Source organism: Phaenicophaeus curvirostris, chromosome 15 (assembly GCF_032191515.1).
Source record: "Phaenicophaeus curvirostris isolate KB17595 chromosome 15, BPBGC_Pcur_1.0, whole genome shotgun sequence".
Lineage (NCBI taxonomy): Eukaryota > Metazoa > Chordata > Aves > Cuculiformes > Cuculidae > Phaenicophaeus > Phaenicophaeus curvirostris.
In genome coordinates this window covers 8878801-8948252 of record NC_091406.1, presented here as the reverse complement: position 1 = coordinate 8948252, position 69452 = coordinate 8878801, and the positions used below count along the sequence as shown (strand labels likewise).

General features: G+C 43.9%; 3 protein-coding genes across 12 annotated transcripts; all 3 read left to right on the top strand.

Annotated features, from left to right (window-relative positions):
• Positions 1-14579: 14579 nt before the first annotated feature.
• Positions 14580-30878, top strand: LOC138726858 (serine protease inhibitor Kazal-type 5-like). 2 transcript variants are annotated; one of them, XM_069868884.1, is made up of 14 exons: positions 14580-14713; positions 15867-15892; positions 16927-17054; positions 17494-17554; positions 19146-19273; positions 19455-19506; positions 22272-22402; positions 23008-23089; positions 23609-23676; positions 24313-24403; positions 26820-26947; positions 27314-27377; positions 30370-30422; positions 30589-30878. In XM_069868884.1, exons 1-13 carry the CDS (start codon positions 14656-14658, stop codon positions 30373-30375), a joined length of 1023 nt encoding a protein of 340 aa, XP_069724985.1. In that variant the 5' UTR covers positions 14580-14655; the 3' UTR covers positions 30376-30422; positions 30589-30878. The 2 variants fall into 2 exon arrangements, with proteins under 2 accessions (XP_069724985.1, XP_069724986.1); XM_069868885.1 differs by lacking the exons at positions 26820-26947; positions 27314-27377.
• Positions 30879-36565: 5687 nt separating this feature from the next.
• Positions 36566-47645, top strand: LOC138726857 (ovoinhibitor-like). 4 transcript variants are annotated; one of them, XM_069868882.1, is made up of 16 exons: positions 36566-36677; positions 37319-37338; positions 38181-38317; positions 38502-38562; positions 39683-39816; positions 40248-40302; positions 41316-41452; positions 41817-41877; positions 42670-42806; positions 43219-43279; positions 44428-44561; positions 44638-44698; positions 45967-46103; positions 46477-46537; positions 46894-47009; positions 47456-47645. In XM_069868882.1, the coding sequence occupies exons 1-16, from the start codon at positions 36623-36625 to the stop codon at positions 47499-47501; spliced, it is 1413 nt and encodes a 470-aa protein (XP_069724983.1). In that variant the 5' UTR covers positions 36566-36622; the 3' UTR covers positions 47502-47645. The 4 variants fall into 4 exon arrangements, 2 of the variants coding, with proteins under 2 accessions (XP_069724983.1, XP_069724982.1); XR_011338489.1 differs by lacking the exons at positions 38502-38562; positions 47456-47645 and adding an exon at positions 39109-39169 and having other exon boundaries at positions 36601-36677; positions 45967-46107; positions 46481-46537; positions 46894-46970; XR_011338488.1 differs by lacking the exons at positions 36566-36677; positions 37319-37338; positions 38181-38317; positions 38502-38562; positions 47456-47645 and adding exons at positions 38684-38924; positions 39109-39169 and having other exon boundaries at positions 45967-46107; positions 46481-46537; positions 46894-46970.
• A 4270-nt stretch (positions 47646-51915) lies between these two features.
• LOC138726861 (ovomucoid-like) lies at positions 51916-64911 on the top strand. Of its 6 annotated transcripts, none has more exons than XM_069868895.1 (9): positions 51916-52165; positions 56843-56947; positions 59440-59567; positions 60550-60569; positions 61345-61481; positions 61996-62053; positions 62427-62566; positions 63090-63150; positions 64151-64714. In XM_069868895.1, exons 2-9 carry the CDS (start codon positions 56928-56930, stop codon positions 64307-64309), a joined length of 723 nt encoding a protein of 240 aa, XP_069724996.1. In that variant the 5' UTR covers positions 51916-52165; positions 56843-56927; the 3' UTR covers positions 64310-64714. The 6 variants fall into 6 exon arrangements, with proteins under 6 accessions (XP_069724996.1, XP_069724995.1, XP_069724994.1 ...); XM_069868894.1 differs by having other exon boundaries at positions 56670-56947; XM_069868893.1 differs by lacking the exons at positions 51916-52165; positions 56843-56947 and adding an exon at positions 64740-64911 and having other exon boundaries at positions 59082-59567; positions 62430-62566; positions 64151-64260.
• Positions 64912-69452: the final 4541 nt, after the last annotated feature.

Below are 69452 nucleotides of genomic sequence, written 5' to 3'. Positions count from 1 at the left end.
TGCCTGAGGGGGATTTTTATGGAGCAATCGTGGTAATTAGCAAGCACAAGTTTTTCCACGTACCAAACATTGTCGAGGGCAGTAATTCAGCTCCATGCTTGTTATTGTAGTGAGTGTTGGGCAGGAGTGTCCTGGGAATTTGTCACAGCCCAAGGCGGGGGGGAGCCCATCAAAGTGTCCTCAACTTGCTGATGTTGACTTCCCATGCTGAAACAAAGGGCTGATGAAACAGCATTAGCCAAGCTGGTCACTAATGAGGGCAAAAGAACATCTGGAGCCAGGATTTGTTTATGGCTTTTTGTTTTGTCATTGTTAGGGAGACAGAAGAGGAAGTATCACTCAGAATACAAATCGTGGCATCCAAACAAAGAGTTGACAGGTGGATGTGATTTTTGGATTTCTTGTATGGGGAATCTCCTGAGGTTTAAAGCTTAAAAATTTTAGCCCAAGATGTTGGTAATTAATTCTATTTTCAGAAGGCTTAGTGTCACTTCAGGACGGGAACAAAGAACCAGTCTGGATCTTATAGACCAGAACTGGCATGTACTGGGACCTGGGAATGTCTCTGTCAGCTCTGAGACCCTGAACCAGCTAGAGATAACTCCTGCATCTGAGTCTTGGATCTGATCATGGTCCATTGTGGATGTTGAGGGCAATAAACAGTGCAAGCACAAAGTAAGCATAAAGCTTCATGTGACTTAGGGACTTGCCAGCTAGAGTTTGCATCTCCGTCATGTTTAATAGCCACTGATGGACTAGTCTGTGAATTTGTTTAATTGACTTTTGACTCCCCTGATGTGTTTGCCATCCACGACATCCTGGGGCAATGAATTCCACAATGCAATTATATTGTATGAGAAGGGGAAAAAAACCTTTCTTGTGTTTGTTAAAGCCTACTATATGATAATTTACTTAGTGTCCCTTAATTCTAGTGCTATGAATAGTATTGAAACAACACCTACTGTTCATTTTCTCTGGGTTGCTCAGGACTGTGTGGACTCTGCAACAACTGTAGGAGCCTGTAGCCTGTTTTCCACCATAGGAGTTCTCATGAGTTTAGACAGAAGTTTTTCTTATTTCTGCTCTTCTTTCTGGCTGGGAGGATGTCTCTCTGTGCTCTAACTCCCTGCATCCCTGTTGTGACGATGATGAGGAAGGCTGTGGTGCCCCAACTGTGCAGAATAATGCATTTGGGTAGACCCAGCAGCTGTACAGCATCGTGATAGGAATAATTTGTTTTATCCTTTCTGTTTCTTAACAGTTCTTATCAAGAGCTAAATCTGATTGCTGCTCAACAATGAGATGACATTTATTTGTGACCTTACCAACGTCTCTATAACACACCCCTGACAGTGATGGCTAGTGTAGTGCTGTGATATGCAGGTATAGTACAGATAGCTTTTCCTCATGTATATTTTTCAGTACTGAAATTTGTCTGCTGCTTTCTTGTCCAGACGCTATGTCATGAGCGACTTAGGCTTTTCTCTCAGCTGACTTGAAGCTTTGAACTCTTCTGAATCATTCCATTTGTCTGTTTACTAATTGCCTTTTCAGAGTCACTTAAAAGCTGAGCTGCTGAGATTCCTGTTGGGTCACAGCCCTGCTGGAAGAGCTGACCTCTCATTACTGTCTTCATTTTTAATAGTTTTTAACTTGAAGCCGCTTCTTTATGGTACCTTACATTCTTCAGAAGCCTTTGGAGGAGAGAATTTGAGATTGGTTTGTTAGAAACACAAGATCATCGTGTTGAGCAGTGCCATGGCTTGCCAAAAAAATGAGAGGACTCCAGTGGACTGATAAGGCAGGACTTGCCTCCCCAAAACCTGTGATGAATCTTCCCTGGTCTGTTGCTTCTCTCTGTGTAATTCATTGCTCTGTTTATATGAGCTTTCCTCCCTTCCCCCTAAAAGTGTTGTATGGAGAATGACTGGGGCGATTGTCTGTTTGAGCCCCTTCATTGCTACTGGGGGTGTGTATGTAACCCCTGACTGTGGCTCTGTTGAGGGGCCTATGATGAATATCAGCCTATGATGAATAAGAGTTAATTTAGATTTTCTACTATGATATTATCTTTCATTGAGACTCCCTTAGCCCTGTGATCATGGACTCTTCAATGTGTTTTTTTGTTAGTGCCTATGACTTGGGAAATTCCACTCAATCTTTGGTGTATTTTGGCACAGCTGCAGATTTTACGTTTAAGACTTTGGTTTTATGTTTTCATTGTTTGGGCACAGCTTCTACTTTGCCTTATTTTACTGTTAATTGTCCCATTTTGCTAAGTGTGCTAGCTTTTCTTCTATTTTTTTTTCCCTTAAAAACTTGCACCTTTACTGTAACGACTTCTTCAAATGGTCTTCCAGTCTCCTGGGTGTGTTTTTTTTTACTGGCTTTTCCTTTTTAATTTTCTTTGAAGAAATATCTGTGTTTTTAGGCAATTCCATCTTCGAGTTAAACTTTTTCAGTAGCAGGTTTACAAGGCTACCTTCAAGATGCAGTTTTAAGGTGCCAAGAGTCTCACTGCCAATATACCTGAAATCAAACCCACTAGTTCCTGGGTGCTGCTCAGGATGTGCTGAGGTAGGGGGTCTCTGCTTCAGAGGTCATAAATGATGCTGGATAGAGCAGTGCCTTCCCATTTTAAATGAAGACATCTTTCATCTTGCCATTATCCCACCTGTACACAGATGGACACCTTCCACTGTTTATATTTGCATCCTCTTATGCCCATCACAGCCTCGCTCATCTCCCTTAAGATTCTGCAGTTGTTGCCCTGTTCTAGATGGTGGAATAACTCTAATGCTACAATGCCTGGGCATGGGACTGCAATCCTAGGGACTCTGTGGCACTTACTGATATGGGTAACTTGCTTGTGCTCTTTGATAAACTCTACCGATGTATGCCTTAATGCCCAGGTCCTTGATGCTCAGTTCCTCCACCTGCACAGCCTACTCTCATTCCTGTGTAATTTGTAACCACTCATTACCATGTCCCGCTTCCCTCCACCAGATTTCTGAGGTGCTGGTTATGTTAATAGCTCCATCTGAAACCAGGGCACTGCCGTTCAATCACCTGGGTTTTTAGACGGTTGATGCTTGGATAGCAATGCATACATGGAGTCTTCCTCTGTTTTCTCTCTCTCTCTTTCTGCAGGCCTGAGAAAGATGTCTGCTGGAGCTGCAGTTTTCTATTTCCTCCCTGGCTTCTCTCCTATCCTTCTATACAAGTATACAGAATTTTCACGACATCTCCACTGGAAACTGTTTTTCTAAACCACATGTCTTGTCAAACTGTTGGTTTTCCCCAATACTTAGTTTAAAAGACCTTCTTTATGTGCCTGTAACTTTGATCCATTTTCTTTTGAATTTACTACTCAAATCCTTGCTGTATAGGCTCTACCTATTCAAGTCTATCTTCAAATTACTGTACTCTGAACCTTTCAATGACTTTGGATTTCATTGCCAGGGCAGTGGGAGAAGCATTTCTGAGCATAGTACTGAATTGTTCCCGGCCGTTAGCCTGGTAGCTAATAGATAAATCTTGCCCTCAAGATTTTCTTCACCCTGCATTGATGGTGACTATATGGACCACACTATGAGTTCTTTCCCAGCTTAGAGTAGGGAGCAGTCCAGATGTGAGACCAAACTGTTAGCATCCAGCAGGCAACTGATGTTTTGGTTCTCATTTGCCTTTTCATTGCACTGACCTTTTTCATTCTGTTGACAGAATTCACTAGTTTCAGAGTGATTTCCTTAGTATGAAAGAACACATTTCCTACTCAGACAGTTTATTTTGGAGCTGCAGGTCTGCATAAGTGGTCCATGGTGTTCTTGAATTCTTACCATCTCTGTGGTCCCAACAGACCTCCAGTTTGGCTGTTTTTGCTCTGAGTCTGTCTGGGATGTTGCAGTTACTTCCAGTCATTTTAAAGTGAGATATTTTGGTCTTATATGAAATATAGGGAATAGAGAAGCTCAAGAATGAAGCAAAACACCTTACTTGGCCTGAAACTTTTTAAATTTTCTTCAACTTTCTTTTCTTTCTGGAACTGATGGTGAGCAGAAAGTGGGTACTAGCACTACTATAACCATAGTGCAGTGTGTACCTATTCATTTAAGAGAAAATATTACAAGAAAGGTTGCCCAGATTTCTAAGTAAATATAAGACTTCTTTGTTGTTATTAATTAAATCTCTAGCCTGAAGAAAAGCTAGTTATCTTGGATGTCTAATCTCTAGGAAAGCATCTTCAAAAGCATGTGAGAAAAAGCCTAGGGCATATAGATATTGTATTTGTCAATTTAATTTGATGCCATACCTTGAAAACAAAAAAATCCATTTAACTTCTTGCTTTTGTAAACATGGTATAACTTTTAGGGTGGGATTTAAACCAGTTAGCTGCAGCCAGGGGATTGTTTTGAGTTAATTCTTGTTTCATTCAGAGCTGAGATCTATTTTTTAAATCTTTTATTTTAGATCATGCATTTGTCTGGATGTCTCTCAGGGAAGGAGTAAATCCTTTAAAAAACTCTCAGCATGTGTGTTATTATCTAGCTCATGGAAACTGCTTTTCTTTGTTACCTTTCGCAAACCATGTAGCTGCAGTCCAGAGATTCCCAGAGACTCGTGGATTCAGGCAGGAAAGCCACTGAATAAAATTGTCTTGGTAAAACATTCAGACTAGACTGAAAATTTGCTGGTGACATGGGATGCCCAGGGCTGTTCTTTCCCTGCACAGACCAAGGCGCTGTTACATGGTCATCCCCTGTTTCCAACACGATGTTGCCTAGTTGTGGCTTCTAGCCTTCAAATCCTGTTATTTCTCTACCAGACTGAGTCTATTAGCTGTGATAGGCCAATAAAACATCTCCTAATTGATCTAATGATGTGGTTACTGGTGACGACGGGCAGATGAATTTGATGACCCAGGAGGTCTTTTCCACTTCTGTGCTCCATGGAGGTGGTTCGGTGTTGATGCTGGAGTGAATCACAGGTGTATCTGAACTACATTGTTAGAAGCAGGCTCTGTGGCATCTCCAACAACTGTTACGGGCACAGTCTTATTGGTTTTGTGTTGGATCTTGCTGGTGTTCCTCGAAAACACTGAAACAACACTGACTGAGGTCTTTCACTGGCCTTATTTCAGCTCTGAGATGCTGTTGGTGTCTGCCACATGCCACTCCCACTGGGCAATTTACTAATCAGTTGTTGCTGGTAAATATGTTGTTTCCCACTGCTGTCGTTAGGCATTTGTTGATCTGTTCCACCACTAGACTGGCAACCAGGCTGCACGGCATGCTTATTAAGTTGGTTATGAGAGCACAGACTAGTATATTGCATGAAACTGTTATTAAATGCAAGTGAAAAGCCACAAGTAGTTAAAGGTAATCAGGTAAACCTCAGGATTTCCCCGTGGTGAGCACATTCCTGCTGCAGGAATAACCGAGCTCTCTGTGTGGATGAGTGTCTGTGGAAAACGGTGGTTTACAACAGTCCTTGGGGGGGAAAAAGGTTAGGTTCAATGTGTGCTGAATAGCTGTGAAGTTCACGTGCTTGAGAAGCAAACAAAAGGGCTCTGAGGACTGTTTGCAGTGGTTGAGGGTATGCTTCAGAAGTACCAGATGAAAGAGTCCCAAAGACCTATAAACTCTTGATTCTTTCCCCCTCTTTGATGGAGGTTAAGGGGAGGATAAAGAAGTGTAGAACAGAAAGGGAAGTCAACAGTTTGGTGCAGTCCCTGATGATGTAGAGAAGGAAGATAGCACTCTCCTCTCTCCTTCAGAAGAAAAGCTGAGAAAAAAAAAAAAAAGAGTTCATGCCGTGGCATTCTTGGTCCATGTCTGCTGAAGATGCTGGAAGGTGCCCTTAGCTCAACAGATCACCAATTGGTAAGTGTTTATCACCCCTTTTGGGAGTTGCCATCCCAGGCCAGACCAATGGAGTGGGCAGGACCTGGATCACATCTTTCTAGGCGTGATGAGACCTAGCACACTGGCCATGTGGACAGATGCATGACAGAGTGTTTCATCAGCCTTTGTGCAGTTCAGAGCACGACCAGAACAATGTCTTCTCTGCTCAGCATGAGTAGAGTTGTTGATATCTGGCCAGAAAGTATTGTGTAGACAAGTTCTGGTGTCAGACACTGAAGAGGGCTTTGTCATGGGCCACTAATGTGAGAAGTCTCATGTTTGTGTGTAGGGGTAGCCATGCTACCTGGAATTTGTCACAGTGCCCTAGTACTGTTGCCAGAAAAGGCCTGTCAAACACTCCCTCCAGAGCATAGGGACTATTAGTTCAGTAGCAAGTACATTAGCTGAAAATCAGGTACAAACTTGCAATGGATTTGATGGGTGCAGACTTGCACTCTGGTGTATTTGACCACAGGACAGAGGAGCAGACTCCAGGATTATACACTGAATGCCTGCATGAAACTCAGGTTTTGGTGTGTGAATGGAGATAGCTAAGCAGTGAGGACTGAATGGAGATAGTTTCTTTAAGTGCTTTAGGCCTAAAGTGATTCCCTAAAATTTTGATGCGTTTCTTGTGATTCCTCTGTAGCATCAAAGGCTGTGCCATTAGCTTTGATAAGGCTGAACTATCCCTTTAGCAACCAGAGTAATGCTTTTGAAGATAATGATGCTATTTGACAGCATGCCTCCCTTTCCCATAGAAAGGTGTTTAAATCTTTTTACATCTCATGTAAAGAGATGAAATGCAAATATCCTTGTCAGCTGTATGCTTTCTCCTACATCTGGAGGATATGGAAGGAGAAACAGATGACTATGGAAAATACATAGTTCTTGTGCAAATATATTCCACTTTCAGTTTTAGTTGGTTGATTTTTTTTTTTTAGTGGAAAGCTGATAGTTTACTTCAGAAATTATCCCTGTTGGCTTGCAAGAAGCTCTAGTTGGCATCTGTGGCAGCAGGAGCCTCTAATAATGCTGCTTGTTTTGGTGGCATGCACAGAAATGCTTTATTCTCACTTACCTTCTACAATGGAAAAGAAATTCAAGGACCAGTCTTTCCATAGATTCCTTCAGAGGAACAGCTGGTGGTGTGATGGATCACATGCGTGTCTAAAGGTGCCATCAGGCTGGCTGTAGATAGGTTAGAGATCAGAGTTTCATGGTGCAATTAGCAAAGTGGGGCGTGGTGATACTATAATCTAAGAGCAACCAACACCCACATGAGGTGTGTTTTTGGCCTCTCTGATGGGTACTGGCACTTAGTCCACCACACCTTGTGGCCAGTTCCAACACTATAGAGCCTTTACTACTGATAAAACATAAATAATAATTTTGCAGAGAGAAAAACACTGTTCTTGTCCCTTGTTCAATTGGAGATAGCTGTTGATGGGACTCAAGCCTCACAGAAAGGCAGGTTATTGGTACCCCTCATTGGACTAGCACTTACAGGGTCCAGCTGGCAGCACAGGATGGGGCAGTGTTACTCAAACATGTCACTTCATGCTGCGTAATCCTTTGTGCTGTGCTCACTGGCTCTCCAGGAGCTGCTTTTGTTGTCCACAGCAAAATAATCTCAGGACGTTTTTTTCTTCCTCTGCTGAAATTCTGCTGTTTCAGCAGCCCAATGACAGTCAGTCTTTTATTTTCACGTATGAGTTGAAACCAGAGTCAGAAAAATTTCTACTTTGTTCTCAAGCAATAGGGTTGTATTTTTCTCCACGATGACTCTAGCTTTTTGGTCAGTGTGCCATGCTTCGCTTTTAGCTGTGACCCATGGCTGGTGCTCAGCAGAGGCTGGAAAATACCCACAATGAATCTGGGTGGTTATGCAATGCTGCACATGAAGTAAAATTCCTTTCTAACCCCTCCAGGCGATCAGTTTACGCCCTGAATGATGAGATTTTGATTACCCTTATCTAAGCTACAAATACTGTTAACGGCTGTGAAATCAGCTAGCTCTGGTAAGGTCCATCAAAGCACAGATCTTGGTGGCCTTCGAAGGTCCTCTGCAGCTCTGTGGGATGTCATGGTGCTTTCACTCTGCAGATATTACTTGCTGATCAAAACTCCAAATCCTTGTAGATCAAAACCCAACTCCTGCCATCTCCAGCCTAACAATTTTTAATGAGCAAATACTGCCCTGGAAAGTATTGACAGTAAGAACGGCAGACTGCTTCCCCAGAGATAGTGGGGAGAGCTTGTTGCTTCGATGCTGGATCTCCCTCTGAATGCAGTGATAGTTTCAGCATCCCCAACCTCATGTGGCTTTGGTTACATAGTGAGGAGCAACTTTGCTTTCACAAAAAGCACAACTTCCCAGGGCAGTTTCATTCTTTTGTGAATAGAAGTTAATGAGCTGTAGGGAGGCTCCTGGCTGGAAGGTGGGACCTTTCCACAGACCAGACTGAGACATCTGGGTGGAATGAGGCTGGATGGTGTTAGATGCTTGCGTACCTTTCTACTGGATTCCTCTGTCTTGTAGTTCACATACAGAAAAAGGTAAATATTGCTAGATTTGATTTTTTAAAATATAAGCCAAAGCTTCTTGTATCCTTCAGCTTGATGGGTGTGAAGAATTGGTAGGTTGATCAGTTTTCAGGACCAGGAGAGATCAATAGGAACAGTCTATCTGGTGTGCCATGCAAACTAGACCATAGGTGATATTAGTGATTCCTGTACCAGACCTGTGTGAGATATCATTGTTGTTTTGACTTGTGGGCTGAGTTCCAATATAGGACCAGGGATGAACAGACTGAAACAGGTGTGACCCAGAGGATAATGCGGCCTTCTGCATCTTAATGTACCCATCTATGAAATGCAAATAATAACAGGGGAACCTTGTAGGGATTCATTAGTCCTTTGAAGATGGCATGTGTTACACATTATAATTGTGATCTTCCAAAGTTGGCCTCATCCCTGCCTTTTGGACATACACCTCTTGCTGTTGCTCACTTCCTGATTCACTTCCCCCTCCTCCCTGGCACTGTCAAGCTAAGTCAGCAGCGGCAAAGGCCTGTCCAAGACAGTCAGACTCATGTCATGGTGCCTCATGGCCTGGGAAGGGCTGCAAAGATGATGCCTGTGCTCTGGCTCAAGCGCAAGAGTGTTGGAAATTGCTATCATCGCATCGTAGATGTGGCAAGGAGATCCAGGACCTTTTTGTGCTGGAGGGTGTACAGATGGTGTATAAGACAGTTCATAACCCAAGATGCTTTTTTTGTGACTTTCAGATAAGAACTAGAAGCTGGACTTGGGCAGGAAAGGAAGCCTAGTGACAGGGAAGGGCATAATCCGAGATGCTGGGGACCAGAGGAAGAAACAGTAGATGCTGGATCTAGGGGAAGTTTTTGGAACTCTTTGCACCAAGAGCATCCAAAGTAACTGATACAAATTAAGATTATCCATATTCTTTCCTTTTGAAGAAGTGAGTCCACTTGGCACAGATTTTTTTGGGGCATGTTTAATTTTCAGCGAAGCTTGTTGCTGTGTGTTGGACATGTTTCTGAAAAGCTTTTTTGCTGAGTCTACATGTGCTCTAGGGTGCATAGGACTCACCTGTGTGCCTGATTTTCAGAGGCAGATGAAATCAGGAAATTATGGTCATGCCTCTCCTGTCCTCTAGCAGCTCACCCTCCTAGGTGAGCCAGCAGAGAGGGAATAGTGCTTCAGGATGCTGAGAATTAACACTCCACTGCTGCATTTGCATTTGCAATGATGCAGCCAGGTGGCGTGAAGAGTCAGATGCTGTGCTGCTGAGCTGGGCTGCACACTTAACACAACAGCAGGAAATAAACAGCCACTTGGGAAGGACTTTTCACTGGTTCATACTGGTGGAGCTCTGGTTTGGGGCTTGAGAAGCTCGTTCTAGCTGAAGAAAATGGTGTAGACCTTGGGTACCTATGGTGATGGTGAGATTTCAGGATGACCAAGAATTGTTACCTGGATATCTGGGCAGCACTCACCTGAGAGCTGCAGAAGCAGTAGATATGAACAGGGGACTTCTGAGACACAGCTACTGCTGTCCAGGAACCCAAGCTCATTTCCATTAGTTTGAGGCTGACTGGCTTGTTGGCCAATTAGCTGTTGGGGTTTTGTCACAGAAGTATATGCAAGCAGAGCTTTGTCCACTGTCATAGACCTTGTTCTTGCATGGGGTGTGTGTGGATGAGGTGCGTTCCAAGCTGTGCTGAGGAGATGGGCGAGACTTGTAGATGCTTTTGTAGCCACGTCCAGCACATGGTGGGTGCATAGCTGGGTGTCTCTAGGGGGCAGGAAGCCACCTTGATGTAGTGGTTGCCAGCAGAGATTGGCTCTTTTCTGAGGCACTAGACAAGATGCATGGAATGCATTCTCATGCAAACACTTGCATAGATGCAGCCTGAAAGGCTCTGTTAGCTTGCAAGGTTAGTGTGGCAGCACAATAATCTTCTCTTGATATTTCTTATTTGGCAGATGCAGTTGAGCCCAAAGTGAGCTGCCAAGGGCTGCTTGCTCTGAACCTAAAGTGTAATGCTGAGAGACTGATTAAAATGGGTAAGTGCCTTTGAGGTCTCTGAATTTTGAAATATCTCACTTGGGAGGAGTAACTCATGCCACGCTGCTGAAGTTGAGACCTCTAGATTCTGATTTGTCTGTGAAGCCAAATACTGTATGCTCTGGGTTTCTTCTGTTAAATAAGCCAAACTACTATACCCCTTCTCCTTTAGCCCTGATGATCTCTAATTTGTAAGAGGGGTGTAGTAGAGGTCTGGAAAAGAGAAAAGATTCAATATTTCAGAGAAACTGTTAAGCAGTAGTGCTGATAGGGTTCATCTGAGGGGGGAGAGATGATGGGGAGGTAATAGTACGTCAATTGGGACAGAAAAGGGCAACTATGGTGGGAGCATAGGCACCTCTGTGGTTTTATTAGAAATGTGTGGGATCTGTTTTTTCATACTTATTGTACTTTCCCCCAGGTATGAAGGATTTCACTTCCCTGGGAGAGCAGAGGATGAGACCTAGTCTTGAAAGCTGCCCGTGCTGATGTGAACAAGGTGCCTGGGGAGACAGCAGAGCACAAACCACCTGAGAGCTTATGCTGGGGCTTGTGAAGCTGTGAAGGTTGTAGTGGTATGAGCTTGGTTGACACCTGTGAGGAAGAGCGACTAGCGCTGGCAGCAGAGACACAAGCATTTGTTGCTTTTCCAGTCTGGTGTAAGGACCCAGCAGTGATGTTGGATAAAGTTCCCTTTGGTTGCTGAGAGTCACACAGAAGCTACAACGCTGACTGTAGACATGCAAGTTTTCCAGTGGGGACAGTAAAAAATAAAAGGCAAACAGATGTGAAGGGAACTGTCCCTGGCAGCAGTGCCAAAGTAGGTGAAATATAGGTTGCAGGTCATTATTTGGGTTCGTTTTGTCCATCTGGTGGCTTTAGAGACCTGACTCAAAACACTTTCTTGCTCTGGGATAAGAATGAGGCTGCACAGCTCATGCACTTGAGTATTGAGGGCGCCCTTGGAGCTGCTTGGGCTGGAAACTAGCATTTAAACAATGAAGAGCTACCAAAGCAGGGGTGGCTTAAAAAAAACTCGACCAACCAAAAATCCCCACAAACAAACCTTGATGACTTTTCCATCCCTGCACTTGAATGCCAATTAGTTGTGTTGCCAGGAAGATTTTACTTGACAAAACATCTCTAGGTGATACTAAACCCATTAGAAAGGAGTTGATCCCACCTGCAGCACAATGCCATGTCACTAAAGGGAAGAAAAACAATTTTCTGAATGGATAAGGAGTCCAATTATTTTTATATACATCCCTGTGTAGAGAGAGCCTGTGAAGTAGTGAAATATGGGAATATCAGAAAATGGGAGAGTTATCATGGGAAATGGAGTGTGAGCATTATCATCATTAACTTGGGTGCAAATAATTTGGCTGGTTATTGCACTCCCTTCTACATTCTCCACAGGACCCTGAAGGAGGGAAGAGGTAAATGTACCCTGTGGCTATGTCCTGCACACTGTGGTCCTGGTCCAGCTCGATGGCTGTAGGACTTTGTCCCTAGGACTCCTTACACTCACTTGAATTTCCACCTGACAAGATTTTGCCTAAATTGTTTGTTATATTCCCATTTCTGTGCTGTGTTTTCCTCATTGCTCCTCCAGGATTATTTTTATCCCATTTCCTGTTTTTCTAGCAGAACATGGTGGAATATTAAGTCAGTGAGAGCTGTCATACCAGCCATAGCATCATTATATGCTGTCTATTTTGCTAAAATTTTGACTGAGAAATAAACAACAGGGTCTTCCTAATATCTCTTCTTGCCATCAGCTGCTTTTCTCAATGGCATATTGCTCTTCAGCTGTTTCACATAATTTTTAAATTATGATTAGCAATATGCTGTACTAAACCCATTGCTAAAGCGTAAGGATCATCTCTCCTACAGGTTTGATCCTGCAATACAAACTGCTGTGGAAGTTAATGGGCTGTCTGGATTCCAGTGCAGGATTGAGACTTTATTGTGTAAATCCATCAATAAAGGCAATTGAGTGAGTCAGGCAAGGTTTATGCTTAATACACTCTTGCTGTCATCCCTCATTATTCTGCTCAGGTTTCCTTTTGTAACTCAAGCACACAGGAACAAATCCTTCAAGCCATATGGCTTTGTAGGTTCTCCCCATCCCTTGATGTCACATTTCATACCAAGGCCATTCTGACCTCCCACATGTTGGTGTGGGTATAGCCGGTGGACAGGATGCTGCAGTGGTGGGACGATGGAAGAGAGATGTGGTAGTCATAGGGCTCATGTAGGGTCAAGGACATAGGTGTCTCTCTTCTCTTCCTTGACTCTGTCTATGCTGCAAGACTGGGAGCTGCTCTCACCTGGCCAGTCTGAGTGGGTCTGGTTATGCACTCTGCTTTCTTCAGGGACAGCGGGGTCAGCAAGCTGTCTTAAATCAAGGAATTTCTTCACTTCTCTTTAGGAATAGAGCTTTTGGAGGAAAAGAAAGAATCAAAACCCATTTAAATATGCACCTCCTCTCCCCAAACTCCACCACCTCGTGAATGACTCATGGGAAGACACCTCAGTAATAAAGAACATCTTTTGCTTTTGTTCTTCAAACAGATTTCCAGCTCTATCCACTTTGAAAATATGATACTTTTTTTCTTTTTCCCTTTGGGATCTTTTACAATTTCTCTCAAGGATTTACCAGGATATAACTGCTCTGTCAGGTTAGTTCTCTTCCTATTGGCATTCCCCCAATTCCGTGCCCAAATACACACACAGAAATTAACTTATGATTCAGGGCAACACACAGCTCTTCAGATCTGCCACAAACCATCTGTATGACCTCAGGCAGTTTACTTTTCTGTTCCAAACTCTTTGCTGTGAACCTGCACAAGATTTCACTTTGAGTTGAAAAGTTAGGGCTGACCACACACCAAATTAAACTTCTATGTACTTGGCTTTGGCTTCAGTTGTATGCACTAGCAATTATTCTGATCTGAGAAACATGTGGCAGTAGTTTATTAGAAGGATTTATACCTGAAGTGAGCTGTGTTGGCCTGTCTAGCCAAATGTATGTCATGTCCAAATACATTTTCTTCCTTCCTCAGATGGTGCTGACCTGCCTCTCTGCACAGCTGCAGGCTGCTTGCCTGTGCTCAAGATCCTCATAGCTCTGATCTGCTTGATTCTCATTTATCCACCTGTTTCAAACTTTGCAAATGACTTCTCTCCAAATTCTGCTCTTTTCATCAGAGAGCAGGGAACATAGCTTCTTCTCTTGTAAATCACATTCCAGAACTTTGATGTCATCTTTACTTTTCTCCCTTGAGTCTCCTGAGAAACCCTGCATAGGATGACAACCTTCATTTTTCACTCTTCTTTGGGAGAGACCTGAGCAGGGTAACTTTACTGGACCCCTTAGCATTAGTAACAGCACATCTGTGAGCACCAATCTGCTTGAAGGGAAGTATCTGTAGGGTCTACAAGGTCCCATGTTGTGGCTGAGAAGAGGTTTCCACTAATAATATAGCAATTTCTTCTGAAGACAACAGGGAGGAAGAGGAAAGGGATGAGCATTCATCAGCGTGATTTTCTCATTAGCACAGCTGCTACATGAACTGTAGCAACAAACTGGAAGAGTTTTAGCAAGACCTGAAACTTGATGCTTTTCAGCCTTCAGTGCTTACTATTTAGGTTCATATAGGGGTGCTTTAATACAAGCAGAGTAATTTCCAGGGCTTCTGAGTGACCTGGCCCTTCTGTTGTCCCTACTGGAGTCAAGTTATTAAAATGAAATCCTTTTAGCTGGTTTGTTGATATATGAAGGGTATTACGGGTGTGCTGACTGGGGAACTTCTGTGTTATGAGCTACCTTAAAGATGGCAAGAATTTCTTTAGCTCTTTGGGGAAACCAAAATGATCCATTTATGATTTTTCTTACCTTAACAAAATATAGGGAGTGACTCAAGCATGTCCCATCCTTATGGAAATTAATTGTGTTAATGGGATCATTAGAATTTAGAACTACTGTCATCAAACTGGTTTTTGCAGCTAATGATGGTTCTTGGGAAGATTATGTCATAACGAAGGCGGAGAATCTGGTCATCTATATATACCTGATCTGACCTGAGCCCTTTCTTTGGGTTTCATTGAGCAATGCACTAATATAGTCAACGTAGGCAAGCAGCTGCCACCCTCACCATGAAAACAGAAGGTGCCTTGGTGGTCCTTGCTCTGGCATTTTTCTGCTTCTTCTCAGGTTAGTAACTTCTGATGTTCTCTGTGCTGAAATCTGGGACTGACAAGAGGACGCATCCTGGGAGTGCCTGTAAAGACAGTGAGATAGAAGATTAGAGAGCCCTTGTTCTTTAAGAAGCGTAGCAGCAAAACTGGAAGACCATGATTTTATTTTTGCTGTAGTACGTGTATTGATATGATCTAGTCTGTTCTTGATCTTGATAATGGCATTTTCTCTAGCATGTAATAGGTCCAAGTATCTACTTAGTAGAGTTAACAGTTTACGAACTAACAAAACCCCTCAAGCCTTCATTACCTAAGTGGAGGAATACAAATATCCTACCAAACTGAATTTTTGCATAAAAAGCTTGACTTTGCGCAAAAGTATAATACAATTTTTGGTGAACTCAGGAAAATGGGAATTTCTTGTCAACACTTACTCAGGAATGCATTTTTGTCTGACTACAATAGAGAGACTTCAGCAGGAGATTAGAGTTGTTGAAATGGCCTTTCACTTCACTTTACCGCCTGTTTCTATTGAAAAAAGAGCTAATGGAGGATTTCTGGATGGTTCCCTGTGATGCCACTGATGATGCAAGAGAAAAGGATGAAACATATTATACCAGCTCTACTAAGCTAAGTAGCTTAGTAGAAAGAAACATGTATCAGCTATCCACCTGCTGACTCTTTATTAATTTGGTAATTTATGTAAGGAACTGCAAAAGGGATGGGCCTTGAAAAAAGAATTTGAAGTTTTGAACAGTAATGATGTGGCCAGGCTCTGGTGTCCTGATTTCAAGCAAAGATATAGAAAGCCAAAAATATTTGGGTAAGGTTGATACAGCTGCCAAGGTAGTGGTGTAGAATAATAGAGAGAAGGTTACTGAAAAACTTGGATTTTAAACCTGAGAAAAGTAGCACAGTAAGGGAGGGCACAAAGATGCAAAAAAAAATTGGATGTGCTATTGCATTTGAATGACAAGAAGTGCAACGTTCCAGAAAGACTTAATGCCCGGTCCTTTCTATCAGTGCACAATAACGCATTCGATTAGCTTTTATCTAGAGGTATTTGAGTGGATTAGAAAAATGTGTCAAGTATTTTAATTAAATGCTTTTGATTTAAAATTTCCCTTCAAAGATTTTGTATGGCTTTATTGTTGGTTTTTCTCTTGCAGATGTTGCCAGCCAAGCTTCGATTAAGGCAAGTTCAACCTTTTCTATTCTGATTCTCCCTTTGTTTTGCCAACAACACTGCTTAATGCATGCTCTGAGCAAAGTCACTTAGACTATAGTTAGATATAATAATGCTTTTTCAGTGGTGGAAAAAGCAGTGAATTTCTCTACATTTAGAGACAATACTTCTCTAATACAGCAATGGTTTGAGCTGACAGTGTCTGTTTGGTGTGCTATGCTGAGCACATCTCCCAACAGCTCTGGGCTGGAAATCTCATAAGATGAGGTTAGAAATGGCATGAATTATATTTCTAATGATATTTCAGAATTTTGCTTCTAATCCAGCAGAACCCCCTGCTTCTGGTAATTCCTGAGTTTGATAATTAAAAGAATTAAGGCAAGTCCTTTGAGTTTCATAAAATGATTCGATTCAGTGACTGAGAAGTCAGTTCTGTTCATGTTCTAATCAAACAAGTTTGTCTCCTTAGTAAAGACCCTTTTGGAAAGCATAGTAACCAAAAATAACTAAATGGTTCATTGATTCTCCCTAGTCTGCATTTTCGTTACCAAGCAGAAGAGGCAATTGGTTGATGCAGAATTACACAGTATTACTACTCTGCTTCCTAAGAGGATTCTGTGTTTCTGTGCTTCAGTCTTGCATGTGAATCACTTTTCAGTCACTCTGGTCAATTCATTACTGTTGCACTTCTAGGACTATGTTTTCCACTCTTGACTAACTTTCTAACACAGAGTCTTCCCCTGCAGCAGGCACCAATTTGCAGCTGTATGCAAATTAAATATATATTCCTTTTCCCACACGTAATGGCCCTTGCAACGGGTTTTGAACTTTCTCATTGTCTTTTCTGCCTCAGGAGCCATGAGCAAGGCTCTGGGTGGACCTTGTACCCTGTGTGGTGCTCAGCGAGGGGGATAAGGTAGCCCCAGGCCTGGTGTAAGCCAGCTCAAGACTATGTAGATCAGCTAAAAAGGCTTAAATGTGAATAAATTGATCTTGATGGCCTCTGAGGGAGCCTCTGCTGACTGCCCTCTTCTGCTTTTCAGAATGAGTGCATGAAAATTTGGTCACTTTTGCGCAGTGGGAAGTTTTCCTGTCCCACCAACAAGGAGCCTGTCAGCAGTCCAGATGGCAAAACAGACCTCAACAAGTGCCTGATGTGCCAAAGGCTGCTGTGAGTATCAATTACCCACCAGCTTCTGTGGCTGTCCTGCCCGGTAGTGATGAGCCTGCTCTCAGGAGGGTCTGTTTCATTGTGCGGTATAAAATTGTAGTCCTGGGCCAGCCAGACCAGTTTGTAGCTCTTCAACGCACCTGTGAACCCAGGAGCATTTTCCAACTCATCGCAGGGGACACACACCATGGGATGTGAAGGAGCAAATCCAGGATGAAAACAAGTGGATTTCTTCTTTCCATGGATGGTGTTTGATAGGATGGAAACACCTGGATGTTAGAGAGAAAAGATGGTGAAAGGCCCTCAGAGCTTATCTGTCCCACCACCTTGCACAATAGTGAAGTGGGGTTGGCAGGACTGGCCTTTAATCGCTAACTATTTTGAGTGTTTGTCCGAGGACTGTATGCTGCCCTGTCACTCACACCTCCCTTTCTTGCAGGGAAAGAGACTCACAAGGGAGTGGTGGAGAGGCAAACAGGAATGTGAACTCCATGGGAGAGGTGAGGTAAAACATCGCTACCGAAGCCAGTTTTATCAGCACGCTGGGAGCAGGATGATGCAGTGGCGTTGCATCTTCTGCCTCTGACCCACTTGCTGGGTGCATTTCCTTGTCTGCGGTGTGGGAAACACCAGCTTGGCTGATGGGGAAGGGCCCTGCAATGGGAGCAGGGAAAATATGCTCTGCCTCAGCAAGAGGATCTGAAGGAGCTTTGTGCGATCCACGACCATAAAAGAAAGCAAAGATCCTTGTGATTCCGTCCAGGCAATCGGAGGATTACCAGCATGACGCATCTGGTCTGTGCCTGAGCCAAAGTATAGGCTAAGGAGAATATTTGCCTGTTTATAAGGCACACCATTGGCATCTGACAAATAATTAATAGCAATGATGGTGCATGTGAGCTGTGACTAGGGCAGGGTGTGGGAACAGGCTGGCTCTAATTGTGCCTTGTTTATCTTGTTGATGCACCTGGCTGGTTTCTTTTACCCATAGGTGTTTTTCTAGATAGCAAGTCTTTATGTAGAGGGACTTGTCTTTTTGAGCCTTGGGTTTTTATTCTAGATAAGAGTGAATTGGTTTCCATCAGATAATGTTGGTTGCAGTGATTTTTTTTTTTTTTTAACCTCTGGTTAAGCAGGGCAGCTTTCTAGCTTTTGTGTATCTGGGCAATTTAAAGGCATTGTAAAGCATAGCTGTCCTAAGGGAGATGGTTTTTAAACACCAAAGCGTGGTTCTGAAGGCAGAAGGACAATTTTCCAGAGCTCAGAAGAGACCTACACTGAATTCCTTTGTTCAGCCACAGATTTTCTGTCTGGCTTTTTGGCAAGTAATTTTCTGGGCTTGGCTTCCCCGCCTGCAGAGCTGGGATAAGTTATCAAGCCATCTTCTTTACACAGTGTAAGGGGAGGAAAAATGCAGATTAAACGGCAGATAACCTTAGAAGTGCTGTGTAAAGGATTCTAAAGGCTTCACGTGTAGCAAATGTTTCTTATGCTACAAACCTGCTGGCATGTACTAAAAGTCAGAGGAAAGCTGTTCAGAGAAAATTAGAGACCAGTTTGAAATGCTTAAGCAGGTTTTTCTACAAAAGCCTTTTGTGAAAGACTGTTTTTCTTCAATTAATGCATAACTTCATGTTAAATGGAAGGTAAAAATGTCCACCTCTTGCTCTAGCATACCTGCAAATTATGTATGGAAGGACTATTTTTTAAAGCCTGCAGCTTCATCTTTTTTGCTGGGAAAACTGACTTATTCAAAATTTACTAAGAAATTGTCTGTTTTGTACTTGGAGCAGAACCTAGGTCCTTTGGGCAGGCTCTTGCATATCTTCTGTGTTAGATATAGAAATAAGACCTTCCTGGATGCAATAGACAAGTGTGCTTATCTAAACGTATTGATTTATTTGTCTTACGTTGTATGCTATTGCTTAAGAGAACACATCAGGCTAACTATGGATTTCCACTGAGTTATACATCAAACAAAATAGTGCTTGAAATGTAATTCATTGGGTGGATAATCCTTCTTAGATTTGTGGGAGGTGCGTCACTCTGTCAGCATATTTGTGTCAACCCATGTTTTCGATACTTCCATAGGATGAATGCCGAGAGTTTCGTGATCTTTTTGAGAAAGGGAAACTTTCCTGCACCAGAGAAAACGACCCCGTCCGGGATTCCTCTGGGAAGCAACACAGCAATAAGTGCATCATGTGTGCAGAGAAGTTGTGAGTAGATGTTAAAAAAAGCTTTTTTGTTAGACTGAGAAAGTGGCTGCTGGAGTGACCTGGCTGCCAATGCCAGTGGATGGGATCGGGGTTGCTCCCCCTTGTGCAGCCAGTGACAAGGAAAACCTCTCACTCCTTGGAGCACTGTGGTAATCACTTTCTCATCTTGCTTCTCTTCCAGCAAAAGGGAGAATGGGCAGAAGTTCTCTAAAAACCAACAAAGAAACAAAGAGGTGAGATTAATGTATTAGCAGGTCAATATGAAACTTCATTGGATTTTCACCCAAGATAGAGAAAAGGCAACTTTATTCTACTCAGTTGCTCTGTCTCTACTAATTTAATTTTAAGATTCACTCTTCTTTCCCTCCATATTTTTTGTTCATTCTCTTGGATCCCCCAAGCAAACAGCTTATGCTTGAACGTAACGGTCCTGCTGGCCTAGGGACAGACAAATCTTATCAGAATAGGAAATCACGTATGCTACACTGTCCTGAAGCCTGGCTCAAGGGTGGAGAAGCCAGTGCTGCTGAGGGTGGTAATTAGGTTAAAAGGGAAAATCTAGCTGAAAAGCTCTAAATCTGAGCTCCGATGAGCTCAAGAGATCATTGTATTAGAATCATAGAATAGTTAGGGTTGGAAGAGACCTTAGAGATCATCTAGTTCCAACCCCCCTGCCATGGGCAGGGACACCTCCCACCGGATCAGGCTGCCCAAGGCCCCATCCAACCTGGCCTTGAACACCCCCAGGGATGGGGCAGCCACAACTTCCCTGGGCAACCTGGGCCAGTGTCTCACCACTCTCATGGTGAAGAAATTCTTCCTAATATCTAGTCTAAATCTGTCCCTCTCCAGTTTATACCCGTTCCCCCTCGTTCTGTCACCATAAGCCTTTATGAATAGTCCCTCTCCAGCTTTCTTGTAGGACCCTTTCAGGTGCTGGAAGGTCACTGTAAGATCTCCTCGGAGTCTTCTCTTCTTCAGGCTGAACAACCCCAACTCTCTCAACCTGTCCTCGTATGGGAAGTGCTCCAGCCCTCTGATCATCTTTGTAGCCCTTCTCTGGACCTGTTCCAACAGTTCCATATCCTTCTCACGTTGAGTATTCTGGGAGGAGAGCTCAGCTCTATGCTATCTCCGTGGGCCTGTTGCTTAGTTTTAGCTTTTCTTGTTGGAAACCTTGTTCTCATGGTGCTGCCATTCATCACCTTTACTCTCCCACTCTGCAGCCACTCTGCCCTGATGCTTTCCTGGCAAAAGCAGCTCTAAGGGGGAAAGGAATTCTCTTTCCAACTCTTATTTTTTGATTTCTGCCATGGCAGGAACTGGTGTGGTCCCCTTAAGCCTTGGTTTTGGAGATAATCCTGTTTCAGTGCTTTTTTTCCTAATGATTTTGCCTCAAAAAAAAAAAAAAGTAAGCATAAGTGAAATTTGCTGGTGGCAAAGCTGGGAGGCAGTATCAGTGGAGGAGGATCAGCAGATCACTCAGAACTAATTGGATAGTGCTGAGGCCTGGAGTAATAGAAACAAGATAAAATGTAATAACAGTGCAAGATCACACAGTCAGTGATTAACAAGAATTCCTGCTTGTCAGTTGGAAGTGACAAAGGATAAGAAAGCCCTGCATTTATTAGTGGGTCAGGGATGCGACAGGGCATGAAAAAGGCAAATATAAGTCTCGGATGTACTCAGCAAGGTTTTTGCAGCAGAGGTCGGGAAGTTAACAGAGCTCTAGAAATGCTAGTTCAAAGGGAGATGGTTTGAGAGAGACTATTAGGGGAATGTGGATCTGCTTCAGAGGCAGAAGATTGGGGCACAGAGGGGCCGGGAGAGCTTTTCTGAGCTTGCTGGGGAGGGCAAGTGTTGCCTGAATTGCACAGAAGGATGAGCATGTGCTGGGGATAGGCAATGAGGCTCTTCTCTGAAGTGGGGCATGAAATTTATTTCTGATGGGAACAATGCAACAAGGCTGCTGGCTACAGCTGGTCCAGGCTTCTCCCGTGCTAGATCATATCTCCTGACTGTGGCTAGTTTGGCTCTAGGGGGAGTGTGGGGCCTTGTACTCAGAGTGTTTTGTCCCGTAGCTAAGCTAAGGAGCTGGGGCTGAGGTGCCCTGGGTGGGGTGCAGGACACAGTGCTGGGAAAATCCTCCTGTGGCAAAAAGGATGAGATACTGGAAATTTCTGAATGAAGCAAAGGATGAGACCAGTGACCTCCTAAGAACCTCAATGCAAGCTAGCCAGAACTCTTCTATGGACAAAATGGGCCCCAAACTGCAAATGTTAAAATCTATTTGTAAAAAATAAAGGGTAAGTAGGATCCAGGTAGTTATCCTTTGTACTTGCTGTTTGGAATCACCTATTGAAGTATCTGAAACAGTGAAATTAGAAGGATTGAATGTTTACATCCATGTTATATAACGGGCAAATTAACGTGGTTTCTGTACAGCGATTTTGAACAGGGAACAAATTAATCATCCACTTTCCAAACAACCTTCCACCGATCAGGGACTATTAAGTATATTTGCATTGTGCTTTTATGTTTTAACTTCTGCTTCTTGATTGACATGTCCCAGTGGTTGGTTTTGGGGGTACTACTCGCTTTGTAAATGAAATTATTATCTGAGCTACGATTTAAGAAAGGGCTTTAGCTGTGTATTAAGGATGTTGAGAGAAGTGGGAGGGACTTCATTACTCTATTGGTCACATCACTGGCATGCTTTGGATAGCCCAACAAGGAGAATAATAATTAGTTGGACCATACTAGAAAACTCCCAACACGTGCTGTGCAGGCAGAAGTGCCCATAATTTTTCTGACTCACTTCTCTGTTTATATATTAAGTGGCTGGTACTGCACACCCTCTTCTTGCCCACACCCAAGCTCTCCTATGATGCCTTTGTGATGGTTCAATGCTTTCCTCGCAGGAAACCCCAAGTTTCTAAGAATCAGATCAATAAGGCAAGGAGGACAGAGTGCCCTAACTGCTGCCCTCCTTCTGCAGGACGACTGCAGTGAGTATCGCCCCCAGTTTGAAGCTGTTGGACGACTGTCATGCACGAGGGAGAATGACCCTGTTCGGGATTCCTCTGGCAAGCAGCACACCAACAAATGTCTCATGTGTGCTGAGAAGTTGTGAGTACAGTTTCCTCTGAGCAACAGCAACAAAGAGGGCAATCTCCCCCTGTGAAACTACAGCTTCTGCCTGTGGAACTGCATCTGGGTGATGCCTGGGAGAGAGTCCCGAATCCCAGCAGTCCGCCAAGAGATGGTCCACCAGTAGGGCACTGGCCATCGCCCCTCTTCCTGCTTCTATTTTGCTGCAAAGGGTCCAGGGGCAGGTGGGAGAGAAGCAGTGTGGAGTAGAGGAGGAGAAGCAAGGTTGATAGAGAGCAACCACTTTCCCAGGGGGCTGTCAGGCAAGGGCAGCTCCTGAGGGGTTTCCTATGCATGTACTTTGCCTTCCAGATGCTCTCTCTCTATTCCCATAGAGCATATGCAGAAGCAGCCCTGATATGAAAGCAGCCACCTGGATCCAGGATGTAGCATACAGTGGGAATGGTGAGGAGAAGGGAGAAGGATTAGGGGTGGGAATTAGGAACAGGACCACCAGGAGCAGGGACTGTGGATGGGGAGGTGGTGCCTAGCAGCATGATACTGGCTTACAGGGCAGCCCTGGGTACTGGTGTGGTACTCACACTGTCATAGCACTCCCTTTTTCTCTCCTCCACTTCTTCCAGCAAAAAGGAAGCCCAAAGAGGAGGTCAGTCTGGAGGGACTTCCCAGCGCAACAAGCCACCCACTTCAAAGAATACAAACCAGGTGAGGTGGAACTTGGAGCTTCCTTTGAGCTCTGAAACAGGGGCTGGTGAGAGCCTGTGGGATCCTAATGACCAGGGAATGTCTGTGTTCAGCCTGGGGTGACCATGGTACTTGGGGTGGTGAGGTCAGCTAGCCATTGGGAGAGAAGCAGGTGGTATTGTAGAGCCTTACTCATTTATCAGGTGGACCTGTGTGTGAGCATACAAAGTGGTCCTATTTGCACCTCACAGAACAGCCCCCTCTCACTTTCCTGGTGGTGTGATGCTGTATATGAAATAAAGACAAGTTCAGACTCCTCATAATTCTGTCAGCCTTTAGAAAATAACATTTAGTGGGTATTATAGTCACTGGGGTAGGTATGGAGCAAACACCAAATCTGCTTCTCTAGGAACAGACCCACAGTTCTCTGGGTCTGGGAAAAGGATAGGGGAGGACAGGAGCTACTATAGCTTTGCTTCTTCTCTGTAGAAATTTTTTTTCTATGCTTTATTGTTGACTGTGATCCTGCTTCCATTGTAGAAGAGCTGTGGTGGTTCAGGGTCACAGCGGGATGTGAATGAGAGACGTCCCTTCTCATCAAACAGAGGGTGAGTACAGGAGCACCTGGGATGGAAGTCTGTTCCCCTGACCACCCCAAAAGCCCTGACACTGGTTTCTGCCCCCTCCTACCTGGATTTTTTTTTCCTAGGGGTGGTTAGGAGGTTAATTGGAGTGGGAACGGTTCAGTAGCACACAAATGGCACTGTCTGGGATGGAGAACTGAACACTAGTTTGGAGGCAGTTTGTGGCACACGTGTTTTCTTGGCACTGGTCACGCACTCCTGTTTGGTTTATGGCTGCTGGATCTGAGCACGACTCATATGCTGCTTTTTCAGAGCCTTTGCTGGGGCACTCTGAATTTCTTGGTTTTGCCTGGTGCAGCCTCTTCATCTCCCAACTCCTCCAGAAGTGCCAGCAAACACAGGGGTGCAGAGCCTCAGAGTGGTTGATGCACTTGGGCTGCACTCAGGGCAAGGTTTGTCCTGCTTTTGGCTGTCCCTCCATGTCAGTATAGCTGGAGGACTTCTCACCTTCTCCTGCCCTGGCAGCTGGGTGATTGCCATAGTGCAAGTGGCTCCCAGAGGGCTGGGGAGGGTCTGAGGGGAGGTTGGGTTTGCACCATGCTCTCCCTGTTCTGGAGGGGAGGTGTGATGAGCTGCCCCTCTGCTCTCTCTCCCTGCCAGCCCACAAGGAAATGCAGCTCAGAGTGGCAGGAACCGTAACCCGGCACGTGGCCGTGAGACGCAGAGCAGAGACACTGACATCTACCAGCTGGTAAACCCACCTTCTGCATCTTGGATGGCAGCTGCATGGGCAGAAATGAGAACCTCTCCTGTGGGGTGCTCCTCTGCTGGTGCTGAGCCCTCACTGGCTCCTCTCCTAGTAGCTGCTCCTGTTCCTGCTGTGATTCTAAATCTCCTCATTTGGCTCCATATTCTTGGAAGGACTTGAATGAGTGAAAGTATCTGTACCCTGATGCTAGCACCTGTATCCTCAGCAATGAAGCAGAGGGAAGTGGAGGAGGGGTGGGTGTGCCCATATAGGACCCTCCTAAGCCAGTTTTATTTCTAGGGTTGGCTCCTCATGGAAGTATATCAGCTATAGGGGTGCTGGTCTTGAGCTCAGTCTAGATGCCTGCCTCACATGTAGCTAAAGTGTGGTGAGTGCCACCACCCACATGTTGAGAAGGTGCTGAGTCAGGGGCCATGGTCAAAACAGGGTGATGGAGCTGACCCAGGAGATGAGGACAGGATTGGCAGGGAGAGGAAGCTCTGAAGGGAGAAGCACTAAGCAATAGGTGGCTGTGTGGGGAATAATATGAGAGGAAGATGGGGATGTCCGCTCTCCCTTTGCTCCATGCAAAGAAAATGCAATAAAAGCTAATAGTGGAAAATATGAAACTAATAAGATAAAATACCTTACTATAAAAAGGGTGAGTAAACTGTGGATCTCGCTGTCACAGGGTGTTGTCAAGAGCTAGGATGATTAAAAAAATGACCTGATGTTTTAATCCCTTCAGCATTTGCATGGAGTAATTTAAATATGGAAGGAATAGGAAATGTGTTTTTATGAGGTTGGAGGGATGTTACTATAACTGGATTTAACTCACTGTGAAGCCTCTGTCACTAACTACTAAAGGGATATTCGAGTGGAAAAAAAAACCCAGTAGGTTGTTCAGGTCAGCAATTTTGATGCATTAGGCATAATAACGCCAGTCTGCTTCAGGGCTTTAGTGGTATTTCCTGATAGCACCAGAGGAGGAGTGTATGCTGATGATCCTGACTGACAAGAGGTGATTCAGAGAGCAGATCTGTTCCTCTCCTCTTTCCAGGGCCACCTGTGAGTTTTGCCACCGGAGCATTGCTGGTGGCTGCTGGGACCTGCATTATGTGGGGTGGCTGCCTGCCCTGGGCAGGCACGCGGGTCACACCACAGGCAGCAACGTCTAGTGTGTAGGAAGGCACCTAGCAGTGAATTGCAAAGGTCAGCGTTGTCTGCTTCACGTCATTGGTACTTACCCAGATGAGAGAGGAAGCAGCACATTAATGAAATTAGCAAGTGACGTTTAAGTAGCAGGTCCTATCCCAGCACCTCAATATCAACAACCCCCCTCTGTGCCACCTGGCATGAAACCTTCCTTCCCTGTGGTGCTTCCCACCCAACGGTGCTGATGATAAACTATCAGTTTGTGCTACATGGTGCATCTCGAGGTGGGACAGGAGGTGAAATGTTCTCTCTTCCACCTGCAGCTCTCCCCTGATCGCACCATTTACAGTCGTTGCAACATGTTTTATAGAAATCCGAGAAGGGAATGGGAACCCATTAGTCTCACTTCAACTCCTTTTTTTTTTTTTTCCCCCTTCCCTCCCCCCCCCCCCCCCCGCCCCAATACCTGGAGCCGAGGTGGGTGGCCAGGCTGAGGAAGGGGCTATGTGTGTGTGCGCGCCAGGGAACAGGCTTGGCTGTCTCTGACCTCTGGTGTCTGACACGTGCTCTGACTGCAATTACCTGCCCTGGTGTGCTTGCAGGGTGGAGACATAAGTTCGAGAGTTGTTTGGGGTCCTCAAAGGCCGTTCTTTGTGCTGAAAGATTTTCCTGCTTGTGTCACGTGTAGTTTGTACGGAAAGCTATGTCTAAATGTCCTTATTGTCATGCTTGAGAGGAAACAGGAGGGCACCCTTAATTAGTCATGAATGCTCATATGTTCTTGTGTCTCTGAACTCAGTGGATGTCAGAATTTGTGCTTTGTGTCTCACCACCCCGGGGCAGTGGGAGCTGCTATACAGGTTTTTCCTTCATTTTGACCAATGAGTTTCATCTTCATTCTTGGAAATGAAACGATATCAAAGCCCTGATAAGGAGGACAAAGGACAGGTAGCAGAAGTTTTCATCATCTTGTGGATCCCCAGAGAGAGAAATTAACCTGCCCTGGACCAAGGTTTCAAGGTGAATCAGACGAGTAGGTCTATGTCTGGCAATGGGGCAGAGGGCTCTATCCCCAGTATCTTGGCTGGCCGGTCCAGCAAGAGAGACACTCTCTTTACAAGCCTGGCCTTGCTGGAGATGTGGCGGATGTGCTGCAGGGCAGAGGGGCCTTGTGGCCAGACTTGGTTTGTAAGCTCTTTTAAGTCACATAAAGGAGAGTCTTCCAAGTGAACCCGCACCAAATGTGATTTTTTTCTCTCTTCAGCTGGACTGTGATCGAATTCTGCACGGGGTAAAGGGTGGAAGGATTTTCTGCAGCAAATCCTCAGAACCAGTCTGTGGCACTGATGGGAAAACGTACAAAAATGAATGTGACTTGTGTTCAGCTGCCATGTGAGTAGGCGGAGAGATTTCAGTAATACAGGGCCATCCACCATTCCCGAGTGTCTTTTGCAGCACAGTGTTTGTTTTGATATATCATGACTCACTATCAAGTGTGTCCTTGGTGCCTTGCTGTTAAGCAAACAGAGATCAAAATGCCTGAGATTAATCTGATGACAGCTAATTAAGATACACAAGTTTCCAGAGTCCCCTATTCTCATTCTGCCTGATCATAAGATTGTTTGGGGAGTAATAAATGCCATCATATTCGAAGTAGCATCAAAATATTAAGGAGTCCACAGAGGACTGTCATGCCGATGGCCGAGAGCTGTGGCATTGCAAATGAATAATAAGCGATGTCTTGTCCTCCCTTTGCAGGAGAGCTTCAAGCTACATCACGATAAACTATCGAGGTGAATGCCGAAAGCCTGCCCCCGAAGTGGTAAGCGGCATGTCACGGCTGGGCTGCAGAAATATCAATCCTTTGCTTTCCCCTTGTGAAACTCCCCTGTTGGCACCACCTCAGCTGTGGGTGCCTGATGACAATAGAGAGTGAAAAATGAGAAGTAGTTGGCAGTCAGTCACTAGTTGCCCGGCTGTCCTCTTCAGCAAGAGCTGGAGGTCAACACCTTGACCCTTTGGCTGCTCTTCAGCCATGTGGTGCAGCCTTGTTCTGGTACTGTTAGGGTCAACACAGGGAGTCCTGCAGGTTGGAAGGGCTCAGTGGTACCGCAGGCTGGGAGAGAAGAGGGGTGTCGGAACCCCTGATGTCATCTTTAATTTCCCCCTCAGCCTGGGGTGGGATGTTGCTGAGAGCTAGAGAGAACTGTCACCTGAATTGCCTCTTGGCTGCGTGTGGCATCCTGTTTCTCACTCTAATGTGTGTTGGGGACCCAGCCTGGCCTCCACATCTGTGATGGGATCATTAAAGCCCCAGGAGTGGAGTGCTCATGGTCCAGATGTTTAAATACAGGTTTAGACTTGGATTTAATATATGACCTCTGGACATTGTCTCCATGTTTTACCTAGGTTGTGGGGTAGGAGTGACATATCTGGGAAAGCACCTGGCTTTCTTCCAGGGATTTTGGTGAGGCCAGAAAGCGCAGAACTGTGTCAAGCTTAAAGAAATAATTTCCAAATAACATCCAGAGAGATGGTTGGGAAATGAAAATTACTCACCATGTGTCATGCTTTTGGGAAAGGTCTTGAATCTTGACATCTTGTGTGATCCCATATAGCAGCTGAGCTAAATATTTCTTAGTTGTGCTTTCTTTCCACCAGTAGCAGCTTGGCAGTTGCCAGCACTGTTTTGCAGCCAGGGTTGGTGTATGGGTCTCTTGAGTGTGCAGGATGCCCTGTAACAGGCAAGGGGGGGTCTGTCTTCCATATTTACATGAATTCTTAGAAACTGAATATTCATTCCCAAGGGAATGCTGAGATTTGTTCTCACTCTCCAAACCTGGAGAGAATCAAAATATTGAACCAGCCAGGCAAGTAAGTTATGTAAAGTTTTGGATGGGAGCATTGGCTTCTGAATCTGAGTTTGTATCAATGTGTTTGTAGGCAATGAAGCCCTTTCCTGTGGGATAGCTGTCATACCATTGCATCATGCCATTCTGCCTTCTCCTCAGTGCCAGGACACCAACAGATTCTCAAAAGTAGCCGAGTGTTCTCAACTTTGTTTAAAGTTGAAGAAGTTTTGCCTGTGATCATAATGGAAGCCTTAATATCTCAAGCTTTAGTGTGACAGTGCCACTGCTGACTCTTATGTTCTGGGAGTGTAGTGAGACCAGGGACTGTACAAGCCGATTGATGTCTGTGTTCACACTACCCGAGACAGATGAGGCTGGTTGTACCATGGCAACTGAAAAATAGAAAGGATTCCCGCAAAACTGTGCCTGGTCTGGAATTCCTTACTGTTTTGTGCTTTACCAGGCTGCTACAGCTCTCAAGCATTTGCAATTACAGAAATATGCCATTTACTGAAAGTCAGACAGCTTGTAGCAGTGTTAAGTATTCCCAGGAGAGTTGGATGCAATTAAAAGGGAAAGTGATAAGCTTTTTCCCTTGGGCAACCCCCCCAAACATTAACCCCCACACACTGATTTATTCTTTGTTTATGTATATTACATCACCTGATAAATCAGATTGGAAATTTATGGAACCTATTTCCTTGCAAGACCTTTTGAATCCATCAAATACCCTATTTCTCAGCTGGAAACTTATGAACAACATACAGAGCTATGTTATTTTCAGCACTGAAATTCATGGTCACTTGCAATATAATGAATTCTTTTTCCTACTGAAGATCCAGACAATCAATATGTGTATATTCTACTAAAATCCAGAGGAAAGCAGCTCCAGCAGTGCTTTTAGCATCAGAAATGGTTTTAGACAGTTGCAATGTGCAGAATGAAAATGCAAAGGCCTCTGTAAGCTTTGGAGGAAGATAAGAAATTGTTACCCAAAAGTGTAATATTTCCTCGAGTTGTATTTTGAAATTATCCATGGAGCGTGCTGGGTTGCCTGACAAAATGTGTATCCAAGTCATTTCATCCCTTCGCGCTTGTTGTCTGCATCCAATCCTGCCTGGAAAACTCCTGCCAGATTTCCAGCTGTCTCTGGCAACTCTCCCTGTCTGGTGAGCAGGTTGCCATCAGGAAGGGATGCCTGGAGCAAGGAATGGGAGCAATGGGATTTGAGAGAGATCTAACACTGAAGGGTGTATTTGTGCTTTGCTGTGGTGGAAAACCTTGATGTAGAGAGACGCTGTCCCTGGGGCCCCAGGCTGGTCGGTGTACAGGGAGGTCTGTCCCATAATCAAATTCCTTTAATTCCATGCTGCTTTACTGTGCATGAACATAGGTCTGAGTCCTGGAATAACACATCTTTTTTGGTAAGCTAGCTGGCCACCAGATTGTGCAGTGCTATGTCATATGAGTGAATTAATTGTGGGTATTTCCAGTATATTTCACTTTTAGTGGTGTTTATCTTGCAGTTCCTTTATTTGTTCAAAGGTTTTTCCATGACTCATTGATGCAATAGTCACCAGTAGGTCAGGAAATCACAGGTATATCCAGTTTCTCCTTTTTAAAATCCATTTCTTAACAGATAACTCCCAGGTATGTGATGGACAAGTCTAGTTTTCCTACAGTGCTCTATTTTGTCATGTTTCTTTTTAAGGTAGTAGAATGAAGAGAGAGAAAAACAGGATCTTTCCCAGTTAGGTAGTAGATATGGAAAGCACCTGGCTTCAGGCTGAAATTGTTCTTGTTTTCCTAGGCTGGCTGCAACCCAATCTGCTCTGCTGCAGTAGTTTTGTGTGGTCGCTAAGCTGGCTGGAGGGGCTCTCACACAGATACTGATGCTCTGCAGGTGTCACATGGCTGTGGTCATGCTTGGGGATGGTCTTAATTTTTGTTCTTTCTTTCCAGAACTAATGGAGTTCAGACTGCTAGCAAACACTGGGGACTAGCTGTGACCAAAGGTATGGAGAGGGGCAGCGATTTACCCCTCTTGGCCAGCCTGTCCTCTGAAGGTTGCACTTTGTAAGGGCAGGAATATCACAGCTTTGAGATATACTTTGTGGTCTTTCAGGTCCCTTTGCCTTCTTTGGGACTACAGCAACAAACTGTTTTCCTCTGTTTCCCTAGGGCAAGAAAAGGAAGAATTGATGTTGAGCATCAAGAGAGCTGCTGAGTCTTCAGGACTGCCAGAGCTGCCTTCATCTCCTTCTGCAGTGAACGGGGCCGTCCTTGCTCAGGTGGAGGGTGAAGGGCTGTGGGGACCCAGCAGTGTCTTCCCAGGTCTACCCCCATGCGTGCCATTGCAGTCTGTGCTGCCTTGCTGTGTCTTAATGTGCTTTTACAATAAAGATAACTCAGCAGCTCCATGTCACTTTTCTTCACTAAGCTTCACGAGATGGACGCGTATCCCCACTCTGGTGTTTCTCACTACGTGCTCCTTAGGCAACAAGCAAGCACAAGAGGCCCCTGGGGTGCACCAGCTGTGAACACCCAGTGAAGTTGTTAGACCCAAAGAGGAAAAGCATGGTCTGGGGTTTTGTCAGGAGGGACCGAGGGTCAGGCTCTCTCTGCCTTGTTATGGGGTCTTGGGTCAATCACTTCACCACCCTTTCAGCCCTTATTGTCTTGCCTGTAAAATGGACATTAAAAGATACTTAACTACTTCAGAGGGTTGTTTTGAAATTTAATTGGTTTGCATTTGGAAACCCACAGAAGAAAATTGGTTTTTAAAGCACTTCATCTATTGAGCTGGCAGCTTAACTGTTGCAGTAAGTGTCCTCTGCCAGCTGATTCCTCTGAGACATCAGGAAATCCAGACCACTGTGAGCAGCTGTGGGAAGCAGGTACACCTTGGTGGATCATGTTAGAGGATGTGCTGAGCCCTGGCCCCTAAAAGCTGGAGTTGAGGCCACAGCTGGGATGGTCTTTGGCATGCTAGAGGTGTGAATTTGGCCAGCAGCATTTCTTGCTCTGAGAGGGCAGAAGCACTGATGGCATTTGAGGCGGTGCTGGCCAAGCAGAAAGCTCAGCCATCCAGGTGGCCCATGGACCATGACCATGTGCTTTTGGCTCTTCCTTCTGCCTTGGATTGAATTTCCTTCCCCAACAAGGCTCTATGGGCACAAGGGCTCAGCCACTGCCCATCTTGGGAGTCACCTCCTGCAGGGAAGAGTTCTTCCTGCAGGGTGATGGTACTATGCAGGAAGATGAGGTGAGAAGTTCCGTGGCATCGAATCGCTTAAGCTATTTAAGGAAAAGTATTGTTGCTTTGAGAAGTAACTTGATTTACAGACAGTTCTAATTCATTTATAGTATGAGACTGCTTTGAGATTAAGCCAGATCTTTGGACTGAAGGCTCCTCTAGCTGGCTGGGGGCAGCACCTCCAGAAGTGGGGCAGGATTTACAAAACAAGTTCTGTGATGGCAAGTTAACAGAAATCTGCTGGCAGTTTGCATGCACTTCCCGTACTTGCTTTTATAGCCGTTACTTAAAGCAAATATGTTCTTTATTTGTATAAACTTTATTGCAGGTCATTTCTAGAAGACCTTGAGTGAACACGCAGCATGTTTGAGTCCATTTTAGATGGGACCTGATATGTAAACACTTTACGTTGCAGATAAGGCTGGAGTGACTTTCTTTCAGATTTTGGCAGGATTTTATTTGATAGCAATTAACTTCACTCCTACTAAAGACATGGATTTTTTTTTTTCAAATTAAGTTATCAAATCCTTTTTTATTACTGCAGTTAATGAGAATTGATTTTAAACTCTCAAAATGCTTACACATAAATCAGATTTTATTTCTTCTGGTAATAATAAAATCTGGTTTTATTATCAGCAGACTGACATAAGCTTAATATTTTGTATGCTGATTTTTGAGGGGAGCAAACACTATGATTTAGAAATAAATCATTGCTACATTTTTCTATGTGGAAAAACTCCCCATCAAATACAGTCGTGGAGGGTGAAAGTCACCAGTTCAAGGCTGGTTAGCTGTTCGAGGGATGGAAATTTTGTCTGCCTTTGAGATGTGATGAAACAAGTAAATTCTTGAATGTTATTTATGCAGCCTGAGAATGATGGGTGTCCGACAGTAAAAATGTTCTTTGATGATGTCTGCTCACTGATTCCAGAAAAAATCCCGTGCAGGAACATCTACATGATTTCATAAAAGCAGTGCACAATTTGTGGCTTGAAATAAATTCTTGCAAATGAAAATCAGTGCACTTGAAAGCTGTTATGGTTTGTAGTGATTTCAAGTATTTAGGTTTTGAAATAATCACCTGTAAAACCTGCATTAACTGTGCTCCAAAAGCTGATGAAGACGGTGCCCCAGTAGCCTCTTCTGTCAGTATTTGAGCACTTTCTGAATTCCTCCTGCTGCCAGCAGAAATTATCATCCACAAAAATCACAGCTGGTGATAAGGGATCGTTAATCAGGTTCCAAAACCGCCTGCTGAGAAGATGCGGGACAGTGACTTGCTAAAACTGCCTGTGCTGTTGTTAGCAGCCCTTCCAGAGGTAGCCATGCTAACTCCTTTCTACTCTCCGCAGCCTACCTGGTCAGTCCTTTCTTGCTTTCAACCCCCTTTTGCAGATCACTCCAAGGACTCACCAACAATGTCTCTCCTGAGCAGTGCGGCGTGTGGCAGAGCTCCAGCAGGACTTCGTGTAAGTGATGCCACAAACTATTTCTGCAAGTTTCTGGACAGAAGGAGGCAAAGGCTCAAGAGTTATTGGGGATTTATTGCTCTTTCTCTTATGTTTGCACTTGGTTATCATTTGCGTTGCCCTCTAACACAGTAACGAGGCCAAAACAGTACTTTATGAAACTGGAATGGTACCAGCACTCTAGGGATTCTTCAGTTTGCTGTAAATTACACTTTATTAAGGATGTCTCTTGCCAATAGCCACACAGCCAGTGTGGCTCACAGCAGTTTCTGAGGTTTTGCGGAACGGACAGTAAGAATTGACAGATTTGGTCTTCAGGCCTCTCAATGTGGTTGGGTTTTGAGAGAAACTACGCTCTGCAGGGACCTTGAGTCAATGGGTTTTTTCAATAAAAGGTGTCAGGGGCTTATGCAATTCTTTGTGGTGTGCAAATGCGGCTCTTGGTATGCAGTGAGGACTGTTGACTCTGGCAGGTGCCTCAGCAGACCTTGAACACACCATGATGTTTCTCAATCCTCTGCAGCCTGTCCATTTACAGTCTGGTAGCTCTGCCCACCATCTCCCTGTTGGTCTTACAGCTACCACGGAGGGAGAGCCCACACATGGCAGCACAGTGTGCTCCAGCCAGGGGAGCTTTTGCAGTCTGTCACTGCAGACAGTGCCAGAAATTCTGCAGTTTAGGGGCATTTGCTTCTTCTAGAACTGAGTGAGTTGTAGCATGGAGAGCCTGATGACATTTCTGCAGTGAATTCCCTCTGCTTCTTCTGCAGAGACCTCTTTCCTAGCTCTCCCTACGTCCTTGTGACACCCAATTCCACAAAGCAACTGCTGTGTATGGAGACCTGGGCTGTCAGCATTGTTTTCCTTTATTATCACAACTTCTGCTTTGTGCCCCAACTGGTTTTATGATGGGTCTCTCTCTTTCATCTCTTTAGGACTCCTGTTTGGCATCTGTTAGTGCATCTATCTTTTCCTGTAAGGTCCTCCCTGCTACAGGGCACTGTTGTCCGGGCCATTTCCTTGGGATCTCCCTGTTCTAGTCTGCTGCAGGAGCCCTCTGGTTGCCTAGATCTCCCTCCAGGCCAGCAACACAAGAACTTTCAATACTTTCCCCTACACAAAGATACGAACAACTCCATTCAAGTTACTCACTGAAAATAGTAAGATGTAAATGCAATTACTTGCAAATCCAGATCCCTTACATTGAAGGTCTCAGCAGAAGAAAGGAGCAGAGCACTCATGTCCCAGGGCTGCTTGGCCCAGTGAGCTTTGCAGATCCTCTGCTAGCATGCCTGGCAAAGGGAAAGCAAACAGGTAGACATCAAAACAGCGTAACTGCAAGTGGGAGTTGCACAAACACAAGGATGTAAACACATGGGGACAACAAGAGTTCTCCCTGTCCTGCAGGTCCTTGTCCAGCCTAGGTCGGATCTGCTGCACCTTATGCTCTGGTCCTGAAAGCCTCTGTCATGACAGATAAACAGCTGGTGGAAAATGCTTTGCTGAATTGCTCTGTGAAGCAGGCAGCTTGCTTGTAGGGTTGCAGTGTGGATCTTCCCTGTGCACACAGCAGGAGCCCAGGGTGGAGCACTATGTGCCTTGGCTGATGTGGGGGGCAGCAGACACATGCTACAGCTTTGGTGATGTTTTCTAGAATGAATTCTTTCTGTAGATCCTTGACAGGTGTTTACCCTTCTGTCCCTTTAATCTGTCTCCTATTGCAAACTGCTCCCCAAATTTAATAATTTAGTTTGAAGAGAATTACTTTGATCTTGACAAAACATGCTGTGTCAATCTATTTTAAATGCAGATTTGGTTTGCCAATAACATATCCTTTCCAATAAGGTTTGGGTGTCATCTCTGTGGACATTTGTTTGACCATGACAACTTTTACAGAGTTTAGCAATTAAGTTGTCAAGATACATTCTTCCCTGCCAGGACGCGTTAATTGATAATAACCTTGGATGGAATAAGCCCTGAGAGATGGATATTGTAATCAGGATGAGCGGAGGTCCTTGTAGCTGAGCCCTGTATTGGTCCAAAGCCCTGGAGTCCTTCACGCTTTGTGGGACTGAAATAAGGGACTGGGCAGGCAGGAGACATTGGGGCAGAATACTGGGAGAAGGAATGAAAACAAGGTATATGAATAAAGATCTCTTTAATATGACTAGACATTAATGTAGCTGGAAATGCTGCTGTTTGGAGAGACTTTAGCTTTGCAGGTACATGCTGTATACTACTAATATTAGCAGAGCTCCTGGATATAAAAGGAAATAGAATTTTCTATTAGGTAATCCCCCAAACTGTGTTATTGTGAATATGTTTTTCAAGTGAAAAATATATTGGAGATGCCCTTCTCTTAGAAAATGAAACTGGGATGATTCAACACGAGCTCACTCTGTTTAAATTATGTAAAAAATAGATCTGCAAGCAAGGACTTTGATTACCAATTTTAAAGATTAAAAGTTAGTGAGAAATATGGAGAACTTAGGATCCTAACTGAGGAGACTGGGATTGAGACCAGTCCAAAGAATTACCAAAATCTCTTTAAATAAAGAACAAAAAACCTATTTGGGACCAATCCAAGATCTGTTACCTTAATAGTGGGCAAACCTTCAGGAGAGACATGGAAAAAACTAAAGTTGTAAAGGGATAATGTACACAGTGAATTTTTCAGGAAGGAAACCATGCATGGGCTAATATCAATCTTTGCAAAGTTGGCTGACTTCCTAGATAAAGGAAATACAGTACATCCAGTACATTTGGCCTGCTGCCCTGTGGGATGGTATCACTTGGGCTTGGCGAGGTGGGTCAGGAAATGACTGTGGAGGAGGTGGTAGCAGATAAGCAGAGGGTTCCACGGAAGTGTGCGGCCAAAAAGATGGATTCTAGGACCAAATTAATATTTTTGCTCCTTGCGGTAGCGTAGAAAAAGTTAGCACATGGAGCAGAGCCCTGCTGAGTTTTTTTAAGACAGAAGGGCAGGATTTCTCTTGCAGAGCCCAGGGTGACCTTCTGGGCTGAAATTGCCTGGGCTCAAGCTGGGATGAAATACAGTGGTGAAGAGTACAAAGCCGTGCTCTAAAGTTAAATAATAAGCGTTTCCACTATCAGCTGGCAGCTCAGTTGAAAACTCTGGAGGAGGAGAATGATCAAATTGCATTTACCCAGGTGCAGGGTAGATATGAGCCTGCAATGTGCTGCAGCCATGCAAGGGGCAGCCCAGGGCTGGGGATCTCCATCTGGGAGGGGAAGGCTCTTGGCATGCTCTCCTTCCTGGCATACATGCCTGTGTGAATCATTAGCTGAAAAATCTATAGCTAGGTAAATATTTTTTGGCTTTGAATGTGGAAGATGGGCTTAGAACATTACCTAATAAGGTGGGACCACTTGATCTTGTGGGATACTATATATTCCTGCTCCTACCTGCAATCTTCCTCTCCCGCACAAAGAGCCAGCAGACTGTATTGGACCAGTACCTCTGTTTGCCATGAAGATAACGGGGGTTTTTGTGAAGGCAGTTCTAACCCTTTTGTGCTGCTTAGGTAAGTATATCCTGGGACATTTCAGAGATTGCTCTAGCTGAATTAGAGCTGAGTTTTCATTTCAGTAAAAGTATTTGGGTCTTGTACTATGAAAATATTCTTCCTGAGAGAGATTAGCAAAAAATTAGACTTCAAGACTGAGGTTTCAGCAAACCTCATACAGGTGACTGTTTTCATCTTCTTGGTTTGTAGGTGCAAATTACAAAAGGACCAGTCCTAGGGCAGGGCAGGAGCTTGCACATGGGTGTGTTTGGAGATGGACAATGCCAGTGGCTGACAGTTGTTTTAACAACGCTTTTTCAAACTTTTGGAAGTCAAATATAAAGTCTCTTAGAAAGGGCTAAAATCCAAGAATACTGAGCTGAAAGTACCCGTATTGCTCCCTGTAACATCTTAGGGAATGATTAACATATGTGCCCTCTCCCATTTTATTTTTCCCTTGAAGTGCACTGAAACTTTATTTAGTGAATTTTAATACATCCTGTGACTGTTTACTGGCACACTGTAAAAAGTATGTTTTCCTAAACCCAGGGAACTATTTAACAACAGTCACTGAATTTAACAATTTCATGAAAACTTTTACATATCTCACCTCTGCATATCAATTTAGTTTTTCTTTGCTGTCTCCATCTTTCTTTCAGGTATTGCTTTTGGAAGTAAGGTGAGCTACTGATCTATCTATTCTGTTGTGTTCCAGATTTCTGGTAAGGTAGAAACAGTATGTAATTACCTGATGACCAAGTGGATTAATCCAATGAAAGGTTTGGCTGTTCAAATATTTGCCAGTGTGTGAGTGAATGATATTTTGAGTTTTAGGAGAAAGTAAAAGATCCCCTATTTTTTACATTATCAGTTCATGAAATAAAATTAAGAAAGCCAGATTAATTATATGATCCTATTATATTAACTCTTAGCCATAATTGAGTTTCTCCAAGGCAAAGGCAGTAGGTTATCTCCTCATGAGGAATACTGTTTTAAGATGATATGCTTGAAAGGATCAAAGACTGCAGTTTTGATATATTTTTCTGTATGGAAAGAGCCAAAGAACTGTGTTCTTTACATAGATTTTCTATACCTCTATCATAGAGAGGAAAACAGCAGTGTCTGTGCAATGGTTTCATCTGCAGGTTCTTCCCACACAGTTACAAAACTCCTATAACTCACTAGAGACTGCAGCATGATTGGAAATGATCAGATTTTGAGTTGAGGGGCTCTGGTGTGCAGCCAGGCTCCCAATTACTGCCTGCCTTCATTAGGCACTGTCTCACCCACAGCAATCCTTCCTCCGTGCCCTGCCTCCCCCGGACCACAGCAGGGAAGCACGATTGGAAACTTCTGTACAGAAGATTTAGTGCTTGCTGCCTGAGCAGATTCAAAATAATACCTCTAATTTACCTCCTGGCACGAGCTGAAGGCACTGAGGCCATGGTGGTGGGAGGCTGCATGGGGGTTTCTTTCCATGTGAGAGCCAACTTTGGAGCTGATTCTGTGCTGTTGTCACAGATTGATTGCAGCCAGTATCCCGGTGTCGTTCGCAAGGATGGGTCGATCACTGTAGGTTGCCCGAGGAACTTGCAGCCAGTCTGTGGCACCGATGGCAGAACATACAGCAATGAGTGTGAGATCTGCCTCCACAACGAGTGAGTATTGCTGGAAACCCAGCAGAACCTGCAGGGCATGGATCTCAAGATAGGGGTGGCAGTTTCATCCCCCAAAGATGGACTGGGCAGAGGAGCATCTGAGTTAGCAACTGGGTGCTGGTACCATCAGCCTTGAAGTGATGCTGCTCTCTGTGATCCCTGATACAGATCTGCTTTCTTCCAGGGAACACAGGGCCAGTGTAGAGAAGGCACATGATGGAGAATGTGAGCGGCAGCATGTTTCGGTAAGCCAAAGTCCGTGGAAGACTTCAGCTGGAGGTAAAAGGGAATAGTTCAGCCACGACACCAAAGGAAAATGGAATGTGCACAGCTGGTCTGCAAAGACCAAAGGGAATTAAAACCTCCTGGCAGGAGCTGAAGGCACTGAGGCCATGGTGGTGGGAGGCTGTATGGGGGTTTCTTTCCACGTGGGAGCCCACTTTGGGGCTGATTATGGGCTGTTGTCACAGATTAATTGCAGCCAGTATCCCGGTGTTGTTCGCAAGGATGGGTCGATCACTGTAGGTTGCCCGAGGAACTTGCAGCCAGTCTGTGGCACCGATGGCAGAACATACAGCAATGAATGTGAGATCTGCCTCCACAACGAGTGAGTATTGCTGGAAACCCAGCAGAACCTGCAGGGCATGGATCTCAAGATAGGGGTGGCAGTTTCATCCCCCAAAGATGGACTGGGCAGAGGAGCATCTGAGTTAGCAACTGGGTGCTGGTACCATCAGCCTTGAAGTGATGCTGCTCTCTGCGATGCCTGATACAGATCTGCTTTCTTCCAGGGAACACAGGGCCAGTGTAGGGAAGGCACATGATGGAGAATGTGAGCAGCAGTATATTACGGTAAGCCAAAGTCCGTGGAAGACTTCAGCTGGATGTAAAAGGGGACAGTTCAACCATGACACCAAAGGAAAATGGAATGTGCACAGCTGGTCTGCAAAACCCAAAGGGAATTAAAATCTGATGATAATCAAAGATGAGAGGTTTTATTTTCTGATATAGGTGTCATGTCCCTGTGCTTTTCTAATTTAGACTTCTAGCCTCTGTAATTTGGAATTAAACGAAAATATTGCATTGACTGAAGGTTGGATCCTGCCACCCGGATAGCTCCAACTGAATATTGTGAAGGATCTCACAAAAACCATATCACAGCCCTTCTTGCTACGACACTTTTTTTCCGGCAGGAGAGATCTCCCACAGAACTGGCCCTGACCTCAACTTTTGTTAGTGGTATTGATTTGATACGTGTTTTGTCCCAGAAGTCTGAAGGAGAGTAAGCAGACTATGTAGGAGTATTGTATCTTTGTGTTGGAAATGTCAATTGTATTTTGTTCTCTGTTTCTGCTATTTTTATAGATTGATTGTCACAGGTACCCAAGATCTGAAAACGATGGTCACGTCTTAGTGGCATGCCCCAGGATGCTGAAACCAGTCTGTGGCTCAGATAGCTTCACTTATGACAACGAATGTGGGATCTGCGCCTATAATGCGTGAGTCTTGCACATAGAACATCCTTCTGGATAATCGGTAGTAATTAAGGCTCTCGGGAGTGCTTCGGTAAAGCACTAGTCTTTTTTTAAGGCAGGTGTCTCAGTAGGTCTCTTTGGAGCTGGCTACTTATAATTCCTGAGTTTTCTTCCCCATTTTCTGCCTGTGCTCATGAAGGGAATCACAAAGAACAAGAGAATAACCCGGTGAAGAGCCATGAACAAATCGAAGTGTTACTCCTAACACATAATTACCATGTGTTATGGAAGTACTGTGCATTTGCTGCTACCACCTGCAGGTCACATTCTGACAAGTCAAGCAGTTGTAGTGTCCCACAAGGCTGGTGGGATCTTGCTTTCTTGTCCTAGGGCCTGGAGTGTAATGGGAAAAGGTATTCTCAAGGCTGCCTAACCAAAGCATCTCTTTCTTTCAGAGAGCATCACACCAACATTACCAAAATGTATGATGGAGAATGCAAGCAGGACAAGGTAAGTGCAATAAAAGTAGAAAATCTTGGAAAATCTCTTAGGGCTGTTAATAGAGAGAATATTGAGAAACCCACAAATTTCCCTAGGAAACTGCAAGAGGACTGTTTGACGAGGCTTGGAAGGGTCCTAGTCCATGCTTTGCCTTTCTGCACAGTGAGGGTGGATTTTGCTTCTTCCCAGCTCCTGTGCATATCACACTGAACCGACAAACGAGAAAGGAGATGGATATGAAATGAGAAGCTGCAGTGAGCCTGTGCCGTAAAACTCACTTACCTCTGCACTAAACCGGCTTCTGTGCCCAGGGAAAGGGGAGACCAAAGATTTCATTTGTCGAAGTGTTGTGCAGGTTGGCAGTTTTGCCTCTGGACATCGCAAACATTTCTACCCTTTACGTCAGGGATTCTAAATTCCCATGCTGGTTGCTCTCACAGACATAGTGGGACTCATAAGAGCACCAATTATACATATTTCTAGAGTATAGTTTATTGTATGTTTGTACAGGCCAACAATCTGGTGCCCCAGGAAGAGATGTATTTCTGTGCTAAAATTCTGGGATGTAGAAAGTCCATTGTCCAGCTGATAAATGACTATTTGTTTTTCTATCTTTTCAAACCCTATGCTACAGGAAATCTGAATTAATAAGTAATCACAGAACTTGAGAAGTATGGAGAAAACCAACATAAACCAAAATAGTATTAGTCAGATTTTTAGCTGATGAAAAATGTTTCCCATTAAATTCAAGATAATTTTTTTTATGAGAACCGATCCAAAATTTTGTGCATGTTCTTCTGCTTGAAGAATCCCTTCTCCAAGACAGTCCTTTTCCTTGGCTTCTAGAGAGCTAAGATAATAATCAGAAAGCTAATTTCTGATTGAAGATTTGTCTTCAGTGTATCGGGGCATTATCCTGGTGCAGAAACAATAGAGACTGGGATACAGAATGAAAAAGTTTTGCGTCAGCTTTTTTCACATAGCAAGGGCTCCGTCACAGCTAATTTTCCTTATTTTGACAGATTAACTGCAGTAAGTACGAATCAGTAACCACTGAAGATGGCATGGTGTTAGTATCCTGTCCCAGGATCCTGAGTCCAGTTTGTGGCACAGATGGCCTTACATATGATAATGAATGTGGGATCTGTGCCTACAACGGGTAAGTGCCATGAGTAGAGCACTCCTTCTAAGTAGCCAGCAATGCTTTGCAGCCCTGAGAACCATCCTTCTGCATCTCTGCATACACCTATTTCTTCCAGTCTTAGAAATTGGTTTGGTTTTGAATTTACCTCGATTTTCCTTTCAGTACCTTCTTTGCACTCAAGAGTCCAATGGCAACTTCTTGGATTAGGGCTGGACAGTGACTGAGCAGAGGGAGGAATAGTTCAGACTATTGCTTTAAATTGCTTGTTAGGAGAAGATGTGATACACAGTGTGACACTGTGGTTTGCTTTGTTTTGCACTTGACTGCGACTAAGAGGTTAAGCATTTATTTCCTCAACTTTATTATTTCTGTCTTCCAGAGCACACAGGACCGATGTTAGCAAAAAGCACAATGGAAAATGCAGATTGGAGACTTCCGAGGTAAGTATTCAATATGAGGCATATTCTTCCTCTTAGCTGTATCAACTGAAAAGTTCCCTGAGGCTACATCTACTCTGAAAGTGAGCTGGCCTGAAGCCTGGTTTTCCCCACATGTCTGTTAAGTCTCATCAGCCCTTTGTGTGGAGAATGCCTACAAATCCCACCTGCCCTGAGGCAGTTGTCTTCTGGGCCCTCCTTGCCTGTACAGCCCTGGCAGATGTTTTGCGCGGGAGCTAGGCACTGCGCTTGCATTGCAAATTCATACCTACACCAACCTTTGGAGTCATGGGATATTCTCGTATATGGAGCGCAAGTGAAGTTTTGGTCTGAGTGTACCAGCCAACAAGTCCCAGAGCTGGTGTCTAGGACATGCTAATATGTGAATGTGGAAGTCAATCAGCTTGGGCTTAGGTTTCCTTTGAAGGTATTCTTCAAATGCATTGTTAGCAAAGTCCAAATTCCCTCATTATTTTGGTGTTTTGTTTATATCTGTAATCCAGAATTAAAAGGGGACTATGTTTTTATCTTTTTTTTTTCTTTTCTGACATACCTTGATATTGGGATTGACCGAGCTACTTACCCTAGTGATTTGGCATCTCACAAACCGTGCAGTGCTGTGCAGTTCCCTCTGTGCACGAGACAAGTCATGCAAAACTGACTCAGCCTGGTTTTGAGAGAAAGGAAATGCAGCACTAGTGTTGTCTGCAGCATCCCAGCGCACAAGATATGGCAGGAAGTTTTTTCTCGGAGAACAAGCACTTCCTCAGGTTTGACGCTCCTGTTTTTTTGTAGACTGATTGCAGTCGATACCCAAGAAGAGTGATTAAGGATGGTAAAGCCCGGATACGCTGTCCGAGGATCCTGCTCCCAGTTTGTGGCACAGATGGATTCACTTATGACAACGAATGTGGCCTCTGTGCCCACAACCTGTAAGCACTGTACATAGTACTCTCTTTTGAAGTGACTAGCCATGCTTAGTACTCCAGATGGCTTTTCACTTGATACCAACATATCTATATATTTCTTTCTGTTTCTCTTCCAACCCCCTGAAGGCCCTGTCACCTTGATTTTGTTCTCTGATGCTCTGTGCTCCTCAGGGCAGCTGTGGGAGAGCAGGCTCTCAATCTGAAGCAAATTAAGAGAGCTGTGGTATTTGGGCAGAGGAAAGAGTGGATGCGAATGCTGCATAGCACACAACAAGGAGACCTGATAGCCTGTTACCGATTTGGGTTACGCTTGCTAATGACTGGGAGAAGCTGGTTCATCAGACAGTTAAATACCTCCTTTAGCGTATGCATTGGTTATTAGTCTAACAGTCTAACAGCAACCTCTCCCTTTCAGAGAACACGGGACTGATGTTAAGAAGAGCCATGAGGGAAGATGCAAAGAGGAAAGCACTCCTGTAAGTGTAACCAGCTATAAAATTAGTGCCATCTCCTACTCCCTCTCCTGTCTCCATGAAGACCCTGTCTGGGCTCAGTTCATCAGCTGTACTTTGGGATACAAGGAGAGGGGGATGTATGGAGCTTGTGGTGGTGCTGTGGTTCTCTCTAGCTGCTGCCGATGTGCTGTACATGAGGGTAAAAGAGAACAGGAACAGGCCAGGACTTTAGAAACAAAATGTCTCACTACTGTAGATCTCTGAAGAGAAACCATCAGAGGCAGCCCAAGAATAATGTAGCCCATTTTAGCACTGCAGGAGAGGAAGAAAGAGGGCTGTATTAGGAGTCCATGTTATTCATTCAGTGCTATGATTTCCATTGCACTAGACAGGCAGGTTAAAAAATCCTCATGGTCTGGTCAGCCAGGAAAAATCTGCTCCCAGATACACATACAAAAATAGCTTTATTGTCCCGCACAGTAACAATACATGCTGATAATATCTCAACGCATCTATTCTGCTTATGCAGAGCAGCTCTAAAGCACCGAAAATAACTTCATGCATCCTGAGGGACTGCAATATACTTTCTATAGTAGAGACACATTGTTAAAATCCTGTCTTTGCTTTAATTTGCTCTTGGACCATGTGGGAAATAAGGGTAATAAGAGACTCTGCACTGGGGAAACTATGCAAAATGACAGTGAAGTGTCAGTGATGCTTAGCTCTTGTAGATTGACTTCCAGTAGGTGTTTGTCTACTTGTCCTCAACTGTTAGATTTTATATATTTTGAATATTTTTTAAATGGGAGCTGCTGGGGAAACAGTTCTTGTTGCTGTTTTGAAAAAGCTGAAAAGTTAACTTTGTGTTAAGCTGGACTTAATGTCAAGCTGTTTAAATCAGATTCCTTGAGTTAAATGCTTGTTTTAAAACCTGCATATGTACTAGTGTAGGAAAATCATCTTTTTGGCCATCTGTTCCCTCTTCCCTCTATATGGCAGACAATACCAAATCCAAGTACAACTACTTAATGAATTTCTCAAGGAAGACTATACCTAAAAAAATGATCCTGAATTTCCTCTGGTAGAAGCCCTGAAGATCTGGAGGATCAGAATGGGCAGACTGCAGGTGAGGCAGCAGCTGACCCAGCATTGTTATTCTATCTCCTCAGGTTGACTGCAGTATGTACCTGAGCAATGTCAAGGCCGGTGAAGCCATCACAGCCTGTCCCTACATCCTGCATGAGATCTGTGGGACAGACGGTTCCACCTACAGCAACGAATGTGTGCTGTGTGCCCATAACCTGTAAGCTCTGGAGGTCACCCTTGAAACCTCAGTAGAGTTACTTGTCAAGCATTTTTAACTCTGATTTCTCTTCTAGTGAATATAGAACCAACGTTGCCAAGAAGCATGATGGAAGGTGCACAGAGGAAGTTCCCCAAGTAAGTGAAACCTAAAGAGAAAAAAGAGCTTGAGCTGATTGCATAACTTGAGAAAACACTGGCTGGTTTTGGTGGCTTCCACCAGGGGTCACAACTTGTACCATCCTTCCTTCTGTGGGTGACTATCATTCTCCCAGCAGCAAGAGCATTGTGCGTTTCCTGCATGCAGTCAGGAAAAGAAATAGGAGGGGGCAGGTGAGGAGTGAGTTATAAGACAGGTGGAATAAATTATTTAAGGCTTTACAAGAAGAAATCCCTTTCCCATAGCAATCTATCATAGCTGCCACAGGAACTTAACAGTCTGCTTTGCCAGTGTGGGAAGGGTGCTCAGAGGACCCAGGATGTCTGAGGACCCCGTGCTGTCTGGTTGTTTACGTTTTACAAAAGGATGTTCTGCAAAGATTAGAAAGTTGCCTGTGTTTTGAATGCTGATACCTAATGTACCAAGCGATTCAAACCCCTCTGATTTTTTTTTCTGTAAATGCAACGTAATCTAATGTATCCCAACAATAAATCTTGTAAAAATCCCAGATTAACAGTATTTGGCCAGCTCTAAACTATTTATACTCACTAGGGAACAGAAGAACAAAGGCATCTCATTAGCATGTGTTTGCAAGAGTCAACATCCCGAGTTAGATATTTCATTTCTATACAAACAAACTATGAAATGTCATTCCTTTGTTTCTTGAGTACTCTCTGTGCTCAGTCTGGGTGAGATACATAAATCAGGGAGGAAGAATTCACACCGGAGAAACAGGGAGTACTAAAACGCAAGGCCAGTTCTTCAACCAGTGTAAATCAGCTTCAACTGCTGTCAGTCCTGCTGGCAGATTTCAACACCGAGAGCTGTCCTGTTGCAACAAAAGGCCTGTCAACACATCTCTCCTCCATTCTTGTGGGCCATGAAAAACACCTTGGTCACAGCCAGCCATCCTGCAAGAAGTGCATAAATCATGCCATTTTGATTTACAGATTATTTTTGAACTGTGTTTTGTAATATCCTGGTAGGCTCAGCAAGGTATAGGGGCATCGTGATAAATGCAGAGCTGAATGAGTCATGTCTACCTTCAAGCCTTGATTCAGTCTTCTCCAGCATGAGGCTACAAAAGCAAATTGGTAGTTTTTCATGCAGAACGAGTTAATACGTAACCATAATTTGTCCTATGCAAGATCCTAAAAGGCAGAGGCATAAGCAGGGGGGGGTTGTGTCTGGGTGCCCTTGCACAGAGCAGAGCCCGTGTCACAGCTTTGCCATCTCTGTTCCCCAGCTAAGCTGCAGCCAGTACCCAACTTCCACGCTGAAGGATGGCAAAGAGCTGATGGCCTGCACGATGATCTACAGTCCTGTCTGTGGTACTGATGGTGTCACTTACGCCAGTGAATGTATGCTGTGTGCCCACAACCTGTAAGTATTCATCCTTCTCCTTGGGGGATTCACAGCGGTGGTGGTTAGGTCTGGTTGTACCAAGTAACGTGCAAGGACTTTCTCTGAAACCCTGTGCTGGATGGGTCCTGTCTGTCCACCCCCATTTTCCTGCTTGCCCTGGTGGGTGTTTGATCCCAGAGACCCACAAAGTGGGATGCGTTGGCTGGGGAGAGTGTTACTTGTGAAGACACGTGCCTGGTCCATAAGGGCATGTCCTTGTTGGTGCCGTGCAGGCAATGCTGTGCTAGTCTATCTGAAAGTTTCCTGTGCACTGTGTGGGAGTGAGGTTTGTCCTTGCACTGTGTTTATAACAGGGAAAGTGATGGCTAGTGATGGTCTCTGCTTCTTCCAGGAAGCATCGGACTAGTATTGGCAAAAGAAAGAACGGACGCTGTGAAGAGGATATTACAAAAGTGAGTGGGAAAGGATGAACAGAGAGTGAGGTCCAGTATCTATTACACTCATGAGGACTATCCTCTGCTCTGGATTACAAACTGAGGGAGAGATGGTGTGTAGACCTGAGGAGATCCCTTGAGAATCTCATACTGGTCATACAACAGCCAACATTCATCCCATTGCTCTGTAATAGTGCAGGATATGGCAGTGAGCAGAAACAGTACAAGATCACGTCTTCCAGTAGGAGGGAACTTTGGGGTGGTTGTTATGATGTTACGGACAGTTTAATTTCTCAGTGGGGTGACATTCCTTATGCTGGGGGGCCATGGTTTTCTCTCAGGCAGAAAGACTCATGTTTATCTTCTGTGTGCAGGAACATTGCAAGGACTTCAAAGAAGTCACTTCTGTCTGCACAATGGAATATCTTCCACACTGTGGTTCTGATGGCAACACATACAGCAACAGATGTGGTTTTTGCAATGCCTACGTGTACGTACAAGAGCAAAACCCTTCCTTTCATGATTAATTCCTGTACCTACCATGAATGCAGGGCTATTTTCATAATATGTTTTTGACTAACTGCTTAAGGGCATATACTGCACACTTCTGGTGCACCATGACTTGTGCAAGAAGATGGGTTTTTTGCATTTTAAGGGCAGATGTGAAGGGCCTGTTCCTGTGATCACCAGCATGTAATCTGTGCAACAAGCTCATCAGGGCATGTGGAAAGTACCTCACCAAACCAACTGGATTCGATCGCATGTGCCAAAGCTTTCATCTTTCCTTTAATGATAATAATGAAAGGGTGTATTTGGGCTTTTGAGACTGTTCTTTATCTCCAGTCAGCACTAAGCCAACACTTTGGCCAGTGAAGTGAGGAACTTCAGCACTGGATATGCTCTGTGTCTAATCCTTCTCTCTCCTTTTCTCACCAGGAAAAGCAATAGGACTCTCAACCTCATCAGTATGACTAAATGCTAAGTCTGTGCTGGAGTCTAGCCCAGGAGATCAAGCTCCTTTGCATGTGACTTCCCACGGGCTGATCTTCACCAGCAACTTTCCTTCAGTTTTTCTCATTTCCTTAGCTCCTGAACCACATGTTCAATAAACTCACTTGGCAATGTTTCTCTGTCTTGATGCCATGTCTCATCTCTTTTGCCCCTTCTCCTCACTGACACCGTAGTGGTGCATATGTATTTTTCTATTGATGTTCTGCTCTACCAAATAATGTGAGCAAACCTTTTCCTGTCACATGTCAGTACCATCCCTGCTCTGGTGACCATGACCATGGAGCTCCCAGGCACTTCCTTACTCCTTAGAGTCTCCTTGTCAGTATAAGTCTCATGTAAACAATTAGTATCTCTGTATGATCTGATCATGAACTCCTTTATAGTCAGTGCAAGAAGACATCCACTTCCTCCATAGGGCATTGTCTAGCACGAGGGTGGTGGTTTTCTCTGAAGAGCACTTTCTTGCTGTGGGCTGGAAGGCAAACGAGCTGCTTAGCAAAGAGGAGCCCCTGTCCTGGTTCCCACTGCCCATGCAGCCTGTCCCATGGAAAAGGCAGCAGCTGTCTGGAAAGGTGACCTCAGCCTGCCTCCACAGAATTTGTCATCATTGCTATATGCTGTTATGAGACAGAATGTGCAAGATGGGAATGTTGATCTCCCTTCAGGGTCACAGGGAGCAGAAGTTTCCATTCACAAAATATCTTGATTTATTAATACAACAGCAGATCTCCAGGACTGGAGGGCAGAAATCACCCCCGGGGTGTGGGGCACAGCCCTTGTACATCACTGCAGCTGCCTGCCTTCTAAAGATTTTGGGAAGGAAAAGGATGCAGGGTTCACTTGTGACCAGTTTTAACCATATGTGTATGAACCCTATTCTGCATGATAGCTGCATTTTGTCTACTTTTTAGGGGGTCAAATTGTGCAGTACCTGGCAATACAATTGCTGTTACTTGTGTCTCTGTAGCTATGGAATGGAGGCAGGTGCAGGAACCTGGGGGGCTGCGCTCCGTCTGTTGGCAACATAGGCACAGCCACAGCCACTAGCTGCACACTCAGTCACCAAAGCTATTTCAAGTTCAATATTTCAGGGGTAAGGGATTTCTTCTGGATTACAGCTAGTGCCTTCCTGATTCAATGTCCCATTGTAGTTTACCAGAGAATAACACAATTATTTAGATCAGTGTGGAAAGTCACTCTTAATTGTTGGGCTAGAAGAATAGGCTGAAGTCAAAGGTTCTTGATTTGGAGATGCTGTGCGCATTGTACCAGGGAACGAGGCCATAATACCTCTGTGCCATTAGCGTCCGTGGTTGGCATGTACTTTTCAAGACAATTTGTAACTAACAATGGCTTATTGTACTTTTCTTGGGTCGTGTGCTAATATAAACATTCCCTTAGTTTATATAAGCTTTTTGCCATTTTCTGTTAAGGTGTTTTTGCAGAACAGGCTGCTTTAGCCTTGTTTACGGTTATCCTCGGGGATAAGACCTGAATATTTATTTATTTTGTGGACTTTGGCAGACTTTCACTTGGACTTAGCTCTGACTGCTGGCTTTTGCAAGCCTTGCAGAAAAGCTGTCAAGATCCAACTGAATGGCATTAGCTGAGCACTGCCCTGCCAAAGCCGCCTCTCTGAGGCTCATTGTCTGATGACACCAAAGGCAAACGTGAACTCAAGGAGGCACAAAGTTGAGAAGAAGCCAAACTGGTCATTAGACAGAAGTTTCCATACAGTATTTACCAGTAGGTTTCATGTAAATGTACGTAATGGAATAAATCACTAAAACTGGGCCAGAAAATGAGAAAAGCCTGACATCGGAGTTTAAATATCCCCCAGGCTCAGGGAGTGTTTATGAAGCAATATAACGCTATAAAAGTAGGGCAGCCTTCTTCTCAGGGACAGGGCTGTTTTCTGTGCCTCAGAGTTGCTTTTCAGCTCTTCTGGGCTTACTTACTGAGTGTGTGTTAATATAGATGATTTCTTTCTGCTTTGTGTTGATGAGGAAGAAAAGCCCAGGCAAAGAGGAGCACATTCAAAAGGAAGCATTGAGTTTTTGTAGTTTAAGAGAGAGGTAGGACAATACCAGGTTTTAAGTGTCACTAAGAGACTTGAAAGGTGTTTTTAAGGTATAGTTGACTGAGCTGGTTGCCTGCTTGGCCATAGATAAAGAAGAGAAATAGCTGGATAGATGGATAGCCAGAGATCACTGTGATGGGGAATGCCAAGAGATCATCTCATGCACTCAGTGCTTGCCAAACCGCAAATATATTCAGTAACCATCTCTACTGTGAGGGTGACAGATGCTTTGGTGCTGCTTAGTCTGCTGCTCCATGCTTCTCGGTGCATCGTGTTGCAGAGGCCTGAGAATGACTTTCTTACCCACCTTGGGCAAAAGCCTGAGCAACTTCAACATGGTCAGGTTACTCTCAAAGAACCTATTCAACAGTCATACCAGGAAAGCCTGATTTTTAACTTGGAAAGAGGCACTAAAAGGATCAGATGCAAGCATGGTTTTAGTCCTGCTTCAGGGGACTCTTGTTTTTGTACTCTTGCCATGAACAGAAATAGCTGCAGGTGCAGCCTTATCCCCTCAGTCAAGAATGCAGTGAAGAAAATGCTGACTTTCCAGTGCCTGCTATGACTGCAACATCAGGCATCTAAAAATTACTGCTGAAACACAGCTGGTCCCACTCTGCACATTGCCTTCCAGCTGCTGCTGCAGCCCTCTGGCTCTGGAGAGCAGGGACTGGGCTCCTGAGCCACACTAAGGGCTGGCAAGCTTTGTCGTGTTCCACACTGGTGGTGGTCCAGCCTCAGGATCTGCGAGTTGTAAATGCACAGGTACGTATCACAGAGGCAATATTTCAAATGTATATTTGTCCTCTTTCCTTCTTTGCTTGTCTAACTTATCTTTACAGCCTTATCAATGTTTTTGGAGTCTACAGTCATTTTTCTTGCAACACAAAGAGGAGGAAGAATGAGCTGAATAATTTAATTTTTGATTGATATATGGGATTTAAAAACAATACTTAGTCTTCTCATATTGAGTCAAAAGACTTTTTTTCAACATTCATCAGCACTCACTCATCTGTGATCTGAAAAATAAAAACAACCCAGAAGTTTTCCTTGGTTCCTAAGCTTCATTCAAACACTTCACCGAAAAAAACCCTGTACCTTTCAAAATAACGTATGCAGATAATTTGCCTTGGTATAGTTTTTTCTCATCTGCTGCACTTGCTAGAGAGGCATGTGGATGGGCCTAGATACTCTGCCACTCTCTCGAGGGGTGCTTGAGAGTGACAGGGCTCATCCCACCGATTTTTAAAAGCATTCTCTTTTCAGAAGAATATTTAAGTGTTGGGGTTTTTTTTTATAACCACTTTTATAACTATATGTTCCTCAGAAAAAGGAAATCAAGACATAATTATGTGAGCACATTCTATCACTCACACAGGTCTATTCAGCTGGCTGTTAGCCAAGGAAAAATATTAGGAACTGAAAAAAATTCCTTAGACCTCAGTATTTAAAGGAATATAATACTGGTATTCATCCATTTTGATATGTTCACACTCAGAAATGTTCGTTCTCTTGTTGTAATTTAATGTATGATACATTTTTATTTGATTCTTTGCTGTGCACTGGGCTCTGGTTGTGTGCTCTCTGCTGATCAACGAGTAGATGTGAAAAAAAGCAGAAAGCAGTAGCGGAAGGGAGCCTGTCTCCAGCTGGCAGACATCCATTCAGCCTAGGAGGGTTTTCCAGATTTTCACCAGCTGAGGTGCAGCCCCATAAGTTTAAACATACTGTGAATTTGCAAACAAAGAGCGTTCACATAGTGTATGGCTTCTTGCCTGTTTTTCATTCATAGAATTAAAACCTTAATTTCATTCAACGCCCTGGAAGAACGAGAAACGTTTGGAAATTTATTGCTTTAAAATCTTTTTCTTTTTTCCCCTTTAAAGCTTAGCTGCAGCACGTATCCCAGGGGCATCCCTGAGGTTGGCCAGTCAGGGCCCCCTGGCCAAGCACCGGAGCAGATCTGTGGCACAGATGGTTTCTCTTACGCCAGCGCATGTGGGATCTGTGCCTATAATCTGTGAGTCCGATGGAAAGAACGTGTTTTCTGAGTGACAGTCCCCTGGCCTCTGCCTCTGCTTTTCCAGTGTAGCCTCCTTTTCTCCCTTCTCACTCGCTGTTCGTGCTTCAGGGGAAATTGTGAAGATTTAGCAGAGAAAATAGCCAAAGAAAATAGCCGGAGTGGAAATCCAAATGATGCAGCATATTAAGATGGCAGAGGTCTGTTTACAGACAGGATTATAATAGTCACAGACAGTAAAACCACTTCGTTGTTGGTGGTTAACTCAGATTAACTCTCCTCATTTGCATCATTTGGGAGTTTTATTTACATTCCCAGCACCCACCTCTCTTTAGGAGAATGGTTGTACTGAGTGTCTAATGGCAAACCTTTCCTTCTTTAGGGAATGTGGGACACCCAGAGACTCAGGAACAGCAATCATCCCAGTGACTAAGAAGAAAGGCAAACCAAAAAGCAGCCTGAACTCCCATTGCTGTCTGTGGCAGCATCTCAAATAATGTCAGCCGGATGCTGAGCAGGCAGCATATGATTGGACGTAAGTGACGCATATACCTTCTGTTGACATTTAATTTGGCAGTGATTTAATGCTAGCTTTCTAATATTGCTATTCTCCACAGACTGCATTCAAATATATGAAGAGAAGGATGGCAAAAAGATGCAAAATATGAGACAAGTACCAGAAATATTTCTTTGCTCTGCAAGCATGCATGAGCAGCCTTCACTGACAGCACCAGGAAAGTGCAGCACAACATGTTTCAAGACTAGAAAAGAAAACACACAAAACCTTTGCAGATATCAGTGCATTCAGCAATCTGGAGACAAAAAGTTTTGTCTGGTAGGTAGTGGGAATGTAAGGGCCATGTGATTATGCACAACATAGCAGTTGTTGCACTTTCACTAACGTATTAAGTAAATAACTGCATTAATTTGCTAGTGGAATAGTTTAGAGATGGTAGAAGTCCTGCCATCTACTTCAACATCCGTGAAAATTAAGACCCTGTAATTCAGCAGCATGCTCATTTTGATCAGCATCAGCGGTTCCTCATTCATGTCCAGCTGCAAAGAATCAGCCAGTGGTCTCACTAAAGCCTAATTGTGCAGAAGAAATGAAATTGTTGCCCTTTCTTTTAATGTTAATAATGACAGAAGAAGTGTTCAGCGCTTATGATGTGAATAGTCCTTCAGCTGTACAAACTCTTTTCATCCAGTTCCTCCTATTCTAGCCAAGGGTTAAAGCTATAGCACCATCACGGATCCTGACCCTCACCCAATTCTCCATTTCTTTCCCTGCAGGGAGAGCGGGTGATATTCATTCTTAGCCTGGTGCGCCCTGTCCCTCAGAAAGAAAAATCCCTCGTTGCTGCTTTCCTTATGAGATCTTTCTTAAAAAGTAAACCATCATTCATCCCAAATCCCAGAGGTTCTTGGTTTCTCCCCGCAACTGAAAGCAAGCACCTTCATTTGTCTCTTCCGAACATTGTTTCTATTAGGAATTTTTGCCAGATTGTTGACTGATACGGTGAGGTCCAGGAGTGTCTTTTTGTCTGATGCTCTACTAACTCCTGCTATGCATCACCTTGTCCTGTGGTTTCATATGGAAAGAAAACTTTGCCTGGGGATGTGAAACATCTATGTTTCTTGGAGTGGTTAACAGACAGGGTGTTGCCTCCGGGTTGCTGTGGCAGCAATGGATTGGCACATTCAGGAACAGCTGCTTTGCACTCCTGGTTTCTTTCACGTAGGGTTTGTGCAGAGGTACAGACTCTTGAACTTAACACTCCAGAATAATTTTTCTCTCATAGAAGTCATTATCTATGTACAAACTCTGCACCTCTAGCTCCCTCAAGTTCATCTGACCCTCAGCTCAGCCTCTCCTAAGCTTGCAGGAAGCAGGTCCCGGGCACCAGCCCAAAGGGATTTTGGTAGCAAATCTGGGACTGGTCTGAAAGCTCTGAGACTGAGGCTTTGACCATTTACTCAAGGAAGTTCTTCCTCAGTTACTTTCTATTGCAAATAGGGCTTGGAAAAATCAATATTCCAGTCTTCCTGATCTCTGATGAAAAGCATGAAAGGGAACTATCACTCATTTACAGCCAGTCCTTCCCAAAACACACAAACTTGGTGTGTTATTCACCAAGAGGAGGAGATGTAAACAGCGAAGGTTAATTACCCTTTTGTCACGAACACTTTGTGGTCTGTAGGCATATCTGTCAATCTTATGAAACAGAACTGAGGGCAGCGAGTACTGAAGGCATGTTTCTATAATAAATTAATGAGACTTGGCAGCTCACTGTGAAAAGATGATCCCTATGCTTCATGGGAGACTGTAACCTGTCTCCCCAGCCAGCCTTGCCCTCGCAGTTGCATCTGGGATGCTTATCCCTCTGTAAACAAGCTCTCAAATGCAGCTGTCCAGGGATCAAGTGATCTCCTTCAGGCCTTTGTATTCCTCTTTGCTGTTTGGTAGCATGTAGCAATTACTCACCCCAACCATGCCAAATTACTTTACCCAGTTCTGCTAGTTAGTCAATTAAAGTATCTTACTTCTGCCTATAAGCCTCTCTTGGCAATGACGCTCTTTGGTGGCTCACAAAGCTGTCTGAATTTCAAGGGACACAGCCACAATCCCCCTGCCATGTGCTATTCTGGTGATGTGCGTGCTGCTAGATGACTGGTAGCTTGAAAATGCCTCCTCTGCTGTCCTTTGGAGATGTGTTCAACTGTTCCCTTGGTTTATATAGCCTCAAAGCAATTTGCTTTCATGGCAGAACATGTTTATTCATTTTATTTTAACTGTGCATTGAGCTATAAATAATGTCTTCTTGCAGATAAGAATCTATTGACTTTTTAAATTTCCTTTTCCACCTTTGGAAGGTTTTCTCCTGTCCCCAGCTCCTGAAGGAGGCTTTCCCAGCCTTAGCAGTAAAGTTGCCAGATTGAGTTTCTTCTGCCAGGCAGCCCTGAACAACATCAATCCCAGACTGGCTAATACTGCCCTGCAGCAGCCTGCTCGTTGTTCCTGCTTCGGCTGTGGCAAAGATGAAACAAGCACTCAGTGATGCACAGCTGAGATCACTGAAGTGTCAGGAAAACTGATTAAGCCAATGATTTCTTCTTCCCCTGACCAGCTACAGGATAACATCTCTTGCTTTATCTCCAAACCACCTTCCCTGCAGTATGTTCAATTTGAAGAGTAACAGTCCAGGCTGTTGTCCAGCCAAATGTTCTGCTTTTTAGTGCCTTTTATTTCTGTTGTTCACTCTAGTGTTTTTGTGCTTTCATGTGAGTAACTTTCCTTCTGCAACAGAGCCCTGACCTGACAGCCTCATCACCCAGATCTGGAACACGGCACAAGCAAGTGAAGGTGAGAAGTGTAGGTAAGAAGTGAAGATATGTGTTTGAGCTGATGCTGTTGGTGCCCACATCTGGTCCAGGCTGCAGCACAGAAGCGAAGGGGCCGCTATTTTGGCAGCTGATTTTCTGTAGTGTAGGTAACTTTGATGAAGGTTTGAATGCTGATGCTCTTCTGGGGAGATGTTGTGGTGCCAGGGGCATGTTGCAGGTGTGGAGATACTTTGAAATCACAGAAATCTCAAAATTGAATAGTTTAGTGTGGGTTTTAATAACTATTACAATCTACCCTTTTTGTTGTACGTGTTACTGGTCACCCTCCCTAAAAGTGCACTGGGAGCTATTTGCACCGCTTACCCGTGGCTCTTTAGCAAAGGTTGTGGGAAAGTTCTAAGGTCACTCTTCCAGGTCAAGGAGAATTATTATGTCCCTTCATTAATAAAAACTATCCATAGGAGAGAGCATTATGTAAGTAAGTACCATATACATAAAATAATTCCAATTGGAAGAGCTCTCCAGAAGTCTCCAGCCCAACCTCTGCTCAAAGCAAGGTCAAAGTCAAAGTCAGCTCAGGGTGCTTAAGGCCTTCCTTGTTCAGCTAATTTTTCAATAACACCAAGGAAGGATACGTATGAGCTCTCTGGTTCCTGTGCCACTCCTTGGTTACCCTTGTGGTAAAGAATAATTCCTCATACTCAGTCAGAACTTAATCCTTTTTCTGTGCAGCTCTGAGTAGGCTCTGGCTCTGTCTTCTCTATAACCCCTTCAGAGAGCTGCAGGTAATGATGTGATCCCCCATAACCACCTCTTCTCTAGGCTGAACAAGTCCAGCTCCTTCAGCTTACTCTGAATGCCCTGTGCTCCAGCCTCTGACCATCCCGGTGGCCTCTCCTGAACTCATTTCCTTGTGTCAACATCTGCCCTTGCAGTGGGGCTCAGTACATATATTTCATTGCATAATTAATGTAAACTCATGTTAAACTTCACCTGCAGGGTACAAAGCTCTACACATGGTCTTATTAGTTCAGGAAAGCATTTACTGACATTACCTGAATCAAGCTCTATTTAATAAGTTCATAAACACATGTATACGTGTTCATATGGATATGTTTTAGTCATATCAGGGACTTCGTTTGCTTTATTGTTTAGTTCAAACTGTGCCTTTGGGCATTAGGTGAGAGGCAAGTCTTCCATTTGTTTTATATCAGTTTCTACAGGTATGTGGCTCAGTACAACTATTTACTGGCCACACTGCGACCAAGAGAAAGACAAAGATGGGGACTGCAGCCTGAATTGTATTTAGCAGGCATTTTGGAGTGATTAGAGGCAATTTAATGAAACAACTACAACTAATTATTGTTATTTCTCACTTTTACAACAAATATTTGTTAATTAAATAATGTGACAAAGCCCAGGAGTGTTTTGAAAATTGCATTAAATGATTTGTCATTCATTCGTCAGTGTATTAAGTTGCAGATTCAAATTTCTCAGGGTTGGCTTTGATTCTTCCAGAGAATATGAAATCAGTGCTAGAAAAAACTGCAGTGGGAAATGAAAATCAAGAAATTCCTTGGTTAAGTGAGAGAGGATGTTGTATAATGGCCAAATCTTGCCCTAGTGTCAGCCTGAAGACCTTTGGTGCTCAGGAGGCACACTGAGATGTTGGCACTGCCTTTGCTTACTTGCAGATCTCTGCCCTCGTGCTGGATTCTGCACACATGAGGATTTTCCTTCAGCCAAATGGTCATTAGCCATATGCTGCATCTGACTTTGAGGATTAGAAGACCGTAACAAAGTAGATTACAGCATGAGATCAGTGGCAGGATTGCAGACCAAATCCTCTTTCTAACTGTTCTTCCAGGAGTAGCTAAGAACTGAGCAACCTGTCCTACGGGGTGAGCTTAACCAGCTGTGGGATTTTCCGTGCCATTATCAGAGGCAGGATAATGTGGAACTGTAACCCTGGGTGAGGATGCTGCAGATGTTGGCTGGCTGGAGGCTATGCACGAGGCTGCTCCTCATGCTGAAATCTGATGATTTCTGGGTATTATTGTTGTGGCTTGCCTGGAAAGGTGTACCAGAGCAACTCAGGTGAGACTGGTGTTCCCCAGGCAGCACTTCTTTGCCACAGACTTGAGCCTTCCCAGAGTGCCTGTGGATGAGAGAGTGAAGAAATGGATTTGCTGAACATCAGACGGGAGTTGTGATTAGAGGAAATCTCTGGGCTGCTCAGGGCCAGTAAGTGCTGGCTCCAGTGCTGAACCCATGAACCATAGAATCACCAGGTTGGAAGAGACCCATCACATCATCGAGTCCAAACATTCCTATCAATCACTAAACCATGTCCCTCAGCACCTCATCCACCCGTGCCTTAAACACCTCGAGGGAAGGTAACTCAACCACCTCCCTGGGCAGCCTGTTCCAGTGCCCAATAACCCTTTCTGTGAAAATTTTTTTCCTAATGTCCAGCCTAAACTTCCCCTGGCGGAGCTTGAGGCCATTCCCTCTTGTCCTGTCCCCTGTCACTTGGGAGAAGAGGCCAGCACATGAGCTGCAGTGGAAAGTTATTCTTTGGTGTATATAGGCAACATATGCCACCCTTCGGTAGGAAGGTGATCTCCACCTATCAGGAGAGATGTCAATTCTGCCTCGAGGACAGCACTGTCCATGCAGGGAGCAGCAGCACGTGGCACTAAGCAGGAACAACCTTCTAAGTTGGGACTGGGAAGGCTGGTGAGGATGATTAGCTGAGGTATTGCTGACTGGCTGGAGAAGGCAGGGGCAAAGGTTATATTTGACCCAGAAAGATGTACCTCCCTCCAGCTGTGCAGAGACTGTCTATATGAACCGATGAAGGCAGCAAGCATGGCATGTGACAGCAGCCTCAGTGTGCTCCTGCACACACTGCGGAGAAGTCTGTGGTTTCCAGAGACACCATCCACAAGGCACATTAGGGCAATACATCTTGAAGATGTGCCAAATCCATCTAAAATATTCATGCATGCTCCCTGTAATTTATAGGAAGAAACCCAGCAGCATAATTATTTTAATGCTTCTCCCTGTGAAGAAACTTGTCTATTTTAGGTAAAAATGAAACCTATGTATCCACACAGCCTTGTAGCAGCCTTTATAACATGCCTGTTCCCAGGATAAGTGATTCCATGCATTGTAGTGCAATTTATGGATCAAAATATACCCTTTAGACCACTGTGGTGTACCAGACGCTCACACAATTGCCTGGGCTAACTTTCAGTGATTTCAGCTGAATTTCATTCGATTAATGGCTGGTGCTTTGTTTGTTCAAAGGAGCACCTGTAAAGCATCTCCGACTCTGCAGCTCCCTCAGTGCTCATGTCTATGCTAAGCACAATGCTTAACTCCCAAGACCAAAAAAAAACCCCAGGTATGCTTGCCATGTGGGACCTGTGAAAGGAATCACAGTGAGAAACTTAGGTTAAAGACAAGACCCGCTCCTGCAAACTGACACCTCCTAAAGCAGCAGAGGTCTAGACCTTCTCCTCGGAAGGAGCAACTTGGAGATGGTATGAGGGCTGGAGGTGTGAGACAGTCAGGAAAATTGGGACAGGCTCTGTGTTTTAAGTATAATTTCTTACAATTTCTGTAGGAGGAAAGGACCTACTGTACTTTCAAGTGTAGCTGGTGCTATGTAAATAGGTTCCTAAACTTTCAGTGTCTTTTGTTCTTAAGATGGCTTGGCGGAACACTTTGGATCCATTGGTGTGTTTAACTACGACTAGGTCTGTAAATAAGTGCTCCCTGCTAGTAAGGTTCAAGTGACATTTTTAGTGGTGTTTGACAGAAATTAACCTGTTTTTAAGTCTTCTACTGAGCTCTTCTATACCCAAGCAGTGAAACTGCCAAGAAGCCCTTTCTTTTATCAGTCCAGTGCTAAATATCAAGAGCTTTGCAGGTTAGACATGGTCCTGCCATCTCACAATGTTTAACTGGTTCTCCTCATGGCAAAGCCACACCTGGCCCATGTTTCTATCTAGTGGTGAATATTTGTGAACCTGGAAAAAATCCCAGAAAGGAAAGAAGAGCTTTGGCTTAGCCTGATCTGCAAACTGAATAGTTACTGCACATGCTGCCTAAGCTGCTCCCTGGTGGGAGATGTTGCTCTGCAGAGATGGATGAAGGACATGCTTTTTACTCTCCTTAATATTTTGTGCTCCTTATGTTTCCACTAGAATCATAAAGAGGTTTCTTTTGTCTAAAAGGCTGTTTGCTTGGGTTTGACCACTGAGAACACGCGGTATTTGTCTCAAGCAATTAACCAGATGTCCAGCCAAAATCAATTGCCTGGCAGATGAAGGCCATTTACCCAAAAGTCAAGACCTCCATAAATATTCCCAACCTCATTGTACCAGTGACAGATTCTGCTGGTTGTTTTATGTTACAATTTAACAGTTTAGACATTGCATTTGTATATATTGGCAGTCAACCTTGGGCCGACCATCTCACAAGCAGAGCAGGAGCAGGCAGCCTGCAGTCCAGAGAAAATACTTCCACCATGACCACAGCGAGTGTTTTTGTGCTCCTCTCCTTTACCCTTTGCTGCTTTCCAGGTAAGTGACTCTCAAGGTGCTGCAGAGGCTTTATGTCGGAGTACTGGCTGTTTTTAAAAGGATAAGATAGTGGCTTCAAAGAGAGAAAAATCTACAAAGAGCCAGGCTGCCTTGGTACATTGGCATCGCGTAAGATGCAGGAGTGGTTTTCAGGACAGTCTTAAATGGATCACTGTTGTAGCTGGTTTTCTGTTGTAAATACAACTAACTGCAAGTGGAGTTCTGTGTAACTAGTGCTGTTATGCTTTTACACTGTTGTTTTAACACTGTTGCATTGCTTACATATGTTTTGTACAATTACAGCAAATGGATAAATACTTGAAATAAGCCATAATGAGGCCATCAGGCCTCCAGTAACTAGTGATGACAATGTTGTTATGGCACAAGCAAGTTCTTTCTAGGAGCCTGGCAGCTTTCCTGCAATACTTTTTCTACTAATAGGGAAAAAAAGAGATGAAAACAAGCCAGAGTCTGATGTTCTCACTGCATATTTACATTTGATGAAATTAGAAAGTCAAAGACAATATTTTTCACCACTCAGCTCCTTTAAAATGCATATTCTTGAGAACAGATGCTCTATGTATTTGTTTATCCTGTAGGTGACTATTTGAATTTATCTGTATTGACTTGGGTTTCTTTTCAGATACATGACAGCAGCTCTTTAGGGTCAAAATGGATGTGTAAAAAGATAAGGAAGGAAGAGTTATTCTGTTTTTGATTAGTAAGTCTACTTATCTCAAAATAAAAAAGAACAAAGCTATTCAAAACCATGTTTCATCACAGCCAGCAATAAACAGTGTTATTAGACTTATCAACACAGAAAAAAAATTCATACATAGTTTATTTAGTTCAGGAGACTAATCACTGGAAATCATTCAGTTTGGTCCAGTGTATAAGAATTTTATATCCAGATTTCCATCTTTAACTGAAGTCTTGTCATATTGGCTGAGTTTCATACTTCCTGCCTCTCTTTGCTTTCCAGATGCCGCCTTTGGGGTTGAGGTGAGTCAAAGATTTCTTTCTGTCACTTTTCTCAGATATGTGCCCTGGTAAAGACATAAGCAAAGGAATGGGAAAAAACTCAGGCCTGTAGATACTGAGCTGTTTTTCACCTAGCGTGAAATTGGTGTCATTGTAATCAGATTCTACAGTGTAAAGCATTAAATTATTCTGTTCTTGGCTCTAATCTGTGCTGCATGTTAATAATGTAGTGGTAATAATGATACAAAGTTTTTGAATGCATTAATTTTTCATCAACTTTAAACTGATCTAAGCTTTAGGCTGGTCATATATGACTGTCTCTAAACTGAAAGCAACAGACTGCAGTATCAGAACCTACCCAAAGGCAACCTACTGAAAGAATAAAATGCTATGAGTCACTCCAGCTTCCACACACCAGGTTATTAGTCTTGCTCTTCTGGAAAATACATAATCAGTGTGTTGAGAATAAAGGAGTAATAACAGAAGTGCACTGGAGGGGCCACAGGATTATAAGAATGAGGAACTTAACCTTTGTAAAATGATACCGCGTGAGTGTGAGAGACCATCATTGATCTGCTCCATCTGTGGGGCCTCATGGCTACAGCCCTCTCCTCCCCTCCTGCTGTATGTGGAGGTCTCTGCAGGAGGGATTCACTTGTTACCAGGTTGCCCCACCAGCACAAGTTTGTGCCACGGTAGTGGAAAAAAACGCTGCACATTGTGTCTGGTTAGTCTTATGCAAAATGCGAGCTGTGAACATAAAACGTTTGCTTTACCCTGTTCCTTCCTTTGGCAGGTGGATTGCAGTGGGTATCCCAACACTACAAATGAGGAAGGAAAAGTGGCATTGGTCTGCACCAAGACCCTCAGCCCCATCTGCGGTACCGATGGAGTCACCTACAGCAATGAGTGCCTGCTCTGTGCTTACAACTCGTATGTACTGCATAGATCACCTCCAGGCAGCAGTGCTTAGGACTCCTGGCAGCACCACTTTTCAACAAACAGTGATCTGTCATCTGTCACTTGTGTCAATTCCTTCAAAATGAGCTTCGGTATCTCTGCATGGCACTTGGTTGCCTAGATGTCAGTTTAGTCACTGTCTCTCTCTTTTTCTGGTGTAATTTATGCAGGTTTCTCTTCTCCAGCTCAAGGATCAGCCAGATGACAGCCCCTAGGGCACATGTCATCACAGCAAAGCAGAGAAAAAGATGGAGAGATGCTCTGCTCTGGACTGCCCAAAAAGGTCCTAAAGCTCTCAGGGTCTTTACCTTCCTGCCAGTCACTCGAAGCTATCTGGTCAGGGAAGATGGCACTACCTTTTCAAAAAATATCTATAAGCCTGACTGATAGAGTGAGCTTTTCCTTGTATTATTTCCATATTTTCAGCAACTAGGATGTAGCAAGATGTCTTTGCAGAACTTCCTAACATTTGTCTTTCCCTCTCCAGACAATATGGAACCAATATCAGCAAAGACTATGATGGAGAATGCAAGGAAGTTGTCCGTGTAAGTGAAATCAAGGGCAAAACAAGGGGCACATCTTGTTTTGGAGTGACTCAGGGACATGGTTTAGTGGCAGATAGGAATGGTTGGACTCAATGATCCAAGAGGTCTTTTCCAGCCTGGTGATTCTATGATTCTATGACTAAAGCTGCTTATTGACTCCCCCAAGAAATAATCCAAACACTAAATTAGAGGACATAGGACTGATGGAAGATTTTGACATCTCACTTTTAGGTGAACTGTCACAATAGCGACATACAAAACAGCATTTTTCCTCCTATGGTGATATTCAAGGTGGCCAAACAGACACGCTCACCAGATCTACTTGCTTCCCATAAGCAAGCCTTCACCAGTGCTTTGTTGCATGTTTCCTCAGCAGGTGGACTGCAGTAGATATCCCAACATAACAAACAAGGAAGGCAAAGTGGAGTTGCTCTGCAACAAAGACCTCAACCCCATCTGTAGTGCTGATGGGGTAACGTATGACAACGAGTGCCTGCTCTGTGCCCGTAACCTGTGAGTACTGCGTGTGCAGAGCTCTCCTGTGGGGAACAAGAAGTGCATAGCCCTGCTGGCACTTGGGTTTTGACCCTTTTCCTGGTAACTAGACCCTGTTTTCTTTTGTGATTACAAGGAAAAATGTGCCTTTGATCTAGAGGGAGAAGTAGAAAGCTGGGTGGGGATCTAACACAGGACAGAAAGCTTCTCTCAACTAAGTTAAAGGTTCTATATGGCAGATGCTGCCTTGTAGAAGACAGCAACTAACAAGATGCATCTACATTGTCACACAACCTAGCTCTTAGTTCACTCAAGTGCCCTGGACCCCTCCCTTACCCTTCACATCATGCTATGAAGCAGCGCTCCAGCAGGCTGTGGCACCGCCTGAGCTGGTATCTGGAGCCATGTGGACACAGTCTAAGCTGGATTTCTCCTGTATTCCTCATGTTGTACCTGAGGCTGATTGGCATTGCTGGGATGAGGGGTTCAGCAGAGCAGGTTGCTCTCAGAGCTCCCTAACATGGGTGTCTTGCCTTCCCAGAAAGTCTGGCACCGGTGTTGGCAAGAAGTATGATGGTCAATGTAAGAAGGAAATTGCTACAGTAAGTAAAGTGCACGATGGGGGATGGGGTTTCAGTCCCACAGATGTCAGGGGAAGCAATGTCAGTATCTGCAGCAGCTTCTACACCAGCAGCATCCTTACAGGAGAGTAACTGCTGCTGTACATCAGCATAGGGAAGATTTTGCTTTCTCTACATGTAATACATATTAGCCGCCCTACTGTCAGAAAAGGAAGAGGTGATTACACAGGAAGGGATCGCTGAAAAAGTAGTAGCAGAAATAATGAACATAACAGAGAATGGCCTTTGGGGGTGGTCCCTCAAGCCCATGATGGCTTGATGCAGAGCTCACTCTTTGCAGGAGTTGTACAGATTGTGTAGGAGAGAATAAGACTGGAGTAAGGATGTAGGGGACTAATGCTCCTCCAGCCCCCAGCTATTTTCAGGTGATGGACCTTAGATAGGTGCAGTTTCTGTGTAGTCAGTAAGCTACGATGGATTTCTCCTCCATGCAATTCCTCAGCCTCTTCCTGGACCCATATACATTTTTTCACTGATACCTCTCAGCAAGTGTAGCACCCATCGCACAAAAAACCCACAATCCCACTCTGACGATATCTAGCTAAGTACTGATCTTCCTGTTTTAAGAATACAGGAGAAATATTCGTCCTTTATACAGGCATCAGCACCTACACTCCAGATGCCAGTGCTTTTCCATTTAATTTCCTGGTCAGGTTGGAAACACAGTTGAATGTGATTGTGAGCATGGCACGTTCACGGAGTGAGCTGCTGCTGCTTAGAAATACTTTGGCCAGGGTTTGATTCACATCTCTTCAAACAGGAAATTATGATCTATTTTTATATTATTAAATTCTTCTGGCACAGGAGAAACTGACACCTCGGTTTATATCAGACTGTGCAAAGAAGTGAATAACTTTTAGGTCATTATCATTAGAACTGCAGCTCTTGCTGGGCATTCAAACACTTCTGTTGTTGAACCACTTCAGATCCTTCATATTAGACTTTGGGGTTTTTTTTGCAGGTTGACTGCAGTGACTACCCTAGACCTGTCTGCACACTTGAGAAGATGCCTCTCTGTGGCTCTGACAACAAAACATACAGCAATAAGTGTAACTTCTGCAATGCAGTGGTGTATGTACAAAACATGGATCATATTCGTATTATCAGTTGCCTCCTGTAGCACAAGTTTGCACAGTTGCCACTTCGTTGTTTGCCGACCAGTGTTTATTAGGAATTTGGGGCAGGAGAGAATACCAGATATCATGCCAACCTTTCACTTAATTTCATTATGACGTACAAAGAGCTGTGTAGTTTGTTAGTGTGAATGGTTTGAAGACCATTAAACTTAATGTAGTTTTTCTCGCATGTTGCAAAGGAAATTAAATTCAAAGTTTCATTATAGTTTCCCAAAAAATATTTTCAGTCTTAAGGATGGGTTAAATAATTTCATTCATTTCAATAATTGAATAGCTAACGGGACTATGAGTTGGTGATTTCTTTGGCTCTGACAGGATTCTATCTGATGCCTTCTCGAGAAGCCAAGCAAAGGGTCAGATTATAGCAGGCAGAACTCTGTGTCTAATCCATTTTTTAACTTTTCTCACTTTCAGAAACAGCAATGGGACTCTCACTTTAAGCCATTTTGGAAACTGCTGAGTATCAGTGCTGAGAGAACTCACCACAGGATCCCCATTGGCAAATCGCAGCTAAAGATCTCGCCTCAGTTCATCTCGCCCTCTGGGGAACTTGGCTCTCTCCTGATTTTCTTTCTCAATAAACTAAATCAGCAACATTTCTTTCTCTTGTTTCATGTGTTGTCTCATGAAACGTTTTCTTCTGATTTGTTGAATGGTGATGCCAGGCTGAATAGGTTATGTGCTCATAGCTCTGGGATATAACAAGAATAACATCTTGCTCCCCTCCCTTTCATAAAAGGCAGAAAATTAAATAAGGTTGCAGAAACCTCAGAGCTGTGTGACTTTGCACATAAATGATAGTCAGTCTCCATTAGTGTTCAGACCCTTTCAGACATTTGATATTGTTAAAGTCTGCAATACTGCTCTGAAGCTATGACGCTAGCTGATCTCTCCCAGGGTATATCTGGTACCCTTTCCCTGTGCAGGTGTCATGAGCAAAACCTGTTCAGACTGCAGCGGTGTTTGCACCAAGAGCTGATCCCTGACTTCCCACCCACAGCCCTGACCTGACGCACAGTACTCAGCAAAGGCAGAACGTTAGCAAAGCCCCTGTTTATCATGGGAATGGGTCCTGCCTGTTTGTCTGGGTCCTCCAGCTGACGCGTTTCTAGGTTTTTCTCATCTTGAACTCATCCTTTAACAACCTTCAAATGTTTTAAGATAAATTTCCTCCTAGGGATGGCTCCTTCTCCTGCCTACTTATCTTCTCTATTAGTCTTTAATAACGTAATGCTCTTTGCCAGCCCAAGGAGTATTGCAGCAGTGTTTCACAATCCAAGGACAAAGCATCCTTCTGTTTTTCGAGTGTGTGATCTGTCATTGGCGTATTGTCCTCTGTTGGAGTATTGAATTAGTGATTTTTTTGATCCATACAAGAGAAACATAAATAAACTGGGCATATCCCTTCTAAAAAGTAATGTCTACCACGTGCATTTCTTCGGGGAGCCAAAGGGAGGAGTGTGCTTGTTTCCCTTAGTGGAATGAGGTCATCCAAAAAAGAAGTGTTTTGGTGATAAAACAAAGGATTTATGTTGAGATGGGCAGGTGAATGAAGCAGCTATTTCCAGATAGCTTTCAACTTTTCTGAGATCTAGGCTTGAGTCTCACATCATCAGACTATCAGTCCATTGCTGCAAATGTAACATATGGTGCTAATGTCTCTTAGGGGAAATAACAATTTAAAATTCTTTGCATATGCCCATAAAAGTTGCTCCATCTCTTGACCAGTCCAAGGATTCACTTCAGTGTCTGGGACATCATCTTCTTCGCCTGCCCAGTTTGCTGTTTTCCTGGTTTTGCTATAGCTTAACGATGCTTTGCTGGGATGAAGCATGACAATAAAAGTAGACACTTTCTGCTCTGGGAGCCATTAATTCAACGTTTTGCTTGTGAAAAAACACTGCATATAAATGAGCACTGATAGGTGCACACAGAGGAAATCTGACAGCAGTGGCTGCTTAGGTTTGTACAGTTGCTCTTTTGCCTGCAGGAATTTTCTGTGGTCCTTCAGAAGGAACCTATCACATATTTCACTTGTAATTATGACACAGAGGGTGTATCTAACATATCTAAACTTCTTGTGACGCTCCTGCTGATGAAGAAATATCCTTTCTGGCTTACAGGCAAATATTCTTTGCGGCAAAAGACCAGGAATTTTTCTTCAGGGTAAGAGTGGACAGGCCAAATGTGAATGTGAACAAATTTACACTTACATTTGCATGAACTTGCACGCATACATATAAACGTGGTTACCACCTGAGGTGAGAACTAAGGCTACCCTAACTGAGTCAAACAGAGGTTCCACTGCGTGCAGATGCTTCAGCTACCATGAAGACAGCAGGCGTGCTGCTGGTGTTTGCTCCAGCCCTTTGCTGCATCTCAGGTGAGTAGCTTCAGTGCCTTCTGCACAGTCTTTGAGTAAGTGCTGGCTGTCTTTAAAACCAAAAAACATTCTCAGACTGGAAAAAGCTTCATTCTACAAGGACTTATTTACTCCTCGAAAGATAGTGTTGAAAAGACTTGACATCAAAGACTATCACTTATGGGGTAATATTTTAGCAACAGAACTGAGTGGGTAAGAACAACTGTGGGAACAGCTCTACTCTCAGTGCTAGTTTATGCATAATGAAATAAGTGACACGTACGTGGTACAACCCGGAGACTCAAACATCCAGTATTTAACCTCTGCAATGTTGCAGAAACACAAATTATTTTACTGAATGAAAGTGAATATTCTTTGTAGGCATCCTAAACTGAGTTGCAGTTTGAGAGCCTGAACTGTTGTAGAAGCTTTATGAAAGTTACATCTCACTAAATACCCCTTTTATTTAAGGAATATTGTGGAAATGCATATAAGACACTGTCTCCACGTACTAACTTTATGACCTGTTTGCCTCAATAACTTGCTTAGCTTTGATTATATGTCCTGCCTCATCCTTTGAATCATGGAAAAATGCACTTCTCTTCTTTCATTTTGCACACTCTTTTCTATTCTTGGCTGTAACCCTCATTAAAAAAATTATTCTACAGAATCAACGTTGTAAAAATACGACATGGCACAAAATTTTGACTGAAATTCCTTTTGTCTAAGAAACAATTCACTAGGAAACACTGAATTGAAAGTTGCATATCCAGGGCATGCACTCGCGGATTTTAACTCTAAAAGAACCCATGAATTGCATTTGTATTATATTTTCTTCTTATTTTCCCCTTTTTTTCATGACACTAATGCAGAGCAGGTAAAGGACAGATCTTTCTGTTTCCATCATCTCTCCTTAAAGCAGTTTCTGTATAAATCCTTACTAATCACATTGTGATTGAGCATTTGAAAAGCCCGAGTCATCCAGCTGTCTGAACAATATTATTGGGTGAAGTTGCCATTTCCCTCTGACGGTAGATTCATCAAGCAGTGCAGTATTCTGTTAGTGCCCAAGTTACTGTCAAAGTTATTGCAGCAGCATTTACGGTGGTTCCATAGGATCCACAATTCTGGAGGCAATATACTGCTGTACTTCTGACCTGTCCCTGGGCTTTTTCTCAGGATCTGCCTCTGGAAAGTACTGGGGGGAGTCAGAGTATGGCAGGTATGTGGGGAGGGGTGGTGTCTCCCAATGTCATCTTTCTTACATATCTGTTGTTGAGAACTTTTTTGTGAACATAGATTACATCTACCTACAGGATTACTGTGTTGACTATGAGGCACCTAAAGCTGTCTGTCCTATGGATACAACCCTATCTGCAGGTCCAATGATGTCACATATGACAATAGATGTTTATTCTGCAACACATATGTGTATGTATGAAAATAAATGTCTTTACTAACTAAAGAGTGAGCCACCTTAGCTTAAACTAACTAATCAGTCTTGGAGACTGATTGCAGAAGTTAAGTTCTTTTACTCTGTGTTTACATGTTCTCTTACTAGCAAGGACCAACCAAGTTTTTTGGGAAGAATTTGCCAGCAATTCTTTTCTGTCAGCTATGAAGAAGTAATATTTAGTAGAGTTTTCAACTTACTTCTTAAGTAAGTTGCTGAAGAGCTTTCTTGTGGCAAACAAAGTCTATTTCCTAAAGGCTATTTATTCTTCCTTTAAAATAAGTCTTTACTGTTGTCTTTGAATGTTAGTAATAAAAGAAAATAGTTGGAATAGTGTTCAGATAGTAGTGTTTTTTTAAAGTTCTCCTATGATATATCCTTCACCAGAGAGAGAGACAAACAATAGAAGCCCAAATGCTCTGTCTTTGAGGCACTGATTTCTTTCTCTGCAGGATAAGCCATCAGCCTCACCGCATGAAATATTTTGGACTGTGTAAACTTCTCAATAGGCTTCAGCTCAGAAAGAGGAATCCTTCCCGATGATTTGTTCCTCATGGCAGATGCTCCCCTCAATCCATGTCCTGAACCTTGAAAGCTCCTCATGAATCTTGAAACCCATGCTTAATAAAAAAAAAGCCATCAGCATTTCTATCTTGCTTTAATAATACGCCTCATTCTGCTTTAACTTAAGATGTTACATCACTGTAACAATCCTGAGGCACGGGTATTAATGGGCAAATTACAGGGAGAGAGTATATCTTGTTCTCATCTACAAAGAAATCAATCCCAACTGCAAATGCAATGGGCAGATCTTGAGGACACCTGATTTCATCCAGCTTTCAAAAAGAAAAACAGCGCTGGAGATGCATCGTTGTGCAATGCTCCAATTAATTTATTCCACTAAGGGCATCTCAGCAGATACTTTCTTCTTGGGTGAGAGGTCTAACTTCCTAACTGCTGCTGTCAAATACCTGCTGCCTCATGCTTGAAATACTCTATGGTAGAATTTGGCAGCATGAAGATGCCCCAAGCAAACCTGAACGTACTTATAATTAGAGGTATTTCCGAGAGGTATTTGCAGCTTAAGCTGTTTTGTGGCTGGTTTTTGTGGCAAAAGCTATGGAGGCACAGAGGGTCTTGCTGGCATCAGGAGCTGCTCATCCTTGCTTAATTTCCAGATATAGCTCAAATTCCTTATACCCACGAGAGAAGTGGTGGAGAAGGGCAGTTCCCAGCTGCATCTCTTCTCCTTGCAAGTACGGTTGGAAACATACCTTTAGATGAGAGAAGCCCTTTTGCAATCCACTCTACT

What these genes read in the sequence shown, in the direction of transcription:
- LOC138726857 (XM_069868882.1), top strand. Translation starts at nt 36,623, where the DNA reads ATGAAGATAACGGGGGTTTTTGTGAAGGCAGTTCTAACCCTTTTGTGC. An exon ending in GGGATCTGTGCCTACAACGG is followed by an intron (nt 41,453 to 41,816) that starts GTAAGTGCCATG and finishes TCTGTCTTCCAG; the next exon opens with AGCACACAGGACCGATGTTA. An exon ending in GCAGATTGGAGACTTCCGAG is followed by an intron (nt 41,878 to 42,669) that starts GTAAGTATTCAA and finishes GTTTTTTTGTAG; the next exon opens with ACTGATTGCAGTCGATACCC.
- LOC138726858 (XM_069868884.1), top strand. Translation starts at nt 14,656, where the DNA reads ATGAAAACAGAAGGTGCCTTGGTGGTCCTTGCTCTGGCATTTTTCTGC. An exon ending in ACACTGACATCTACCAGCTG is followed by an intron (nt 24,404 to 26,819) that starts GTAAACCCACCT and finishes TTCTCTCTTCAG; the next exon opens with CTGGACTGTGATCGAATTCT. An exon ending in GACTTGTGTTCAGCTGCCAT is followed by an intron (nt 26,948 to 27,313) that starts GTGAGTAGGCGG and finishes CTCCCTTTGCAG; the next exon opens with GAGAGCTTCAAGCTACATCA.
- LOC138726861 (XM_069868890.1), top strand. Translation starts at nt 59,309, where the DNA reads ATGAAGGCCATTTACCCAAAAGTCAAGACCTCCATAAATATTCCCAAC. An exon ending in TACCCTTTGCTGCTTTCCAG is followed by an intron (nt 59,568 to 60,549) that starts GTAAGTGACTCT and finishes TTTGCTTTCCAG; the next exon opens with ATGCCGCCTTTGGGGTTGAG. An exon ending in CTGCTCTGTGCTTACAACTC is followed by an intron (nt 61,482 to 61,995) that starts GTATGTACTGCA and finishes TTCCCTCTCCAG; the next exon opens with ACAATATGGAACCAATATCA.